This window comes from Oncorhynchus keta, chromosome 1 (genome assembly GCF_023373465.1).
Source record: "Oncorhynchus keta strain PuntledgeMale-10-30-2019 chromosome 1, Oket_V2, whole genome shotgun sequence".
In the NCBI taxonomy this organism is placed as follows: domain Eukaryota; kingdom Metazoa; phylum Chordata; class Actinopteri; order Salmoniformes; family Salmonidae; genus Oncorhynchus; species Oncorhynchus keta.
The window spans coordinates 10,746,788-10,818,644 of record NC_068421.1 but is presented as its reverse complement, the minus strand read 5'-3'; the positions used below and the strand labels follow the sequence as shown (position 1 = coordinate 10,818,644).

General features: G+C 44.1%; 4 protein-coding genes and 2 pseudogenes across 4 annotated transcripts in view; all 6 read right to left on the bottom strand.

The window, feature by feature from the left end:
* The window catches only part of LOC127916265 (extracellular calcium-sensing receptor-like), a 7,189-nt gene extending 5,919 nt beyond the window's left edge, over positions 1-1,270 (bottom strand). The window contains exons 1-2 of the mRNA XM_052497830.1: positions 956-1,270; positions 19-313 (exon numbers count right to left, since the gene is read on the bottom strand). Of these exons, the coding sequence (XP_052353790.1) occupies positions 19-313; positions 956-1,239 (579 nt within the window). The 5' untranslated portion in view covers positions 1,240-1,270. The remainder of the gene's footprint in view (positions 1-18; positions 314-955) is intronic.
* A 5,819-nt stretch (positions 1,271-7,089) lies between these two features.
* Positions 7,090-12,413, bottom strand: LOC127916025 (extracellular calcium-sensing receptor-like). The gene is made up of 7 exons (XM_052497212.1): positions 12,099-12,413; positions 11,141-11,435; positions 10,382-10,671; positions 9,841-10,136; positions 9,340-9,560; positions 8,673-9,018; positions 7,090-8,414 (listed from the first exon to the last, which is right to left on the bottom strand). The coding sequence occupies exons 1-7, from the start codon at positions 12,380-12,382 to the stop codon at positions 7,498-7,500; spliced, it is 2,649 nt and encodes an 882-aa protein (XP_052353172.1). The 5' UTR covers positions 12,383-12,413; the 3' UTR covers positions 7,090-7,497.
* An 11,532-nt stretch (positions 12,414-23,945) lies between these two features.
* Positions 23,946-29,348, bottom strand: LOC127916184 (extracellular calcium-sensing receptor-like). The gene is made up of 7 exons (XM_052497677.1): positions 29,034-29,348; positions 27,915-28,209; positions 27,156-27,445; positions 26,610-26,905; positions 26,227-26,447; positions 25,546-25,891; positions 23,946-25,270 (listed from the first exon to the last, which is right to left on the bottom strand). Exons 1-7 carry the CDS (start codon positions 29,315-29,317, stop codon positions 24,354-24,356), a joined length of 2,649 nt encoding a protein of 882 aa, XP_052353637.1. The 5' UTR covers positions 29,318-29,348; the 3' UTR covers positions 23,946-24,353.
* Positions 29,349-36,220: 6,872 nt separating this feature from the next.
* Positions 36,221-59,567, bottom strand: LOC118394410 (extracellular calcium-sensing receptor-like). Its single transcript, XM_052497256.1, has 6 exons — positions 59,274-59,567; positions 45,992-46,281; positions 45,444-45,739; positions 45,071-45,291; positions 38,008-38,353; positions 36,221-37,545 (listed from the first exon to the last, which is right to left on the bottom strand). Exons 1-6 carry the CDS (start codon positions 59,565-59,567, stop codon positions 36,629-36,631), a joined length of 2,364 nt encoding a protein of 787 aa, XP_052353216.1. The 3' UTR covers positions 36,221-36,628.
* LOC118388410 (extracellular calcium-sensing receptor-like) lies at positions 54,291-58,269 on the bottom strand (annotated as a pseudogene).
* A 200-nt stretch (positions 59,568-59,767) lies between the features above and the next one.
* LOC127910586 (extracellular calcium-sensing receptor-like) lies at positions 59,768-64,512 on the bottom strand (annotated as a pseudogene).
* Positions 64,513-71,857: the final 7,345 nt, after the last annotated feature.

Here is a 71,857-nt window from a genome sequence, read left to right as displayed (position 1 = left end):
CTTTCCACAGGAGTTTACCTGAGGAATGCCGAAAGGGCTGATGATGCGCAACATGCTGATGGTAGGCGAGGAGGCAGACTCGCCCACAATAGCTGTCACTGTAGCTGACCCCGAGCACTGTTCTCCGGTATCAAACATGGGGTCCAGGCCATTAGCCAGCTGGAAGGCCACTTTCACGGCCATGGGGACCGAGTTGCATGAGTCGTGCACTTGATAACCAAGTGTGACACCTGGTAGAAGGTCTGAACTGTTGTTTATCTCCTCAACTGCGAAGATCATGGCGCGCGAGAAGCGTAACTCACGGGAATCCATACTGTAAATAGATGATGGGTCAGTGAGCACCTCCTGATGAATGATGAACTAGACTATAGAATGTTTCCATGGCAAACAACCTAATATCTAGTATTATTTTCCATACCGTCTATATGCCTACACTTTTGTTGTCTGTAATTGAGGACATTGTAGTATAGCCTGCATTTGAAAATGTGACAGTAGTCTTTACCTACTCTCTCAGACACAAACACACTGATTATGGTCTTTAAACACACTGTTTATCTGTCATTAACACACTGTTTATCTGTCTTTATTAAACACACAGTATCTCTGTCTTTAAACACACTGTTTATCTGTATTTAAACACACTGTTTATCTGTCATTAACACACTGTTTATCTGTCTTTAAACACACTGTTTATCTGTCTTTAAACACACTGTTTACCGTACTTTAAACACACTGTTTACCGGACTTTAAACACACTGTTTATCGGACATTAAACACACTGTTAATCTGTCTTTAAACACACTGTTAATCTGTCTTTAAACACACTGTATCTCTGTCTTTAAACACACTGTATCTCTGTCTTTAAACACACTGTATCTCTGTTTTTAAAAGACAATGTATCTGTCTCCCCACACAGCCACAGTCACGTCCCCTGCTCCCTCTTGCGCTCACTGACCTCCCTGTGCACTGCAGGGGCTCAGGCAGGCTGGTGTAGCTGTGATCCACAGTGTGCATGTAGTAGTGCATGGAGAAAACACCCCCGATGACAAAGTCCCCGTCCTGGGAGAACGCCGGACGACGAGGGGTGCCTTGGAGCCTGCATCTTACAGACTCCAGCCCAGAGGCAGAGCTAGAGGCAGACGAGAGCAAGGCAAGCCCACCAGTCACCACAGCTAGATGTAGTAGAACCAGACTACCAGCCAGACTTGGATCCAGTGCAGGAGACGGAGAGAGCCTCATTCCCCTGATGTGTAGAAGGTATGGAGTAATACTGCGCCACACAGAACCACATAGGTCAGGATACCTCTCTTGTCTGGGTTAAATACCCATCGTACCTCTGTGGGGATTCCTTTGGGGGCCACACTGTGGGTATGGCCATGCCTAGGAGGGAGGGGCTAGAGGCTGCTCTGCTCACCTGCTTATTTCATCTATAGAGAGTGTATGCACCAGCATCAGAACTACATTGACTGTAATGGTTTAGATAGACATAAACATACATTAGACACACAATATCCATGAGCCTCTCTTATATTGTGAATTCTATGGTTTTACCTAGATTACTTGTAGTTTTTAATGTTGTTTCTCTGTACTTTTGTAATGGCTTGGTGCTGCCTATCTTTGCCAGGAAACTCTTGAAAAATATATTTTAAATCTCAATGAGCCCTTCCTGGTTAAATAAAGGTTAAATAAATAAAAAATAATATTTCCCCGACTGTCTAGTCCTCTTGGAACGCTGACTCTGCACAGTATTTCCTCAACTGTCTTCTTGGTATGCTGGCTCTTTACAGTTTTTCCTCTACAGTCTAGTTCGCTTGGCACGCTGGCTCTACACGGTATTTACCCAACAGTCTAGTTGTCACGCCCTGGTCGAAGTATTTTGTGTTTATCTTTATGTATTGGATCAGGCCAGGGTGTGGCATGGGGTTTTTGTATTGTGGTGTGTTTTGTCTTGGGGTTTTTGTGTGTATATATTGGGATTGTAGCTAGTGGGGTGATCTAGCAAAGTCTATGGCTGTCTGGAGTGGTTCTCGATCAGAGGCAGGTGTTTATCGTTGTCTCTGATTGGGAACCATATTTAGGCAGCCATATTCTTTGAGTTTGTGGTGGGTGATTGTCCTTAGTGTCTTTGTTCCTGTCGCTGTATTAGTTGAAAAGTATAGGCTGTTTCGGTTTTCGTTACGTTTATTTGTTTTGTAGTGTTTGTGTTATTTCGTGTTTACGTTTGTTTGATTAAACATGGATCGCAATCTACACGCTGCGTTTTGGTCCGACTCTCCTTCACCACACCTAGAAAACCATTACAGAATCACCCACCACAAACGGACCAAGCAGTGTGTCAACAGGCAGGAGCCACAGGAGAGGCAACAGAGGCAGCAGCAGCAGGAGCAGCAGCAGCAGGAGCAGCAGCAGCTGCAGTGGGAGAGGCTGCACCACCTGGAGAAATGGACATGGGAGGACGAACTGGACGGTAAAGGACCCTGGGCTCAGCCTGGAGAATATCGCCGCCCCAAGGAAGAACTGGAGGCGGCGAAAGCTGAGAGGCGCAGGTATGAGGAGGCAGCACGGCTACGCGGATGGAAGCCTTAGAGTCAGCCCCAAAAATGTATTGGGGGGAGGCTCACAGGGAGTATGGCTATGCCAGGTAGGAGACCTGCGCAACTCCCTGTGCTTACCCGGGGGCTAGAGAGACCGGGCAGGCACCGTGTTATGCTGTGGTGCGCACGGTGTCTCCAGTGCAGGTGCATAGCCCGGTGCGGTATATTCCAGCTCCGCGTATCGGCCGGGCTAGTTTGAGCGTCGAGCCAAATGCCATTAAGCCGGCCCTATGCATCTGGTCCCCGGTGCGTCTCCTTGGGCCGGCTTACATGGCACCAGCCTTGCGCTCGGTGTCTCCGGTTCGCCTGCATAGCCTAGTGCGGGCTATTCCACCTCGCCGCACTGGCAGGGCGACCGAGAGCATTCAACCAGGTAAGGTTGGACGGGCTCGGTGCTCAAGAGCTCCAGTGCGCCTGCACGGTCTGGTCTATCCAGTACCACCTCCACACCCCAGCCCTCCGGTAGCAGCTCTCCGCACCAGGCTTCCTGTGCGTGTCCTCGGTTCAGTACCACCAGTGCCAGCACCACGCATCAGGCCTACAGTGCGCCTCGCCTCTCCTGCGCTGTCGGAGTCTCCCGCCTCTCCAGCGCTGTCGGAGTCTCCCGCCTGTTCAGCACAGCCAGAGCTGTCAGTCTGCATGGAGCAGCCAGGGCTGCCAGTATACATGGAGCAGCCAGAGCTGTTAGTCTGCATGGAGCAGCCAGAGTTGTCAGTCTGCAAGGTACTGCCAGCCTGCATGGAGCAGCCAGAGCTGCCAGCCTGCATGGAGCAGTCAGAGCTGTCAGTCTGCATGGAGCAGTCAGAGCTGTCAGTCTGCATGAAGCAGCCAGAGCTGTCAGTCTGCAAGGAGCTGCCAGTCTGCAAGGAGCTGCCAGTCTGCAAGGAGCTGCCAGTCTGCAAGGCTCTGCCAGTCTGCAAGGAGCTGTCAGTCTGCAAGGAGCTGCCAGTCTGCACGGAGCTGCCAGAGCTGCTAGTCTGTAAGAAGCCGCCAGAGCTGTCGGCCTACATGGAGCAGCCAGAGCCGCCAGTCAGCGTGGAGCAGTCAGAGCCGCCAGTCAGCATGGAGCAGCCAGATCTTTCAATCTGCCAGGATCCGCCAGTCAGCCAGACTCTTCCAGGTCTGACAGTCAGCCAGACTCTTCCAGATCTGCCAGTCAACCAGACTCTTCCAGATCTGCCAGTCAACCAGACTCTTCCAGATCTGCCAGAACTGCCAGTCGGCCAGGATCTGCCAGTCGGCCAGGATCCGCCAGATCTGCCAGTCAGCCAGGATCTGCCAGTCAGCCAGGATCTGCTGAGACCACCAGCCAGCCAGGATCTGGTAGATCTATCTACCTGCCTGAGCTTCCTCTCACTCCCAAGCTTTCTCTCACTCCCGAGCTTCCCCTCAGTTCCGAGCTGCCTCAGTCCCGAGCTGTCCTTCAGTCCCGATCTGCTCCTCAGTCCAGTGGGGTTCTGGGTGAGGACTACTAGGCCATGGTCGGCGGCGAGGGTGGACTATCCAGGGACGCGAGTAGAGGGGACTAAGACATTGACTGAGTGGGGTCCACGTCCCGTGCCGGAGCCGCCACCATGGACAGACGCCCACCCGGACCCTCCCTATTGTTTTGAGGTGCGTTCGGGAGTCCGCACCTTAGGGGGGGGGTTCTGTCACGCCCTGGTCGAAGTATTTTGTGTTTATCTTTATGTATTGGGTCAGGCCAGGGTGTGGCATGGGGTTTTTCGTATTGTGGTGTGTTTTGTCTTGGGGTTTTTGTGTGTATATATTGGGATTGTAGCTAGTGGGGTGATCTAGCAAAGTCTATGGCTGTCTGGAGTGGTTCTCGATCAGAGGCAGGTGTTTATCGTTGTCTCTGATTGGGAACCATATTTAGGCAGCCATATTCTTTGAGTTTGTGGTGGGTGATTGTCCTTAGTGTCTTTGTTACTGTCACTGTATTAGTTGACAAGTATATGCTGTTTTGGTTTTCGTTACGTTTATTTGTTTTGTAGTGTTTGTGTTATTTCGTGTTTACGTTTGTTTGATTAAACATGGATCGCAATCTACACGCTGCGTTTTGGTCCGACTCTCCTTCACCACACCTAGAAAACCGTTACACTAGTCCTCTTTACATGCTGGCTCTACACAGTATTTACCCAACAGTCTAGTCCTCCAGGCACTTTGGCTCTTCACAGAATTTCTGCTAATGTCTAGTCCATTTGGCATTTGGCATATTTACCCAACAGTCTTGTCCTCTTGGCACGCTGGCTCTACCCAGTATTTACCCAACAGTCTAGTCCTCTTGGCACGCTGGCTCTTCAACGTACTTCCCCTACAGCCTGGTCCTCTTGGCTTGTTCCACACGTATATTTCCTCTACAGCCAAGTCCTCTTGGTATTCTGGTTCTACAGAGTATTTCCCCTACAGTCTAGTCTTCTTGGCACGCTGGCAGTACACAGAATTTTTTCTAAAGTCTAGTCCTCTTGGTACGCTTCGTCTCTTATTGTTCCCCTACAGTTGAGTCCTCTTGGCACGTTGCCTCACAGTTGAAGTCAGAAGTTTACATTCACCTGAGCCAAATCCAATTAAACTCAGTTTTTCAAAATTCCTGACTTTTAATCAAGTAAAAATTCCCTGTCTTAGGTCAGTAAGGATCACCCCTTTATTTTACGAATGTGAAAAGTCAAAATAATAGTAGAGAATTCATTATTTCAGCTTTTATTTCTTTCATCACATTCCCAGTGGGTCAGAAGTTTACATACACTCCATTAATACTTGGTAGCATTGTGTTTAAATTGTTTAACTTGGGTCAAACGTTTTGGGTAGCCTTCCACGAGCTTCCCACAATAAGTTAGGTGAATTTTGCCCCATTCCTCCTGACAGAGCTGGTGTAACTGAGTCAGGTTTGTCGGCCTCCTCGCTCGCACACGCTGTTTAAGTTCTGCCCACACATTTTCTGTAGGATTGAGGTTAGGGCTTTGTGATGGCCACTCCAATACCTTGACTTTGTTGTCCTTAAGCCAATTTAGCCACAGCTTTGGAAGTATGCTTGGTGTCACTATCCATTTGGAAAACCCATTTCCGACCAAGCTTTAACTTCCTGACTGATGTCTTGAGATGTTCTTCCTGAGTCTTCCCTATGAGTCATCCATACATCAATGGTCTTAAATCATTTATTTACTAACTAAGTAATTGACAGAAATGCATAATCAAAGAGTAGATTTTTACAAGGAAATGATAGTGAAGTTTCCCTAGTGGGATAAACCGGTATCGCGGCTTGGTGGACAAAAGGGAAGTGGGGGTCGACTGAGATAAGACACTACAAGTTGATAATTATAACAATTTAAATGCTAATCCTTTGCACATGAACGTCCACTCATTTGAGAATAATTGCAATCAATACATATATTTACGCTCAGTGTGTCGTCGGGTTCTCTGTTGAAAAGGTTGTTTCTGTTGGAGAGTTTGTCCGCCCTCTCTCTCTCTGTCGTGGTTAGAATGGATAGTTCAGAGTAACATTCAGCAATGTCATTACAGAATAGATGTTTCGGCGGTTTGTCGGCGGTTTGTCGTCGTCGCGTTCAATGATAGCGAATTCCTAGCTGCAGATTACCAATTATTATCAAAGATTTGTTCTTATTCTGTTGGTATCGATAGTCTAAGAGTTTAACCACGTGGTTCAAAGTAATCTACTCAAACCTTAACTCCCTCCCTGATGAGGTACAGGTTTACAACCTTAGCCCTCTCGTGGTTCTCGATGTAAGCTGATCAGAAGTGGGAAAACTCAGGTGGGGTTTTTATTCGGAACATAAAAAGGGGCAGTCCCATGATGCCAGCTCAATGTCTGCACTCATGGGCAGGCCTCTGATTTAGTTCAACTCCATAGGGGATTGGAGTTTCATTCATGAAACAGTCTAGAATCACATTACATCATTTCACCAATAGTTTTATCTTTACTCATTAATTTTATACAACAATTACATGTAAGACTCATAACTGAGACTCTTGTATAAACAGGGTTATGGTAAAGTGGCTGTATTGTCCCTCATGGGTTTCACAAAATTGTACTAAACGGACCAGTTCGTAGCTAATTACTTCACCGATCTTTTATACAATCTCCAGAATATGAATATCGTTCGGTTCTCCAGCTCTGTGCTCTCATACAGAGCTTTGTTCTCTGTATGAAACTCACTCTCTCTCTACACTGTCTGGCCATGAGGAAGAATCTCCTCCAGGAATTTACGACCTCTCTGACCACAGCAGCCTGGGTGTAGGAGAGAGAGATGGGGGGGTGCAGAATTAGGGGCATGGTGCTCGCTGAGTCCAAAGAGTTCACCGTCATGACACTATTTAAAGGCACAGTGAACTTAGTGTATGTACACTTCTCACACACTGGAAGTGTGAATTATATGTGAAATAATCTGTCTGTAAACAAATGTTGGAAAAATGATGCACAAAGTAGATGTCCTAGCAGACTTGCCAAAGCAATAATTTGTTAACAAGAAATCTGTGGTGTTGTTGAAAAACAAGTTTTAATGACTCCAACTTCCAATTTCAACTGTATATGAAAATGTGTATTATATTATTATAATACATAATATGATGAATTACAATAGCAATTGAATACATGCACTTCAAGGTTCTATCAATTCATATAGGAATACAGCTTTTCTCCAACAACATGGAAGTGGTTCCACTCTGTAGACTATTGCTAATCACATCATGTAGCAGGTCAAATCAGATTTTAACAATCCCTCATAACAGTGGAATATCTAATGTGAACCTGTGTAATGTTACTAGTTACAATTTTACCAATGATTATCTGCTAAATTGTTGTTCATCTCTGTCAGAGTAGTCCTACCTAACTGTATGATAAACCATATAACTGATTGTTACAATGTTTTTTAACCTCAATCATTTCTTAATAATGTATATCATTGGATGTCTTCTCCATAAGGTGTTTCTTGGTGTTCTTCTCCGGCCTGAACAGAATAATAAAGCATTTAGGAACAAATAATAGAAAGAACAACCCAAAGCTAGAGGTGATGATGGCAAAGATCTCCACAGCTACAGTCAACTTCCCAGGAGAGCTGACATAAGCTGGGATAAAGGTGATCCAGACTGCACAGAATATGAGCATGCTGAAGGTGATGAATTTGGCCTCATTGAAGTTATCAGGCAGCTTCCGAGCCAGAAAAGCCAGCACAAAGCACAAGAGAGACAGGAGTCCTATATAACCCAACACAGCCCAGAAACCAATAGCTGAACCCACATCACACTCTAGAATGATCTTTTCCTTGTAGGTAGTGAGGTTTTTAATGGGGAAGGGAGGGGACAGGACCAACCACAGAGTGCATATCAAAGCCTGGACAAACGTGAAGGACACTACAGTCAATCTCTGCTGTGGAGGACCAAACCATTTCATGACATTACTGCCTGGAAGTGTAGCCCTGAAGGCCATCAACACCACTATGGTTTTCCCCAGAACACAAGAGATGCAGAGAACGAAGGTGATCCCAAACGCTGTGTGACGCAGCATACAGGACCACTCAGAGGGCCGGCCAATGAAAGTAAGAGAACACAGGAAACACAGAGTCAAGGAGAAGAGCAGCAGGAAGCTCAGCTCAGAGTTGTTGGCCCTGACGATGGCCGACGTTCGGTGGTGGTAGAAGACAGTTGCCGTGGCGATTGCAAGACAAGCCCCGCACACAGAGCAGGCGGTCAGGATGATTCCGAGGACCTCGTGGAAGGACAGGAACTCAACAGGTTTAAGGATACAGAGGTCTCTCTCAGCGTTGGGCCAGTACTCCTCAGGACAGATCAGACAGTCTGAAGAATCTGACCAGGACAAAACAACAGATATCAAATGTTAATAATAATAGATTCAGGTTTTATTTATTTACAAATACATGTCCCACAATGCTGCACTTTTTCAGTTTACAATAAAGAATTTTGAATGAATGTGCTGCTTACATAAGATAATAAGAACAGGAACATGATTGACAGACACTACCTTTGTAGTGCTGGTAATATGAATAAACAAATACTTAGTAAACCGTGATAGAAATTACTACACAACTATTCCTATAGTCCTACCTGTGTTATTGCTGATCTCTCCCACTGCACACTGGATACAGTCATAACAGCATACAGGCTTTCCTTTCTGTACAGCCTTACGAGTGCCTGGGGGACAGCTCTCACTGCACACTGACACAGGTATTTGTGTACTGTTCTTTACCCAGGTGATTTCCCTGTCGATGTCAAGCCTCTTGTCAGGAGGCAGGGACGCATCATAGCGCCCCACTGTCACAAACTCCATCTTCCCACTCTTCCGTCTCTGCCAGTTGACCAGCTCATAGGTGGCCACTGGGTCCCCGTTGGCATCGAAAGACACCTGGTACCCGTTACGAGAGAAATTCAGCCTCCTCAATCTCTCCAGGACCTGGGGTTTGGAAGGGCAAGGGAGAGAGAGAGGGGATGAGAGAGAATGAGAGAGGTGAAGAGCGATGGAGATAAGGGAAGAGAGAGATGAGAGAAGGGATGAGAGATGGAGAGATAGATGGACAGAGGGGAAGAGAGAGATGAGAGATGGAGAAAGGGGAAGAAAGATGCAGAGAGAAACAGAAAATTCATTCAACAAATTTTTATCAGATGTGTTACGTCAGAATAAGTTGTAAAGTATAATGAGAACTCCTAGGCCTTCATATATGTAGTCTAAATGAACATATTTATCAGAAAATTAGACTATAGACTTGTCATTCACCTGTGTTGGCTTCACAGTAAGGTTTTTGTCACAGTAAACAGTGGAGTTTTCTCTCTCTTCACAAACAATGCTGTGGATGGCATGTGCTATGGCATAAACAGCTTTATACACCATGTTAGTGACACGCAGCTGGGATGTATCTGTGTAGGGGGTCTGTAGCTGCTGTATATCCTCACTGCCATCACACACCTTCTCTTCAACCCCAACACCTGTAGAGGTCCCTACAGATAGAGAGAGAGAGAGAGAGAGAGAGAGAGAGAGAGACAGACAGACAGACAGACAGACAGACAGACAGACAGACAGACAGACAGACAGACAGACAGACAGACAGACAGACAGACAGACAGACAGAGATACCAACAGACCAACAGACGGACGGACGGATGGATGGATTGATAGATAAATGATAGATAGATGATATATATATATATATATATATATATATATATATATATATATATATATATATATATATATATATATATATATATAGATAGATACCTATCCTCAGCCTACAGCCAAAGGATCCCTCCCAGAACTCAGTGAGCAGGGGAGAGTTGGACACCTTCTGTGGGGAGAGGTCCAGGAGGAAGTCCCTGAGGCCGGGGATGACAGAGCGTTGGATGCCAAATCCGATGGCCCCGGCACACAGGCCAAAAGTCAGCATATTTGGATCAGTGACCCAGGACTCACTCCCGATCCACTGGCGGGGTGGAGAGGGCAGGCGTTCCATCTCCCTCAGCAGGATTCTCATGTCCCAAGAGGATACAAATGCAACGACCACCCGGGCTGTGGAGCTGGGGAACATGATTATATCATATGCTTAATATGCTGTTCATGTTTGTCATTTATTGAAATGTCTCAGTGAAGTGAACATGAACATTAGTATTAAACAACACTTTTGACATGCATAAGATATGCAAATCATGTTGGTCTCACAGATCAGCTTTGGGTGTAGAGAGAAATTAGTAACAATATTATTTTTTATAAATATGGTCTTGCATTTGTATGAATGAAAAGTTCACCAGTAATCATGGATCACCTGCGGATCACGTCGGCCACCCGTTGCACTCTGCTGAGTGGGTTGGTAAGGGAGAAGGCTTTAGAATACTCCACACAGATTCCCTCCTCTTGTGCTGCCTGCAGGAAAGCAGCCATACCGTTATTACCGTAGTCAGAGTCGGAACGGACCGCCCCAATCCAGGTCCAGCCGAAGTGCCTGATGAGGTTTGCCAGAGCGGCAGCCTGGAACTGATCACTGGGGATGGTTCTGAAGAAGGTTGGATACTGTTTCTTATCACTCAGACAAGCACAGGTGGAAGAGTGGCTCACCTTGGTAAAAACAGACAGTCGAAAACATGAGAAAGAACATCATGTCGGCCTCACAACTCTAATGTATTGGCTACTTCCTGCTTTGTAAATTTTGCTGTGTAGTTTGATGTTAGGGAGACATTAATAATAATAAGCCAACTCATTGTTTTTCATTGGGTCAGAATGGTAAGGATACACAAAAATGTGACACCATTCCCTTGCCTCCCATAAAAACTGAGCCTATGAAATATAGTCCTCAGATCATGTTTTAATGCCTACAGAAGTTCTCCAGACTCATAGTCCTCAGTCTATGTTCAAATGCCTTTCTCCACATAATTTCACACAGAAATGTATATTCCTGAAAGAGAGTAGAATAGGGTTGAAATACGGTAATTTAAAAGTTGAACTCATTCCTGAAAGAGAGGAGAATAAACTCTTGGAATTCATTAAATTAAATTAAGCTGAATGATTTCTTTCCACAGGAGTTTACCTGAGGAATGCCGAAAGGGCTGATGATGCGCAACATGCTGATGGTAGGCGAGGAGGCAGACTCGCCCACAATAGCTGTCACTGTAGCTGACCCCGAGCACTGTTCTCCGGTATCAAACATGGGGTCCAGGCCATTAGCCAGCTGGAAGGCCACTTTCACGGCCATGGGGACCGAGTTGCATGAGTCGTGCACTTGATAACCAAGTGTGACACCTGGTAGAAGGTCTGAACTGTTGTTTATCTCCTCAACTGCGAAGATCATGGCGCGCGAGAAGCGTAACTCACGGGAATCCATACTGTAAATAGATGATGGGTCAGTGAGCACCTCCTGATGAATGATGAACTAGACTATAGAATGTTTCCATGGCAAACAACCTAATATCTAGTATTATTTTCCATACCGTCTATATGCCTACACTTTTGTTGTCTGTAATTGAGGACATTGTAGTATAGCCTGCATTTGAAAATGTGACAGTAGTCTTTACCTACTCTCTCAGACACAAACACACTGATTATGGTCTTTAAACACACTATTTATCTGTCTTTAAACACACTGTTTATCTGTCTTTAAACACACTGTTTATCTGTCATTAACACACTATTTATCTGTCATTAAACACACTGTTTATCTGTCTTTAAACACACTGTTTACCGGACTTTAAACACACTGTTTACCGGACTTTAAACACACTGTTTATCGGACATTAAACACACTGTTAATCTGTCTTTAAACACACTGTTTATCTGTCTTTAAACACACTGTTTACCAGACTTTAAAAACACTGTTTATCGGACATTAAACACACTGTTAATCTGTCTTTAAACACACTGTTTATCTGTCTTTATACACACTGTTTATCTGTCTTTAAACACACTGTATCTCTGTTTTTAAAAGACAATGTATCTGTCTCCCCACACAGCCACAGTCACGTCCCCTGCTCCCTCTTGCGCTCACTGACCTCCCTGTGCACTGCAGGGGCTCAGGCAGGCTGGTGTAGCTGTGATCCACAGTGTGCATGTAGTAGTGCATGGAGAAAACACCCCCGATGACAAAGTCCCCGTCCTGGGAGAACGCCGGACGACGAGGGGTGCCTTGGAGCCTGCATCTTACAGACTCCAGCCCAGAGGCAGAGCTAGAGGCAGACGAGAGCAAGGCAAGCCCACCAGTCACCACAGCTAGATGTAGTAGAACCAGACTACCAGCCAGACTTGGATCCAGAGCAGGAGACGGAGAGAGCCTCATTCCCCTGATGTGTAGAAGGTATGGAGTAATACTGCGCCACACAGAACCACATAGGTCAGGATACCTCTCTTGTCTGGGTTAAATACCCATCGTACCTCTGTGGGGATTCCTTTGGGGGCCACACTGTGGGTATGGCCATGCCTAGGAGGGAGGGGCTAGAGGCTGCTCTGCTCACCTGCTTATTTCATCTATAGAGAGTGTATGCACCAGCATCAGAACTACATTGACTGTAATGGTTTAGATAGACATAAACATACATTAGACACACAATATCCATGAGCCTCTCTTATATTGTGAATTCTATGGTTTTACCTAGATTACTTGTAGTTTTTCATGTTGTTTCTCTGTACTTTTGTAATGGCTTGGTGCTGCCTATCTTTGCCAGGAAACTCTTGAAAAATATATTTTAAATCTCAATGAGCCCTTCCTGGTTAAATAAAGGTTAAATAAATAAAAAATATTTCCCCGACTGTCTAGTCCTCTTGGAACGCTGGCTCTGCACAGTATTTCCTCAACTGTCTTCTTGGTATGCTGGCTCTTTACAGTTTTTCCTCTACAGTCTAGTTCGCTTGGCACGCTGGCTCTACACGGTATTTACCCAACAGTCTAGTTGTCACGCCCTGGTCGAAGTATTTTGTGTTTATCTTTATGTATTGGATCAGGCCAGGGTGTGGCATGGGGTTTTTGTATTGTGGTGTGTTTTGTCTTGGGGTTTTTGTGTGTATATATTGGGATTGTAGCTAGTGGGGTGATCTAGCAAAGTCTATGGCTGTCTGGAGTGGTTCTCGATCAGAGGCAGGTGTTTATCGTTGTCTCTGATTGGGAACCATATTTAGGCAGCCATATTCTTTGAGTTTGTGGTGGGTGATTGTCCTTAGTGTCTTTGTTCCTGTCGCTGTATTAGTTGAAAAGTATAGGCTGTTTCGGTTTTCGTTACGTTTATTTGTTTTGTAGTGTTTGTGTTATTTCGTGTTTACGTTTGTTTGATTAAACATGGATCGCAATCTACACGCTGCGTTTTGGTCCGACTCTCCTTCACCACACCTAGAAAACCATTACAGAATCACCCACCACAAACGGACCAAGCAGTGTGTCAACAGGCAGGAGCCACAGGAGAGGCAACAGAGGCAGCAGCAGCAGGAGCAGCAGCAGGAGCAGCAGCAGCTGCAGTGGGAGAGGCTGCACCACCTGGAGAAATGGACATGGGAGGACGAACTGGACGGTAAAGGACCCTGGGCTCAGCCTGGAGAATATCGCCGCCCCAAGGAAGAACTGGAGGCGGCGAAAGCTGAGATGCGCAGGTATGAGGAGGCAGCACGGCTACGCGGATGGAAGCCTTAGAGTCAGCCCCAAAAATGTATTGGGGGGAGGCTCACAGGGAGTATGGCTATGCCAGGTAGGAGACCTGCGCAAACTCCCTGTGCTTACCCGGGGGCTAGAGAGACCGGGCAGGCACCGTGTTATGCTGTGGTGCGCACGGTGTCTCCAGTGCAGGTGCATAGCCCGGTGCGGTATATTCCAGCTCCGCGTATCGGCCGGGCTAGTTTGAGCGTCGAGCCAAATGCCATTAAGCCGGCTCTATGCATCTGGTCCCCGGTGCGTCTCCTTGGGCCGGCTTACATGGCACCAGCCTTGCGCTCGGTGTCTCCGGTTCGCCTGCATAGCCTAGTGCGGGCTATTCCACCTCGCCGCACTGGCAGGGCGACCGAGAGCATTCAACCAGGTAAGGTTGGACGGGCTCGGTGCTCAAGAGCTCCAGTGCGCCTGCACGGTCTGGTCTATCCAGTACCACCTCCACACCCCAGCCCTCCGGTAGCAGCTCCCCGCACCAGGCTTCCTGTGCGTGTCCTCGGTTCAGTACCACCAGTGCCAGCACCACGCATCAGGCCTACAGTGCGCCTCGCCTCTCCTGCGCTGTCGGAGTCTCCCGCCTCTCCAGCGCTGTCGGAGTCTCCCGCCTGTTCAGCACAGCCAGAGCTGTCAGTCTGCATGGAGCAGCCAGAGCTGCCAGTATACATGGAGCAGCCAGAGCTGTTAGTCTGCATGGAGCAGCCAGAGTTGTCAGTCTGCAAGGTGCTGCCAGCCTGCATGGAGCAGCCAGAGCTGCCAGCCTGCATGGAGCAGTCAGAGCTGTCAGTCTGCATGGAGCAGTCAGAGCTGTCAGTCTGCATGGAGCAGCCAGAGCCACCAGTCAGCGTGGAGCAGTCAGAGCCGCCAGTCAGCATGGAGCAGCCAGATCTTTCAATCTGCCAGGATCCGCCAGTCAGCCAGACTCTTCCAGGTCTGACAGTCAGCCAGACTCTTCCAGATCTGCCAGTCAACCAGACTCTTCCAGATCTGCCAGTCAACCAGACTCTTCCAGATCTGCCAGAACTGCCAGTCGGCCAGGATCTGCCAGTCGGCCAGGATCTGCCAGTCAGCCAGGATCCGCCAGATCTGCCAGTCAGCCAGGATCTGCCAGTCAGCCAGGATCTGCTGAGACCACCAGCCAGCCAGGATCTGGTAGATCTATCTACCTGCCTGAGCTTCCTCTCACTCCCAAGCTTTCTCTCACTCCCGAGCTTCCCCTCAGTTCCGAGCTGCCTCAGTCCCGAGCTGTCCTTCAGTCCCGATCTGCTCCTCAGTCCAGTGGGGTTCTGGGTGAGGACTACTAGGCCATGGTCGGCGGCGAGGGTGGACTATCCAGGGACGCGAGTAGAGGGGACTAAGACATTGACTGAGTGGGGTCCACGTCCCGTGCCGGAGCCGCCACCATGGACAGACGCCCACCCGGACCCTCCCTATTGTTTTGAGGTGCGTTCGGGAGTCCGCACCTTAGGGGGGGTTCTGTCACGTGATTGTCCTTAGTGTCTTTGTTCCTGTCGCTGTATTAGTTGACAAGTATATGCTGTTTTGTTTTTCGTTACGTTTATTTGTTTTGTAGTGTTTGTGTTATTTCGTGTTTACGTTTGTTTGATTAAACATGGATCGCAATCTACACGCTGCGTTTTGGTCCGACTCTCCTTCACCACACCTAGAAAACCGTTACACTAGTCCTCTTTACACGCTGGCTCTACACAGTATTTACCCAACAGTCTAGTCCTCCAGGCACTTTGGCTCTTCACAGAATTTCTGCTAATGTCTAGTCCATTTGGCATTTTGCCTCAATTATATTTCCTCTACAGTGTAATCCTCGGCTCTACCCAGTATTTACCCAACAGTCTTGTCCTCTTGGCACGCTGGCTCTACCCAGTATTTACCCAACAGTCTAGTCCTCTTGGCACGCTGGCTCTTCAACGTACTTCCCCTACAGCCTGGTCCTCTTGGCTTGTTCCACACGTATATTTCCTCTACAGCCAAGTCCTCTTGGTATTCTGGTTCTACAGAGTATTTCCCCTACAGTCTAGTCTTCTTGGCACGCTGGCAGTACACAGAATTTTTTCTAAAGTCTAGTCCTCTTGGTACGCTTTGTCTCTTATTGTTCCCCTACAGTTGAGTCCTCTTGGCACGTTGCCTCACAGTTGAAGTCAGAAGTTTACATTCACCTGAGCCAAATCCAATTAAACTCAGTTTTTCAAAATTCCTGACTTTTAATCAAGTAAAAATTCCCTGTCTTAGGTCAGTAAGGATCACCCCTTTATTTTACGAATGTGAAAAGTCAAAATAATAGTAGAGAATTAATTATTTCAGCTTTTATTTCTTTCATCACATTCCCAGTGGGTCAGAAGTTTACATACACTCAATTAATACTTGGTAGCATTGTGTTTAAATTGTTTAACTTGGGTCAAACGTTTTGGGTAGCCTTCCACGAGCTTCCCACAATAAGTTAGGTGAATTTTGCCCCATTCCTCCTGACAGAGCTGGTGTAACTGAGTCAGGTTTGTCGGCCTCCTCGCTCGCACACGCTGTTTAAGTTCTGCCCACACATTTTCTGTAGGATTGAGGTTAGGGCTTTGTGATGGCCACTCCAATACCTTGACTTTGTTGTCCTTAAGCCAATTTAGCCACAGCTTTGGAAGTATGCTTGGTGTCACTATCCATTTGGAAAACCCATTTCCGACCAAGCTTTAACTTCCTGACTGATGTCTTGAGACGTTGCTTCAATATAGCTACATAATTCTCTTCTCATGATGCCATCTAAGAACGGTTCCGGGTTGGAGCGAGCGGTCGCATTCGCACTTCGCTCTGCAGGTTGTATAACTTTTTCATTACATTTCATTATAGTACAACGGTTGATTTGTCTAATCTTAGCAATTCTTCTTAGCTAGCTACATAGCCGTCCTTGTATCAGAGATAATTGCATAATTATCGTATTTCGTCGCCCTAACGTAGCCTTCACTGCTATTCGCCCAGCTAGCAACGCTAGCTAACGCACACAGATTAGCATCACTGTAGTGCTATTCACTCAACTGAACGACTTGATTAGTCTAGTGTTAGCTAGCTACATAGCTGTCTTTGTTTCCAAGATAATTGTGTAGTTTAGTGTGTGTAGCCTTGGAGTGATTATCTTAATTCACTGAGGTTCGCTAGCCAGCTATTTGTCGTCCTTAACGTAGGAGACTCTGCTAGCTAGCCAACAGCTAACTGCTAACAGCTAGCCAACGTCTACTGTTTTGAATTCAACAACCCGGTCAGGTAGTTTCACATTTTCATTTCATTACAGTACAACGGTTTGATTTGTTTGATCGTAGCTAGCTACATAGCCGTCTTTGTTTCAAAGATAATTGTGTAGTCTAGAGCGATTTCCTAGGTTAGCTAGCCAGCTATTGTCGTTCTTTTAACGCAACGTAACGTAAACAACACTGCTAGCTAGCCAGCTAGCCCCCGAATAGTAGCACTGTAGAAACTATTACACTCAACGGAACGACTTGATTAGTGTAGTGTCAACAACGCAGCTACTGCCAGCTAGCCTACTTTAGCAGTACTGTATCATTTTAATCATTTTAGTCAATAAGATTCTTGCCACGTAAGCTTAACTTTCTGAACATTCGAGACGTGTAGTCCACTTGTCATTCCAATCTCCTTGCATTAGCGTAGCCTTTTCTGTAGCCTGTCAACTATGTGTCTGTCTATCCCTGTTCTCTCCTCTCTGCACAGACCATACAAACGCTCCACACCGCGTGGCCGCGACCACCCTAATCTGGTGGTCCCAGCGCGTACGACCCACGTGGAGTTCCAGGTCTCCGGTAGCCTCTGGAACTGCCGATCTGCGGCCAACAAGGCAGAGTTCATCTCAGCCTATGCCTCCCTCCAGTCCCTTGACTTCTTGGCACTGACGGAAACATGGATCACCACAGATAACACTGCTACTCCTACTGCTCTCTCCTCGTCCGCCCACGTGTTCTCGCACACCCCGAGAGCTTCTGGTCAGCGGGGTGGTGGCACCGGGATCCTCATCTCTCCCAAGTGGTCTTTCTCTCTTTCTCCCCTTACCCATCTGTCTATCGCCTCCTTTGAATTCCATGCTGTCACAGTTACCAGCCCTTTCAAGCTTAACATCCTTATCATTTATCGCCCTCCAGGTTCCCTCGGAGAGTTCATCAATGAGCTTGATGCCTTGATAAGCTCCTTTCCTGAGGACGGCTCACCTCTCACAGTTCTGGGCGACTTTAACCTCCCCACGTCTACCTTTGACTCATTCCTCTCTGCCTCCTTCTTTCCACTCCTCTCCTCTTTTGACCTCACCCTCTCACCTTCCCCCCCTACTCACAAGGCAGGCAATACGCTTGACCTCATCTTTACTAGATGCTGTTCTTCCACTAACCTCACTGCAACTCCCCTCCAAGTCTCCGACCACTACTTGTATCCTTTTCCCTCTCGCTCTCATCCAACACTTCCCACACTGCCCCTACTCGGATGGTATCGCGCCGTCCCAACCTTCGCTCTCTCTCCCCCGCTACTCTCTCCTCTTCCATCCTATCATCTCTTCCCTCTGCTCAAACTTTCTCCAACCTATCTCCTGATTCTGCCTCCTCAACCCTCCTCTCCTCCCTTACTGCATCCTTTGACTCTCTATGTCCCCTATCCTCCAGGCCGGCTCGGTCCTCCCTCCCGCTCCGTGGCTCGACGACTCATTGCGAGCTCACAGAACAGGGCTCCGGGCAGCCGAGCGGAAATGGAGGAAAACTCGCCTCCCTGCGGACCTGGCATCCTTTCACTCCCTCCTCTCTACATTTTCCTCCTCTGTCTCTGCTGCTAAAGCCACTTTCTACCATTCTAAATTCCAAGCATCTGCCTCTAACCCTAGGAAGCTCTTTGCCACCTTCTCCTCCCTCCTGAATCCCCCCTCCTCCCTCTCTGCAGATGACTTCGTCAACCATTTTGAAAAGAAGGTCGACGACATCCGATCCTCGTTTGCTAAGTCAAACGACACCGCTGGTTCTGCTCACACTGCCCTACCCTATGCTCTGACCTCTTTCTCCCCTCTCTCTCCAGATGAAATCTCGCGTCTTGTGACGGCCGGCCGCCCAACAACCTGCCCGCTTGACCCTATCCCCTCCTCTCTTCTCCAGACCATTTCCGGAGACCTTCTCCCTTACCTCACCTCGCTCATCAACTCATCCCTGACCGCTGGCTACGTCCCTCCCGTCTTCAAGAGAGCGAGAGTTGCACCCTTCTGAAAAAACCTACACTCGATCCCTCCGATGTCAACAACTACAGACCAGTATCCCTTCTCTCTTTTCTCTCCAAAACTCTTGAGCGTGCCGTCCTTGGCCAGCTCTACCGCTATCTCTCTCAGAACGACCTTCTTGATCCAAATCAGTCAGGTTTCAAGACTAGTCATTCAACTGAGACTGCTCTTCTCTGTATCACGGAGGCGCTCCGCACTGCTAAAGCTAACTCTCTCTCCTCTGCTCTCATCCTTCTAGACCTATCGGCTGCCTTCGATACTGTGAACCATCAGATCCTCCTCTCCACCCTCTCCGAGTTGGGAATCTCCGGCGCGGCCCACGCTTGGATTGCGTCCTACCTGACAGGTCGCTCCTACCAGGTGGCGTGGCGAGAATCTGTCTCCTCACCACGCGCTCTCACCACTGGTGTCCCCCAGGGCTCTGTTCTAGGCCCTCTCTTATTCTCGCTATACACCAAGTCACTTGGCTCTGTCATAACCTCACATGGTCTCTCCTATCATTGCTATGCAGACGACACACAATTAATCTTCTCCTTTCCCCCTTCTGATGACCAGGTGGCGAATCGCATCTCTGCATGTCTGGCAGACATATCAGTGTGGATGACGGATCACCACCTCAAGCTGAACCTCAGCAAGACGGAGCTCCTCTTCCTCCCGGAGAAGGACTGCCCGTTCCATGATCTCGCCATCACGGTTGACAACTCCATTGTGTCCTCCTCCCAGAGCGCTAAGAACCTTGGCGTGATCCTGGACAACACCCTGACGTTCTCAACTAACATCAAGGCGGTGTCCCGTTCCTGTAGGTTCATGCTCTACAACATCCGCAGAGTACGACCCTGCCTCACACAGGAAGCGGCGCAGGTCCTAATCCAGGCACTTGTCATCTCCCGTCTTGATTACTGCAACTCGCTGTTGGCTGGGCTCCCTGCCTGTGCCATTAAACCCCTACAACTCATCCAGAACGCCGCAGCCCGTCTGGTGTTCAACCTTCCCAAGTTCTCTCACGTCACCCCGCTCCTCCGCTCTCTCCACTGGCTTCCAGTTGAAGCTCGCATCCGCTACAAGACCATGGTGCTTGCCTACGGAGCTGTGAGGGGAACGGCACCTCAGTACCTCCAGGCTCTGATCAGGCCCTACACCCAAACAAGGGCACTGCGTTCATCCACCTCTGGCCTGCTCGCCTCCCTACCACTGAGGAAGTACAGTTCCCGCTCAGCCCAGTCAAAACTGTTCGCTGCTCTGGCCCCCAATGGTGGAACAAACTCCCTCACGACGCCAGGACAGCGGAGTCAATCACCACCTTCCGGAGACACCTGAAACCCCACCTCTTCATGGAATACCTAGGATAGGGTAAGTAAGGGTAAGTAATCCTTCTCACCCCCCAAAAAAAAAAAAAAAAAAGATTTAGATGCAAGTGGCTGTTCCACTGGATGTCATAAGGTGTATGCACCAATTTGTAAGTCGCTCTGGATAAGAGCGTCTGCTAAATGACTTAAATGTAAATGTAAATCTATTTTGTGAAGTGCACCAGTCCCTCCTGCAGCAATGCAACCCCACAACATGATGCTGCCACCCCCGTGCTTCACGGATGGGATGGTGTTCTTCGGCTTGCAAGCCACGTCCTTTTCCGCATGTGCAGTTTTATGGCGGTCTTTCAGGTTATGTCGATATAGGACTTGTTTTACTGTGGATATAGATACTTTTGTCCCTGTTTCCTCCAGCATCTTCACAAGGACCTTTGCTGTTGTTCTGGGATTGATTTTCACTTTTCGCACCAAAGCACGCTAATCTCTATGAGACAGAAGGTGTCTTCTTCCTGAGCGGTATGACGCTTGCGCGGTCCCATGGTGTTTATACTTGCGTACTATTGTTTGTAAAGATGAACGTGGTACCTTTAGGAGTTTGGAAATTGCTCCCAAGGATGAACCAGACTTGTAGAGGTCTACACGTTTTTATCTGAAGGGCCAGTAGGAGGAACTCTTTCCTCTGGTCTAAAAAATATATAACCCACTGCCCTGTGTAGGGTGCCATTATTCAGATGGGACGTTAAAACCTCTTAGGCCGCCCCATCCCGCATGCGGGATCGTGACTACAGCCTCAAGCTCATTACCATAACGCAACATTAGCGATTTCTGAAAATTGCAAATGAAATGAAATAAATATGCCTGCCCTCAAGCTTATCCTTTTCTTAACAATCCTGTCGTCTCAGATTTTCAAAATATGCTTTAGAACCAGAGAAAATCAATAATTTGTGTAAGAGTGGCATTTAGCGTTAGCATTTAGCACGCAACATTCACAAAAACCAGCAAAGGGATCAAATAAAATAATTTACCTTTGAAGAACTTCAGATGTTTCAATGAGGAGACTCTCAGTTACATAGCAGATGTCCAGTTTTTCCTGAAAGATGCTTGTGTAGGACACAACGTTCCGTTTTGTTACTATGCATTTGGCTACCGAAACTAACCGAAAATTCAGTCACCTAAACGTCAAACTTTTTTCCGAATTAACTCCATAATATCGACTGAAACATGGAAAACGTTGTTTGAATCAATCCTCAAGGTGTTTTGTCATATATCTCTTCATTGAAATGCCTTCCTGGAAGCGTGCATTCTTCTCTGATTCGGATGGAAAAATACTGGTACCTGACTTTTGCGCACCAATTTCCACGCAGACACCGTGCGGGACACTTGGTAATTGTAGGCTCTTATGGTCAATCTTCCAATGATATGCCTACAAATACGTCACAATGCTGCAGACACCTGGGGGAAACGATAGGAAGTGTCCGTTCATTCCTGTCGCATTCACAGCCATATAAGGCGATCATGGAAAACGTGCCTCCAGAAATCCTGTTGATTTCCTGGTCACTCAAACATCTTGGTTTTGCCTGTAGATTTTGTTCTATGGCACTCACAGTGAAAATCTTTGCAGTTCTGGAAACGTCAGAGTGTCTTCTTTCCAAATATCTATCAATTCCAAGCATAGTCGAGCATCTTTTCATCTTTTCTATCAATTCCAAGCATAGTCGAGCATCTTTTCGTGACAAAATATTGCGCTTAAAACGGGCACGTCTTTGTATCCAAAAATGAAATACTGCCCCTATAGGACTAACAGGTTAAACGGGTGTCCTGACTTTCTGAGGTCATTAAAGATCCCATGGCACTTATCGTAAGAGTAGGGGTGTTAACCCCGGTGTCTTGGCCCTGGCTAAATTCCCAATCTGGCCCCCACACCATCACGGTCACCTAATAATCCCCAGTTTACAATTTTCTCATTCATCCCCCCTCCTCTCCACTGTAACTATTCCCCAGGTCGTTGCTGCAAATGAGAACGTGTTCTCAGTCAACTTACATGGTAAAATAACGGATAAATAAAATAAAACCTGAGGTGTTAACAATAATTAATGAATTATTCTTTACCTCACGTTCGTCTCATTCCAAACCTCGTAATATTAATTTTGTTGGATATCTGCACAAACCCAGTCTTCCCTATGAGTCATCCATTCATCAATGGTCTTAAATCATTTATTTACTAAGTAATTGACAGAAATGCATAATCAAAGAGTAGATTTTTACAAGGAAATGATAGTGAAGTTTCCCTAGTGGGATAAACCGGTATCGCGGCTTGGTGGACAAAAGGGAAGTGGGGGTCGACTGAGATAAGACACTACAAGTTGATAATTATAACAATTTAAATGCTAATCCTTTGCACATGAACGTCCACTCATTCGAGAATAATTGCAATCAATACATATATTTACGCTCAGTGTGTCGTCGGGTTCTCTGTTGAAAAGGTTGTTTCTGTTGGAGAGTTTGTCCGCCCTCTCTCTCTGTCGTGGTTAGAATGGATAGTTCAGAGTAACATTCAGCAATGTCATTACAGAATAGATGTTTTGGCGGTTTGTCGGCGGTTTGTCGTCGTCGCGTTCAATGATAGCGAATTCCTAGCTGCAGATTACCAATTATTATCAAAGATTTGTTCTTATTCTGTTGGTATCGATAGTCTAAGAGTTTAACCACGTGGTTCAAAGTAATCTACTCAAACCTTAACTCCCTCCCTGATGAGGTACAGGTTTACAACCTTAGCCCTCTCGTGGTTCTCGATGTAAGCTGATCAGAAGTAGGAAAACTCAGGTGGGGTTTTTATTCAGAACATAAAAAAGGGCAGTCCCATGATGCCAGCTCAATGTCTGCACTCATGGGCAGGCCTCTGATTTAGTTCAACTCCAAAGGGGATTGGAGTTTCATTCATGAAACAGTCTAGAATCACATTACATCATTTCACCAATAGTTTTATCTTTACTCATTAATTTTATACAACAATTACATGTAAGACTCAAGTGGCTGTTCCACTGGATGTCATAGGTGCATGCACCAATTTGTAAGTCGCTCTGGATAAGAGCGTCTGCCAAATGACTTAAATGTAAATGTAAATAACTGAGACTCTTGTATAAACAGGGTTATGGTAAAGTGGCTGTATTGTCTCTCATGGGTTTCACAAAATTGTACTAAACGGACCAGTTCGTAGCTAATTACTTCACCAATCTTTTATACAATCTCCAGAACATGAATATCGTTCGGTTCTCCAGCTCTGTGCTCTCATACAGAGCTTTGTTCTCTGTATGAAACTCACTCTCTCTCTACACTGTCTGGCCATGAGGAAGAATCTCCTCCAGGAATTTACGACCTCTCTGACCACAGCAGCCTGGGTGTAGGAGAGAGAGAGAGGGGGGGGGTGCAGAATTAGGGGCATGGTGCTCGCCGAGTCCAAAGAGTTCACCGTCATGACACTATTTAAAGGCACAGTGAACTTAGTGTATGTACACTTCTCACACACTGGAAGTGTGAATTATATGTGAAATAATCTGTCTGTAAACAAATGTTGGAAAAATGATGCACAAAGTAGATGTCCTAGCAGACTTGCCAAAGCAATAATTTGTTAACAAGAAATCTGTGGTGTTGTTGAAAAACAAGTTTTAATGACTCCAACTTCCAATTTCAACTGTATATGAAAATGTGTATTATATTATTATAATACATAATATGATGAATTACAATAGCAATTGAATACATGCACTTCAAGGTTCTATCAATTCATATAGGAATACAGCTTTTCTCCAACAACATGGAAGTGGTTCCACTCTGTAGACTACTGCTAATCACATCATGTAGCAGGTCTAATCAGATTTTAACAATCCCTCATAACAGTGGAATATCTAATGTGAACCTGTGTAATGTTACTAGTTACAATTTTACCAATGATTATCTGCTAAATTGTTGTTCATCTCTGTCAGAGTAGTTCTACCTAACTCTATGATAAACCATATAACTGATTGTTACAATCTTTTTTAACCTCAATAATTTCTTAATAACGTATATCATTGGATGTCTTCTCCATGAGGTGTTTCTTGGTGTTCTTCTCCGGCCTGAACAGAATAATAAAGCATTTAGGAACAAATAATAGAAAGAACAACCCAAAACTTGAGGTGATGATGGCAAAGATCTCCACAGCTACAGTCAACTTCCCTGGAGAGCTGACATAAGCTGGGATAAAGGTGATCCAGACTGCACAGAATATGAGCATGCTGAAGGTGATGAATTTGGCCTCATTGAAGTTATCAGGCAGCTTCCGAGCCAGAAAAGCCAGCACAAAGCACAAGAGAGACAGGAGTCCTATATAACCCAACACAGCCCAGAAACCAATAGCTGAACCAACATCACACTCTAGAATGATCTTTTCCTTGTAGGTAGTGAGGTTTTTAATGGGGAAGGGAGGGGACAGGACCAACCACAGAGTGCATATCATAGCCTGGACAAACGTGAAGGACACTACAGTCAATCTCTGCTGTGGAGGACCAAACCATTTCATGACATTACTGGCTGGAAGTGTAGACCTGAAGGCCATCAACACCACTATGGTTTTCCCCAGAACACAAGAGATGCAGAGGACGAAGGTGATCCCAAACGCTGTGTGACGCAGCATACAGGACCACTCAGAGGGCCGGCCAATGAAAGTAAGAGAACACAGAAAACACAGAGCCAAGGAGAAGAGCAGCAGGAAGCTCAGCTCAGAGTTGTTGGCCCTGACGATGGCCGACGTTCGGTGGTGGTAGAAGACAGTTGCCGTGGCGATTGCAAGACAAGCCCCGCCCACAGAGCAGGCGGTCAGGATGATTCCGAGGACCTCGTGGAAGGACAGGAACTCCACAGGTTTAAGGATACAGCGGTCTCTCTCAGCGTTGGGCCAGTACTCCTCGGGACAGATCAGACAGTCTGAAGAATCTGACCAGGACAAAACAACAGACAAAACAACAGACATCAAAGGTTAATAATAATAGATTCAGGTTTTATTTATTTACAAATACATGTCCCACAATGATGCACTTTGTCAGTTTACAATAAAGAATGTTGAATTAATGTGCAGCTTACATGAGATAATAAGAACAGGAAGATGATTGACAGATACTACCTTTGTAGTGCTGGTAATAGGAATAAACCACTACTTTACAGTGATAGAAATGAATACACATTTTTGCCAACTGTTCCTATAGTCCTACCTGTGTTATTACTGATCTCTCCCTCTGCACATTGGATACAGTCATAACAGCATACAGGCTTTCCTTTCTGTATAGCCTTACGAGTACCTGGGGGACAGCTCTCACTGCACACTGACACAGGTACTTGTGTACTGTTCTTTACCCAGGTGATTTCCCTGTCGATGTCAAGCCTCTGGTCAGGAGGCAGGGACGCATCATAGCGCCCCACTGTCACAAACTCCATCTTCCCACTCTTCCGTCTCTGCCAGTTGACCAGCTCATAGGTGGCCACTGGGTCCCCGTTGGCATCGAAAGACACCTGGTACCCGTTACGAGAGAAGTTCACCCTCCTCAATCTCTCCAGGACCTGGGGGTTGGAAGGGCAAGGGAGAGAGAGAGAGATGGGACGAGAGAGAATGAGAGAGAAGGAGAGAGGTGAAGAGCGATGGAGATAAGGGAAGAGAGAGATGAGAGAAGGGATGAGAGATGGATAGATAGATGGACAGAGGGGAAGAGAGAGATGAGAGATGGAGAAAGGGGTAGAAAGATGCAGAGAGAAAAGGAAAGTTCATTCAACTCGTTTTTATCATATGTGTTACGTCAGAATCAGTTGTAAAGTATAATGAGAACTCCTAGCCCTTCATACATGTTGTCTTTATAAACATATTTATCAGGAAATTAGACTATAGACTTTTCATTCACCTGTGTTGGCTTCACATTAATGTTTTGGTCACAGTTCACAGTGGAGTTTTCTCTCTCTTCACAAACGATGCTGTGGATGGCGTGTGCTATGGCATAAACAGCTTTATACACCATGTTAGTGACACGCAGCTGGGATGTATCTGTGTAGGGGGTCTGTAGCTGCTGCATATCCTCACTGCCATCACACACCTTCTCTTCAACCCCAACACCTGTAGAGGTCCCTACAGACAGACAGAGAGAGATACCAAGAAACCAACAGACCAATAGACAGACGGACGGACGGAGGGACGGACGGACGGACGGACGGACGGACGGACGGACGGACGGACGGACAGACAGACAGACAGACAGATAGATAGATAGAATGATAGATAGATAGATACCTATACCCAGCCTACAGCCAAAGGCTCCCTCCCAGAACTCAGTGAGCAGGGGAGAGTTGGACACCTTCTGTGGGGAGAGGTCCAGCAGGAAGTCCCTGAGGCCGGGGATGACAGAGCGTTGGATGCCAAATCCGATGGCCCCGGCACACAGGCCGAAACGAAGCATATCTGGATCAGTGACCCAGGACTCACTCCCGATCCACTGGCGGGGTGGAGAGGGCAGGCGTTCCATCTCCTCCAACAGGATTATCATGTCCCCAGAGGCTACGAATGCAAACACCACCTGGGCTGTGGAGCTGGGGAACATGATTATATCATATGCTTAATATGCGGATCATGTTCGTCATTCATTGGAATGTCTCAGTGAAGTGAACATGACCATTGGTATTCATCAACACTTTTGACATGCATAAGATACTGTTTGCAAATCATGCTGGTCTCACAGATCAGCGTTGGGAAAAGAGAGAAATTAAAAACAATAGTATTTTTTATAAATATGGTCTTGCTTTTGTGTGAATGAAAAGTTCACCAGTAATCATGGATCACCTGCGGATCACGTCAGCCACACGTTGCACTCTGCTGAGTGGGTTGGTAAGGGAGAAGGCTTCAGAATACTCCACACAGATACCCTCCTTTTGTGCTGCCTGAAGGAAAGCCGCCATCCCGTTATTACCGTAGTCAGAGTCGGAACGGACCGCCCCAATCCAGGTCCAGCCGAAGTGCCTGATGAGGTTTGCCAGAGCGGCAGCCTGGAACTGATCACTGGGGATGGTTCTGGAGAAGGTTGGATACTGTTTCTTATCACTCAGACAAGCACAGGTGGAATAGTGGCTCACCTAGTTAAAAACAGACAGTCGAAAACATGAGAAAGATCATCATGTCGGCCTCACAACTCTAATGTATTGGCTACTTTCTGCTTTTTTTATTTTGCTGTGTAGTTTGATGTTAGGGAGACATTAATAATAATAAGCCAACTCATTGTTTTTCATTGGGTCAGAATGGTAAGGATACACAAAAATGTGACACCATTCCCTTGCCTCCCATAAAAACTGAGCCTATGCAATATAGTCCTCAGATCATGTTTTAATGGCTAGAGAAGTTCTCCAGACTCATAGTCCTCAGTCTATGTTCAAGTGGTTTTCTCCACATAATTTCACACATAAATTTATATTCCTGAAAGAGAGTAGAATACGGTTGAAATACGGTAATTTAAAAGTTGAACTCATTCCTGAAAGAGAGGAGAATAAACTCTTGGAATTCATTAAATTAAATTAAGCTGAATGATTTCTTTCCACAGGAGTTTACCTGAGGAATGCCGAAAGGGCTGATGATGCGCAACATGCTGATGGTAGGCGTGGAGCCAGACTCGCCCACGATAGCTGTCACTGTAGCCGACCCTGAGCACTGTTCTCCGGTATCAAACATGGGGTCCAGGCCATTAGCCAGCTGGAAGGCCACTTTCACGGCCATGGGGACCGAGTTGCATGAGTCGTGCACTTGATAACCAAGTGTGACACCCGGTAGAAGGTCTGAACTGTTGTTTATCTCCTCAACTGCGAAGATCATGGCGCGCGAGAAGCGTAACTCACGGGAATCCATACTGTAAATAGATGATGGGTCAGTGAGCACCTCCTGATGAATGATGAACTAGACTATAGAATGTTTCCCTGGCAAACAACCTAATATCTAGTATTATTTTCCATACCGTCTATATGCCTACACTTTTGTTGTCTGTAATTGAGGACATTGTAGTATAGCCTGCATTTGAAAATGTGACAGTAGTCTTTACCTACTCTCTCAGACACAAACACACTGATTATGGTCTTTAAACACACTGTTTATCTGTCTTTAAACACACTGTTTATCTGTCTTTAAACACACTGTTTATCTGTCTTTAAACACACTGTTTATCTGTCTTTAAACACACTGTTTATCTGTCATTAACACACTATTTATCTGTCATTAAACACACTGTTTATCTGTCTTTAAACACACTGTTTACCGGACTTTAAACACACTGTTTACCGGACTTTAAACACACTGTTTATCGGACATTAAACACACTGTTAATCTGTCTTTAAACACACTGTTTATCTGTCTTTAAACACACTGTTTACCGGACTTTAAACACACTGTTTATCGGACATTAAACACACTGTTAATCTGTCTTTAAACACACTGTTTATCTGTCTTTAAACACACTGTTTATCTGTCTTTAAACACACTGTTTTTCTGTCTTTAAACGCACTGTATCTCTGTCTTTAAACACACTGTTTATCAGACTTTAAACACACTGTATCTCTGTCTTTAAACACACTGTATCTCTGTCTTTAAACACACTGTATCTCTGTTTTTAAAAGACAATGTATCTGTCTCCCCACACAGCCACAGTCACGTCCCCTGCTCCCTCTTGCGCTCACTGACCTCCCTGTGCACTTCAGGGGCTCAGGTAGGCTGGTGTAGCTGTGATCCACAGTGTGCATGTAGTAGTGCATGGAGAAAACACCCCCGATGACAAAGTCCCCATCCTGGGAGAACGCCGGACGACGAGGGGTGCCTTGGAGCCTGCATCTTACAGACTCCAGCCCAGAGGCAGAGCTAGAGGCAGACGAGAGCAAGGCAAGCCCACCAGTCACCACAGCTAGATGTAGTAGAACCAGACTACCAGCCAGACTTGGATCCAGTGCAGGAGACGGAGAGAGCCTCATTCCCCTGATGTGTAGAAGGTATGGAGTAATACTGCGCCACACAGAACCACATAGGTCAGGATACCTCTCTTGTCTGGGTTAAATACCCATCGTACCTCTGTGGGGATTCCTTTGGGGGCCACACTGTGGGTATGGCCATGCCTAGGAGGGAGGGGCTAGAGGCTGCTCTGCTCACCTGCTTATTTCATCTATAGAGAGTGTATGCACCAGCATCAGAACTACATTGACTGTAATGGTTTAGATAGACATAAACATACATTAGACACACAATATCCATGAGCCTCTCTTATATTGTGAATTCTATGGTTTTACCTAGATTACTTGTAGTTTTTCATGTTGTTTCTCTGTACTTTTGTAATGGCTTGGTGCTGCCTATCTTTGCCAGGAAACTCTTGAAAAATATATTTTAAATCTCAATGAGCCCTTCCTGGTTAAATAAAGGTTAAATAAATAAAAAATAATATTTCCCCGACTGTCTAGTCTTCTTGGTATGCTGGCTCTGCACAGTATTTCCTCAACAGTCTAGTTCGCTTGGCACGCTGGCTCTACACGGTATTTACCCAACAGTCTAGTTGTCACACCCTGGTCGAAGTATTTTGTGTTTATCTTTATGTATTGGATCAGGCCAGGGTGTGGCATGGGGTTTTTGTATTGTGGTGTGTTTTGTCTTGGGGTTTTTGTGTGTATATATTGGGATTGTAGCTAGTGGGGTGATCTAGCAAAGTCTATGGCTGTCTGGAGTGGTTCTCGATCAGAGGCAGGTGTTTATCGTTGTCTCTGATTGGGAACCATATTTAGGCAGCCATATTCTTTGAGTTTGTGGTGGGTGATTGTCCTTAGTGTCTTTGTTCCTGTCGCTGTATTAGTTGAAAAGTATAGGCTGTTTCGGTTTTCGTTACGTTTATTTGTTTTGTAGTGTTTGTGTTATTTCGTGTTTACGTTTGTTTGATTAAACATGGATCGCAATCTACACGCTGCGTTTTGGTCCGACTCTCCTTCACCACACCTAGAAAACCATTACAGAATCACCCACCACAAACGGACCAAGCAGTGTGTCAACAGGCAGCAGCTGCCGCAGCTGCAGTGGGAGAGGCTGCACCACCTGGAGAAATGGACATGGGAGGACGAACTGGACGGTAAAGGACCCTGGGCTCAGCCTGGAGAATATCGCCGCCCCAAGGAAGAACTGGAGGCGGCGAAAGCTGAGAGGCGCAGGTATGAGGAGGCAGCACGGCTACGCGGATGGAAGCCTTAGAGTCAGCCCCAAAAATGTATTGGGGGGAGGCTCACAGGGAGTATGGCTATGCCAGGTAGGAGACCTGCGCAAACTCCCTGTGCTTACCCGGGGGCTAGAGAGACCGGGCAGGCACCGTGTTATGCTGTGGTGCGCACGGTGTCTCCAGTGCAGGTGCATAGCCCGGTGCGGTATATTCCAGCTCCGCGTATCGGCCGCTAGTTTGAGCGTCGAGCCAAATGCCATTAAGCCGGCTCTATGCATCTGGTCCCGGTGCGTCTCCTTGGGCCGGCTTACATGGCACCAGCCTTGCGCTCGGTGTCTCCGGTTCGCCTGCATAGCCTAGTGCGGGCTATTCCACCTCGCCGCACTGGCAGGGCGACCGAGAGCATTCAACCAGGTAAGGTTGGACGGGCTCGGTGCTCAAGAGCTCCAGTGCGCCTGCACGGTCTGGTCTATCCAGTACCACCTCCACACCCCAGCCCTCCGGTAGCAGCTCCCCGCACCAGGCTTCCTGTGCGTGTCCTCGGTTCAGTACCACCAGTGCCAGCACCACGCATCAGGCCTACAGTGCGCCTCGCCTCTCCTGCGCTGTCGGAGTCTCCCGCCTCTCCAGCGCTGTCGGAGTCTCCCGCCTCTCCAGCGCTGTCGGAGTCTCCCGCCTGTTCAGCACAGCCAGAGCTGTCAGTCTGCATGGAGCAGCCAGAGCTGCCAGTATACATTTACATTTACATTTAAGTCATTTAGCAGACGCTCTTATCCAGAGCGACTTACAAATTGGTGCATACACCTTATGACATCCATTGGAACAGCCACTTGCATCTAAATCTTTTTTTTGGGGGGGGGGGATACATGGAGCAGCCAGAGCTGTTAGTCTGCATGGAGCAGCCAGAGTTGTAAGTCTGCAAGGTGCTGCCAGCCTGCATGGAGCAGCCAGAGCTGCCAGCCTGCATGGAGCAGTCAGAGCTGTCAGTCTGCATGGAGCAGTCAGAGCTGTCAGTCTGCATGAAGCAGCCAGAGCTGTCAGTCTGCAAGGAGCTTCCAGTCTGCAAGGAGCTGCCAGTCTGCAAGGAGCTGCCAGTCTGCAAGGCTCTGCCAGTCTGCAAGGAGCTGTCAGTCTGCAAGGAGCTGCCAGTCTGCACGGAGCTGCCAGAGCTGCTAGTCTGTAAGAAGCCGCCAGAGCTGTCAGCCTACATGGAGCAGCCAGAGCCGCCAGTCAGCGTGGAGCAGTCAGAGCCGCCAGTCAGCATGGAGCAGCCAGATCTTTCAATCTGCCAGGATCCGCCAGTCAGCCAGACTCTTCCAGGTCTGACAGTCAGCCAGACTCTTCCAGATCTGCCAGTCAACCAGACTCTTCCAGATCTGCCAGTCAACCAGACTCTTCCAGATCTGCCAGAACTGCCAGTCGGCCAGGATCTGCCAGTCGGCCAGGATCCGCCAGTCAGCCAGGATCCGCCAGATCTGCCAGTCAGCCAGGATCTGCCAGTCAGCCAGGATCTGCTGAGACCACCAGCCAGCCAGGATCTGGTAGATCTATCTACCTGCCTGAGCTTCCTCTCACTCCCAAGCTTTCTCTCACTCCCGAGCTTCCCCTCAGTTCCGAGCTGCCTCAGTCCCGAGCTGTCCTTCAGTCCCGATCTGCTCCTCAGTCCAGTGGGGTTCTGGGTGAGGACTACTAGGCCATGGTCGGCGGGGAGGGTGGACTATCCAGGGACGCGAGTAGAGGGGACTAAGACATTGACTGAGTGGGGTCCACGTCCCGTGCCGGAGCCGCCACCATGGACAGACGCCCACCCGGACCCTCCCTATTGTTTTGAGGTGCGTTCGGGAGTCCGCACCTTAGGGGGGGTTCTGTCACGCCCTGGTCGAAGTATTTTGTGTTTATCTTTACGTATTGGGTCAGGCCAGGGTGTGGCATGGGGTTTTTCGTATTGTGGTGTGTTTTGTCTTGGGGTTTTTGTGTATATATATTGGGATTGTAGCTAGTGGGGTGATCTAGCAAAGTCTATGGCTGTCTGGAGTGGTTCTCGATCAGAGGCAGGTGTTTATCGTTGTCTCTGATTGGGAATCATATTTAGGCAGCCATATTCTTTGAGTTTGTGGTGGGTGATTGTCCTTAGTGTCTTTGTTCCTGTCGCTGTATTAGTTGACAAGTATATGCTGTTTTGTTTTTCGTTACGTTTATTTGTTTTGTAGTGTTTGTGTTATTTCGTGTTTACGTTTGTTTGATTAAACATGGATCGCAATCTACACGCTGCGTTTTGGTCCGACTCTCCTTCACCACACCTAGAAAACCGTTACACTAGTCCTCTTTACACGCTGGCTCTACACAGTATTTACCCAACAGTCTAGTCCTCCAGGCACTTTGGCTCTTCACAGAATTTCTGCTAATGTCTAGTCCATTTGGCATTTTGCCTCAATTATATTTCCTCTACAGTGTAATCCTCGGCTCTACCCAGTATTTACCCAACAGTCTTGTCCTCTTGGCACGCTGGCTCTACCCAGTATTTACCCAACAGTCTAGTCCTCTTGGCACGCTGGCTCTTCAACGTACTTCCCCTACAGCCTGGTCCTCTTGGCTTGTTCCACACGTATATTTCCTCTACAGCCAAGTCCTCTTGGTATTCTGGTTCTACAGAGTATTTCCCCTACAGTCTAGTCTTCTTGGCACGCTGGCAGTACACAGAATTTTTTCTAAAGTCTAGTCCTCTTGGTACGCTTTGTCTCTTATTGTTCCCCTACAGTTGAGTCCTCTTGGCACGTTGCCTCACAGTTGAAGTCAGAAGTTTACATTCACCTGAGCCAAATCCAATTAAACTCAGTTTTTCAAAATTCCTGACTTTTAATCAAGTAAAAATTCCCTGTCTTAGGTCAGTAAGGATCACCCCTTTATTTTACGAATGTGAAAAGTCAAAATAATAGTAGAGAATTAATTATTTCAGCTTTTATTTCTTTCATCACATTCCCAGTGGGTCAGAAGTTTACATACACTCAATTAATACTTGGTAGCATTGTGTTTAAATTGTTTAACTTGGGTCAAACGTTTTGGGTAGCCTTCCACGAGCTTCCCACAATAAGTTAGGTGAATTTTGCCCCATTCCTCCTGACAGAGCTGGTGTAACTGAGTCAGGTTTGTCGGCCTCCTCGCTCGCACACGCTGTTTAAGTTCTGCCCACACATTTTCTGTAGGATTGAGGTTAGGGCTTTGTGATGGCCACTCCAATACCTTGACTTTGTTGTCCTTAAGCCAATTTAGCCACAGCTTTGGAAGTATGCTTGGTGTCACTATCCATTTGGAAAACCCATTTCCGACCAAGCTTTAACTTCCTGACTGATGTCTTGAGATGTTGCTTCAATATAGCTACATAATTCTCTTCTCATGATGCCATCTATTTTGTGAAGTGCACCAGTCCCTCCTGCAGCAATGCAACCCCACAACATGATGCTGCCACCCCCGTGCTTCACGGATGGGATGGTGTTCTTCGGCTTGCAAGCCACGTCCTTTTCCGCATGTGCAGTTTTATGGCGGTCTTTCAGGTTATGTCGATATAGGACTTGTTTTACTGTGGATATAGATACTTTTGTCCCTGTTTCCTCCAGCATCTTCACAAGGACCTTTGCTGTTGTTCTGGGATTGATTTTCACTTTTCGCACCAAAGCACGCTAATCTCCAGGAGACAGAAGGTGTCTTCTTCCTGAGCGGTATGACGCTTGCGCGGTCCCATGGTGTTTATACTTGCGTACTATTGTTTGTAAAGATGAACGTGGTACCTTTAGGAGTTTGGAAATTGCTCCCAAGGATGAACCAGACTTGTAGAGGTCTACACGTTTTTATCTGAAGGGCCAGTAGGAGGAACTCTTTCCTCTGGTCTAAAAAATATATAACCCACTGCCCTGTGTAGGGTGCCATTATTCAGATGGGACGTTAAACGGGTGTCCTGACTTTCTGAGGTCATTAAAGATCCCATGGCACTTATCGTAAGAGTAGGGGTGTTAACCCCGGTGTCTTGGCCCTGGCTAAATTCCCAATCTGGCCCCCACACCATCACGGTCACCTAATAATCCCCAGTTTACAATTTTCTCATTCATCCCCCCTCCTCTCCACTGTAACTATTCCCCAGGTCGTTGCTGCAAATGAGAACGTGTTCTCAGTCAACATACATGGTAAAATAACGGATAAATAAAATAAAACCTGAGGTGTTAACAATAATTAATGAATTATTCTTTACCTCACGTTCGTCTCATTCCAAACCTCGTAATATTAATTTTGTTGGATATCTGCACAAACCCAGTCTTCCCTATGAGTCATCCATACATCAATGGTCTTAAATCATTTATTTACTAAGTAATTGACAGAAATGCATAATCAAAGAGTAGATTTTTACAAGGAAATGATAGTGAAGTTTCCCTAGTGGGATAAACCGGTATCGCGGCTTGGTGGACAAAAGGGAAGTGGGGGTCGACTGAGATAAGACACTACAAGTTGATAATTATAACAATTTAAATGCTAATCCTTTGCACATGAACGTCCACTCATTTGAGAATAATTGCAATCAATACATATATTTACGCTCAGTGTGTCGTCGGGTTCTCTGTTGAAAAGGTTGTTTCTGTTGGAGAGTTTGTCCGCCCTCTCTCTCTCTGTCGTGGTTAGAATGGATAGTTCAGAGTAACATTCAGCAATGTCATTACAGAATAGATGTTTTGGCGGTTTGTCGGCGGTTTGTCGTCGTCGCGTTCAATGATAGCGAATTCCTAGCTGCAGATTACCAATTATTATCAAAGATTTGTTCTTATTCTGTTGGTATCGATAGTCTAAGAGTTTAACCACGTGGTTCAAAGTAATCTACTCAAACCTTAACTCCCTCCCTGATGAGGTACAGGTTTACAACCTTAGCCCTCTCGTGGTTCTCGATGTAAGCTGATCAGAAGTGGGAAAACTCAGGTGGGGTTTTTATTCGGAACATAAAAAGGGGCAGTCCCATGATGCCAGCTCAATGTCTGCACTCATGGGCAGGCCTCTGATTTAGTTCAACTCCATAGGGGATTGGAGTTTCATTCATGAAACAGTCTAGAATCACATTACATCATTTCACCAATAGTTTTATCTTTACTCATTAATTTTATACAACAATTACATGTAAGACTCATAACTGAGACTCTTGTATAAACAGGGTTATGGTAAAGTGGCTGTATTGTCCCTCATGGGTTTCACAAAATTGTACTAAACGGACCAGTTCGTAGCTAATTACTTCACCGATCTTTTATACAATCTCCAGAATATGAATATCGTTCGGTTCTCCAGCTCTGTGCTCTCATACAGAGCTTTGTTCTCTGTATGAAACTCACTCTCTCTCTACACTGTCTGGCCATGAGGAAGAATCTCCTCCAGGAATTTACGACCTCTCTGACCACAGCAGCCTGGGTGTAGGAGAAAGAGATGGGGGGTGCAGAATTAGGGGCATGGTGCTCGCTGAGTCCAAAGAGTTCACCGTCATGACACTATTTAAAGGCGCAGTGAACTTAGTGTATGTACACTTCTCACACACTGGAAGTGTGAATTATATGTGAAATAATCTGTCTGTAAACAAATGTTGGAGAAATGATGCACAAAGTAGATGTCCTAGCAGACTTGCCAAAGCAATAATTTGTTAACAAGAAATCTGTGGTGTTGTTGAAAAACAAGTTTTAATGACTCCAACTTCCAATTTCAACTGTATATGAAAATGTGTATTATATTATTATAATACATAATATGATGAATTACAATAGCAATTGAATACATGCACTTCAAGGTTCTATCAATTCATATAGGAATACAGCTTTTCTCCAACAACATGGAAGTGGTTCCACTCTGTAGACTACTGCTAATCACATCATGTAGCAGGTCAAATCAGATTTTAACAATCCCTCATAACAGTGGAATATCTAATGTGAACCTGTGTAATGTTACTAGTTACAATTTTACCAATGATTATCTGCTAAATTGTTGTTCATCTCTGTCAGAGTAGTTCTACCTAACTGTATGATAAACCATATAACTGATTGTTACAATGTTTTTTAACCTCAATCATTTCTTAATAATGTATATCATTGGATGTCTTCTCCATAAGGTGTTTCTTGGTGTTCTTCTCCGGCCTGAACAGAATAATAAAGCATTTAGGAACAAATAATAGAAAGAACAACCCAAAGCTAGAGGTGATGATGGCAAAGATCTCCACAGCTACAGTCAACTTCCCTGGAGAGCTGAAATAAGCTGGGATAAAGGTGATCCAGACTGCACAGAATATGAGCATGCTGAAGGTGATGAATTTGGCCTCATTGAAGTTATCAGGCAGCTTCCGAGCCAGAAACGCCAGCACAAAGCACAAGAGAGACAGGAGTCCTATATAACCCAACACAGCCCAGAAACCAATAGCTGAACCCACATCACACTCTAGAATTATCTTTTCCTTGTAGGTAGTGAGGTTTTTAATGGGGAAGGGAGGGGACAGGACCAACCACAGAGTGCATATCAAAGCCTGGACAAACGTGAAGGACACTACAGTCAATCTCTGCTGTGGAGGACCAAACCATTTCATGACATTACTGCCTGGAAGTGTAGCCCTGAAGGCCATCAACACCACTATTGTTTTCCCCAGAACACAAGAGATGCAGAGGACGAAGGTGATCCCAAACGCTGTGTGACGCAGCATACAGGACCACTCAGAGGGCCGGCCAATGAAAGTAAGAGAACACAGAAAACACAGAGCCAAGGAGAAGAGCAGCAGGAAGCTCAGCTCAGAGTTGTTGGCCCTGACGATGGCTGAAGTTCGGTGTCGGTAGAAGACGGTTGCCGTGGCGATGGCCAGACAAGCCCCGACCACAGAGCAGGCGGCCAGGATGATTCCGAGGACCTCGTGGAAGGACAGGAACTCAACAGGTTTAAGGACACAGCGGTCTCTCTCAGCGTTGGGCCAGTACTCCTCAGGACAGATGAGACAGTCTGAAGAATCTGACCAGGACACAACAACAGACATCAAATGTTAATAATAATAGATTCAGGTTTTATTTATTTACAAATACATGTACCACAATGCTGCACTTTTTTCAGTTTACAATAAAGAATGTTGAATTAATGTGCAGCTTACATGAGATTTTTTTAAATTTTTTTACATTTTTTATTTCACCTTAATTTAACCAGATAGGCAAGTTGAGAAAAAGTTCTCATTTACAACTGAGACCTGTCCTATATAAAGCAAAGCAGTTCGACACAGACAACAACACAGACTTACACATGGAGTAAAACAAACATACAGTCAATAATACAGTAGAAACAAGTCTATATAGATGATAAGAATAGGAACATGATTGACAGATACTACCTTTGTAGTGCTGGTAATAGGAATAAACCACTACTTAGTAAACCGTGATAGAAAATACTACACATTTTTGCCAACTGTTCCTATAGTCCTACCTGTGTTATTACTGATCTCTCCCTCTGCACATTGGATACAGTCATAACAGCATACAGGCTTTCCTTTCTGTACAGCCTTACGAGTGCCTGGGGGACAGCTCTCACTGCACACTGACACAGGTACTTGCGTACTGTTCTTTACCCAGGTGATTTCCCTCTCCATGTCAAACCTCTGGTCAGGAGGCAGGGACGCATCATAGCGCCCCACTGTCACAAACTCCATCTCCCCACTCTCCTGTATCTGCCAGTTGACCAGCTCATAGGTGGCCACTGGGTCCCCATTGGCATCGAAAGACACCTGGTACCCGTTACGAGAGAAGTTCACCCTCCTCAATCTCTCCAGGACCTGGCAAGAGAGGAGAGAGAGAGAGAGGTCAGGTTCAGATCAGCTCCTGCATTTTTCAGCATTTTCTTTAAAAAAAGATAGATTAAGAGTCAGATAAACTTAGATTTTTTGTCTGGAACACATACTGGATTTTACCCTCTACAACATAACCCCTACTTCAAATCAAAACTTAAAACCTACAACCTGATTTTGGACGGAATTACGGAATCACCTGGAAGGTTCACAACTTCCAAGGATTTTTACTCTATACAGCAAATTCTCTGGAAAACAACAGAAACCTGAAAACACCATCCAACCTGGAACTGAGTGAGTAATGCTTAGGCTGAACCTATATCTTATTTCCAAAAGCCAAGAAGAAAAATACACAACATTACTTTATAAGGACTGAATTCTAACATAATTCTGCCAAGCTTGATACAGCTTCAACTAGCACTGACGTGTCAAGTGAGAGGTGTCAAAGCCCATTAGCCCAACAATGGCAGGAGAGTCACACAGTCTACCCCAACCAAATGGAGAGGCCTTAGAAGCTCCCTCCCGCTGTTCAGAGGCAATTAAAATACAGTACCCTGTGCATGTAAAGAATGAGAAGTCAAAAAGATTACAAAATGAAGCTCCTTATGGAAAATCAAGAGACACTTTTTGCTGACTATTACAAAAATGGGAACATCAGCAACCTTATCTTCCACACAAACCATCCCCGGGCATGGCACAGTGCTATATTAGCACACTACCCCTCTGTTACGAGAGCGGGGATTACCGAGGGGTGGAAACTCAGAATACTTGATAACGAGGACTCTGAGTCATGTAATATAAATATCTATAAGTCCGGAACAGTGATCGTACAAAGTAACCACAAACAGCTTCAGCTGGACTTTCACCTAATCAAAGAATTAGCCCAACAGGAGAAGCTCTCCCTTGATAAAGATACCCCCACCCCGAGCGGGTCAAACCAGAGCTCTTCATTATGTAACACCACAGACGAGCAACCCCCAGCGGAGAGTCAACCTCCCAGCACGGACTACCACTCCCTCATTGAAATGAAGGACAAATTCACCCAGCTGGAGGTAAGACAGGTGGAGCTGGAACAGCAGGTGATTACACTTCAGTCAGCACAGACCCAGACAACAGTCCAGCACAACAACACCCCCTTAACCAGACCCGGAGAGCTGGAGGTGGACAGAGACATATCTGCACTCTGGACTGTGGTGAGACAACTTCAACAGGAGAAAGAGCAGAATCAGGAGAAGAACAGAGCATTAGAGGAGAGGATCGGACTGCTGGTGGAGGAGAGGTTGAGGGGGATGGAGGAGAGGGTGAGGGGGACGGAGGAGAGGTTGAGGGGGACGGAGGAGAGGTTGAGGGGGACGGCGTGTGACAGAGAACAACCCACTAGAGAGGTGGCCACCCCCACAGAGAAGCCAGCAGAACAGCCCACCCCAGCACCTGACAAAAGTTTCGACACCACAGCAGAACAGTCCACACCAGACCCTGACCATAGAGTCGACACCACAGCAGAACAGACAAATGAAGAACCACAAGCCCAGCGGCTCTCACCCCCTCCGAGCACCCCCCCTGTCAGCCACCCTGATAGCCCTTCTGACAACCCCCTCACACCCACTGAGGACAAACACAAGACACAGATTGTACTACTTATGGACTCAAATGGGAAATATATAGAAGAAAAAAACTTTTTCCCAAACATAGTGTGTCTAAACTCTGGTGTCCAAACACCCAGCGTGCCCTCGACCTTCTGTCTGAGGACCAACTAGGTTCACCCAGCCACATAATAATACACACAGGCACAAACGACCTGAGAGCACAGCAGGAAAGGGTGGCAACAGCACTGAAGGGAGTGATTGAAAAGGCTTCTTCTACTTTCCCCAACGCACAAGTGGTTATCTCCACCCTGCTACCACGAAAAGACTTCCACCCTGCCACAATACAGCGGGTAAACGCAAGTATTTCCCGTGACTGTGCCTCAAAACCAAATGTTTTCCTGGCCCACCACTCCACCCTGGACTTGAACAGCCTCTATGACCAGGTCCACCTCTACAAGGCAGCAGTGCCCACCTTTGCCAGGACCCTAAAGGACATCGCTCTCAAACGTATCCCCAACACTTCACACAGGAGCAACAGATCAATAGACTCTCCACCCAGACCAGCGAGACACCCTCCCAGACCTGCAGGACCCCCCCCTGGACCTACACATAGAGGACCCACGCCAAGAGGAATTACATCCAGACCACAGTACACCCAGACACATCCACACCCCCACCCCAACCAATCAACACCCCCCCACGTCAACCATGCCCACACCCCATTTAGGCCCCCTCAGATCAGACCTATGCCACTCCTGCCCACCCCATGCACCCCACCCCCGCAAAGAGGGCCTCAACATGGAAGCCACACATACGCCCAGGTAGTGAGCGGGCAAACAGTCCCAACCCCCACTCTCACACTCGCCCAAGCCAATAGCATGTACCAGATGCTCAGCAGGCTCTGCTCACACTTACTGGCCTGAGGCCAAACCACACGACCAACAACATTGGACATTCTATGGAACAAAAGCCTTCACTATATCATCCTGGAATATCCAAGGCCTGAGGTCATCTGCCTTTGGCCTAAAGAGCAGAAACCCGGACTTCACCAAAGAAATCGGTAACACAGACATTGTCATCCTGCAAGAAACCTGGTATAGAGGAGACGGACCCACTGGTTGCCCTCTAGGTTACAGAGAGCTGGTAGTCCCATCCACCAAACTACCAGGTGTGAAACAGGGAAGGGACTCAGGGGGTATGCTAATTTGGTATAGAGCAGACCTAACTCACTCCATTAAATTAATCAAAACAGGAACATTCTACATTTGGCTAGAAATTCAAAAGGAAATTATCCTAACAGAGAAAAATGTCCTCCTGTGTGCTACCTATATCCCCCCACTAGAATCCCCATATTTTAATGAAGACAGCTTCTCCATCCTGGAGGGCGAAATCAATCATTTCCAGGCCCAGGGACATGTACTCGTCTGTGGCGACCTCAATGCCAGAACCGGACAAGAACCTGACACCCTCAGCACACAACGGGGACAAACATCTGCCTGGAGGTGACAGCATTCCCTCCCACATATGCCCCCCCTAGGCACAACTATGACAACATAACCAACAAAAACGGGTCACAACTCCTGCAGCTCTGTCGCACGCTGGGTATGTACATAGTCAACGGTAGGCTTCGAGGGGACTCCTATGGTAGATACACCTATAGCTCATCTCTTGGCAGTAGTACTGTAGACTACTTTATCACTGACCTCAACCCAGAATCTCTCAGAGCGTTCACAGTCAGTCCACTAACACCCCTATCAGACCACAGCAAAATCACAGTCTACTTAAACAGAGCAATACTCAACCACGAGGCATCAAAGCCAAAGGAACTGAGTAACATTAAGAAATGCTATAGGTGGAAGGAATGCAGTTTGGAAACCTACCAAAAAACAATTAGGCAACAACAAATTCAATCCCTTTTAGACAATTTCCTGGGTAAAACGTTCCACTGTAATAGTGAAGGTGTAAACTTGGCAGTAGAAAATCTTAACAGTATATTTGACCTCTCAGCTTCCCTATCAAATCTAAAAATCTCAAATAGAAAACCGAAGAAAATTAACAATAATGACAAATGGTTTGATGAGGAATGCAAAAATCTAAGAAAGAAATTGAGAAACCTGTCCAACCAAAAACATAGAGACCCGGAAAACCTGAGTCTACGCCTTCACTATGGTGAATCACTAAAACAATACAGAAACACACTACGGAAAAAGAAGGAACAGCATGTCAGAAATCAGCTCAATGCAATTGAAGAATCCATAGACTCTAACCACTTCTGGGAAAACTGGAAAACACTAAACAAACAACAACACGAAGAATTATCTATCCAAAATGGAGATGTCTGGGTAAACCACTTCTCCAATCTTTTTGGTTCTATAACAAAGAACAAAGAGCAAAAACATATACATGATCAACTACAGATCTTAGAATCAACTATTAAAGACTACCAGAACCCACTGGATTCTCCAATTACATTGAATGAGTTACAGGACAAAATAAAAACCCTCCAACCCAAAAAGGCCTGTGGTGTCGATGGTATCCTCAATGAAATGATCAAATATACAGACAACAAATTCCAACTGGCTATACTAAAACTCTTTAACATCATACTTAGCTCTGGCATCTTCCCCAATATTTGGAACCAAGGACTGATCACCCCAATCCACAAAAGTGGAGACAAATTTGACCCCAATAACTACCGTGGAATATGTGTCAACAGTAACCTTGGGAAAATCCTCTGCATTATTATTAACAGCAGACTCGTACATTTCCTCAATGAAAACAATGTACTGAGCAAATGTCAAATTGGCTTTTTACCAAATTACCGTACAACAGACCATGTATTCACCCTGCACACCTTAATTGACAACCAAACAAACCAAAACAAAGGCAAAGTCTTCTCATGCTTTGTTGATTTCAAAAAAGCCTTCGACTCAATTTGGCATGAGGGTCTGCTATACAAACTGATGGAAAGTGGTGTTGGGGGTAAAACATATGACATTATAAAATCCATGTACACAAACAACAAGTGTGCGGTTAAAATTGGCAAAAACACACACATTTCTTCACACAGGGTCGTGGGGTTAGACAGGGATGCAGCTTAAGCCCCACCCTCTTCAACATATATATCAACGAACTGGCGCGGGCACTAGAAAAGTCTGCAGCACCCGGCCTCCCCTGCTAGAATCCGAAGTCAAATGTCTGCTGTTTGCTGATGATCTGGTGCTTCTGTCACCAACCAAGGAGGGCCTACAGCAGCACCTAGATCTTATGCACAGATTCTGTCAGACCTGGGCCCTGACAGTAAATCTCAGTAAGACAAAAATAATGGTGTTCCAAAAAAGGTCGAGTCACCAGGACCACAAATACAAATTCCATCTCGACACTGTTGCCCTAGAGCACACAAAAACTATACATACCTTGGCCTAAACATCAGCGCCACAGGTAACTTCCACAAAGGTGTGAACGATCTGAGAGACAAGGCAAGAAGGGCATTCTATGCCATCAAAAGAAACATAAATTTCAACATACCAATTAGGATTTGGCTAAAAATACTTGAATCAGTCATAGAGCCCATTGCCCTTTATGGTTGTGAGGTCTGGGGTCCGCTCACCAACCAAGACTTCACAAAATGGGACAAACACCAAATTGAGACTCTGCACGCAGAATTCTGCAAAAATATCCTCCGTGTACAACGTAAAACACCAAATAATGCATGCAGAGCAGAATTAGGCCGATACCCACTAATTATCAAAATCCAGAAAAGAGCCATTAAATTCTACAACCACCTAAAAGGAAGCGATTCACAAACCTTCCATAACAAAGCCATCACAAACAGAGAGATGAACCTGGAGAAGAGTCCCCTAAGCAAACTGGTCCTGGGGCTCTGTTCACAAACACAAACACACCCTACAGAGCCCCAGGACAACAGCACAATTAGACCCAACCAAATCATGAGAAAACAAAAAGATAATTACTTAACACATTGGAAAGAATTAACAAAAAAACAGAGCAAACTAGAATGCTATTTGGCCCTACACAGAGAGTACACAGTGGCAGAATACCTGACCACTGTGACTGACCCAAAATTAAGGAAAGCTTTGACTATGTACAGACTCAGTGAGCATAGCCTTGCTATTGAGAAAGGCCGCCGTAGGCAGACATGGCTCTCAAGAGAAGACAGGCTATGTGCTCACTGCCCACAAAATGAGGTGGAAACTGAGCTGCACTTCCTAACCTCCTGCCCAATGTATGACCATATTAGAGAGACATATTTCCCCAGATCACACAGATCCACAAAGAATTCGAAAACATATCCAATTTTGAAAAACTCCCATACCTACTGGGTGAAATTCCACAGTGTGCCATCACAGCAGCAAGATTTGTGACCTGTTGCCACGAGAAAAGGGCAACCAGTGAAGAACAAACACCATTGTAAATACAACCCATATTTATGCTTATTTATTTTATCTTGTGTCCTTTAATTATTTGTACATTGTGTATATGTATGTATATATATGTATGTATGTATGTATATATATATATATATATATATATATGTATGTATGTATATATATATATATATGTATATATATATATATATATATATAATATGACATTTGTAATGTCTTTACTGTTTTGAAACTGTTGTATGTGTAATGTTTACTGTTAATTTTAGTTGTTTTTCACTTTATATATTCACTTTGTATGTTGTCTACCTCACTTGCTTTGGCAATGTTAACACATGTTTCCCATGCCAATAAAGCCCTTGAATTGAATTGAATTGAATTGAGAGAGGGGATGAGAGAGAATGAGAAAGGTGAAAAGAGATGGAGATAAGGGAAGAGATAGATGAGTGAGTGGAAGAGAGATGGAGAGATAGATGGACAGAGGAGAAGAGAGAGATGAGAGAATGGATGAGAGATGGACAGAGGGGAAGAGAGAGATGAGAAATGGAGAGAAGGAAAGAGAGAGGGAGAGAGAAACAGAACACTAATTCACCTCCAATTTATCAGATGTGCTACTTCAGAAGAAGTTGTAAAGTATAATGAGAACTTCTAGTCCTTCATACATGTAGTTGAAATAAACCTATATATCAGGACATTATACTCTTGTCATTCACCTGTGTTGGCTTCACATTAAGGTTTTTGTCACATTTCATAGTGGAGTTTTCTCTCTCTTCACAAACGATGCTGTGGATGGCGTGTGCTATGGCATAAACAGCTTTATACACCATGTTAGTGACACGCAGCTGGGATGTATCTGTGTAGGGGGCCTGTAGCTGCTGTATATCCTCACTGCCATCACACACCTTCTCTTTAACCCCAACACCTGTAGAGGTCCCTACAGACAGACAGACAGACAGACAGACAGACAGACAGACAGACAGACAGACAGACAGACAGACAGACAGACAGACAGACAGACAGACAGACAGACGTAAATAGATCAATGGACAGAAAGATGGATGGATGGATGGATAGATAGATAGATACCTGTCCTCAGCCTACAGCCAAAGGCTCCCTCCCAGAACTCAGTGAGCAGGGGAGAGTTGGACACCTTCTGTGGGGAGAGGTCCAGGAGGAAGTCCCTGAGGCCGGGAATGACAGAGCGTTGGATGCCAAATCCGATGGCCCCGGCAAACAGGCTGAAGCGCAGCATATCTGGATCAGTGACCCAGGTCTCACTCCCGATCCACTGGCGGGGTGGAGAGGGCAGGCGTTCCATCTCCTCCAGCAGGATCCTCATGTCCCCAGAAGATACGAATGCAACCACCACCCGGGCTGTGGAGCTGGGGAACATGATTATATCATATGCTTAATATGCTGGTCATGTTTGTCATTTACTGGAATGTCTCAGTGACGTGAACATGAACATTAGTATTAATCAACACTTTTGACATGCATAAGATACTGTATGCAAATCATGTTGGTCTCACAGATCAGCATTGGGAAAAGAGAGAAATTAATAACAATAGTATTTTTTTTATAAATATGGTCGTGCATTTGTTTGAATGAAAAGTTCACCAGTAATCCCGGATCACCTGCGGATCACGTCGGCCACCCGTTGCACTCTGCTGAGTGGGTTGGTACGGGAGAAGGCTTCAGAATACTCCACACAGATTCCCTCCTCTTGTGCTGCCTGCAGGAAAGCAGCCATCCCGTTATTACCGTAGTCAGAGTCGGAACGGACCGCCCCAATCCAGGTCCAGCCGAAGTGCCTGATGAGGTGGGCCAGAGCGGCAGCCTGGAACTGATCACTGGGGATGGTTCTGAAGAAGGTTGGATACTGTTTCTTATCACTCAGACAAGCACAGGTGGAAAAGTGGCTCACCTAGTTAAAAACAGACAGTCGAAAACATGAGAAAGAACATCATGTCGGCCTCACAACTCTAATGTATTGGCAACTTTCTGTTTTTTTATTTAGCTATTTTTAATGATGTTAGGGAGACATTAATAATAATAAGCCAACTCATTGTTTTTTATTGGGCCAGAATGAAAAAGGTACACAAAACTGTGACACTAATCCCTGGTCTCCCATAACAACCTAGCCTATGAAAGATAGTCCTCAGATCATTTTAAAAATCCTATAGAAGTTCTCCAGACTCATAGCCCTCAGTCTATTTTCAAATTCCTTTGTCCACATCATTTCACACAGAAATTTATATTCCTGAAAGAGAGGATAATACATGTGGAATACAAATAATTAAAAGTAGAACTCATTCCTGAAAGAGAGGAGAATATACATTAGGAATACAGTAAATTAAAAGAAGCTGAATGATTTCTTTCCACTGGAGTTTACCTGAGGAATGCCGAAAGGGCCGATAATGCGCAACATGCTGATGGTTGGCGTGGAGGCAGACTCGCCAACGATAGCTGTCACGGTAGCCGACCCCGAGCACTGTTCTCCGGTATCAAACATGGGATCCAGGCCGTTAGCCAGCTGGACGGCCACTTTCACGGCCATAGGAACCGAGGAGCAGGAGTCGTATACTTGATAACCAAGTGTGACACCCGGTAGAAGGTCTGAACTGTTGTTTATCTCCTCAACTGCGAAGATCATGGCGCGCGAGAAGCGCAACTCACGGGAATCCATTCTGTAAATAGAAGATGGGTCAGTGAGCATCTCCTGACAAATCATAATCTAGCCTATAGAATGTTTCCATGACAAACAGCCTAATATCTAGTATTATTTTCCACACCGTCTATATGACTACACTTTTGTTGTCTGTAATTGAGGACATTGTAATATAGCCTGCATTTGAAAATGTGATCCTTTGTAACAGTAGTCTTTACCTACTCTCTGAGACACAAACACACATTTTATCTGTGTTTCAACACACTTTTAATATGCCTTTAAATGCTGTTTATCTGTCTTTAAAACACTGTTTATCTGTTTTTAAAACACTGTTTCTCTGTCATTAACACACTATTTATCTGTCTTTAAACATGTTGTTTATCTTTCTTCACACTGTTCCTCTGTATTTAAAACACAATTAATTTGTCTACCCACACAGCCACAGTCCTGTCCCCTGTTCCCTCTTGCGCTCACTGACCTCCCTGTGCACTGCAGGGGCTCAGGCAGGCTGGTGTAGCTGTGATCCAAAGTGTTCAAATAGTAATGAATGGAGAAAACACCCCCGATGACAAAGTCCCCGTCCTGGGAGAACGCCGGAGGACGAGGGGTGCCTTGGAGCCTGCATCTGACAGACTCCAGCCCAGAGGCAGAGCTTGAGGCAGACACGAGCAAAGCAAGCCCACCAGTCACCACAGCTAGATGTAGTAGAACCAGACTACCAGCAAGACTTGGATCCAGAGCAGGAGCCGGAGAGAGCCTCATTCCCCTGATGTGTAGAGGGTATGGAGTAATGCAACGCCTCACAGAACCACATAGGTCAGGATACCTCTCTTCTCTGGGTTAAATACCCACTGTACCTCTGTGGGGATTCCTCTGGGGGCCACACTGTAGGTAATGCCATGCCAAGAAGGGAGGGGCTAGAGGCTGCTCTGCCCACCCAGTGAGCAGGAGATTTTCCTGCTTCTTTCAGCTATAGAGAGTGTATGCGCCAGTTTCAGAACTACCTTGACTGTAATGGTTTAGATAGACATAAACATACATTAGACACACAATAACCATGAGCCTCTCTGTTTTTCAAAATTCCTGACTTTTAATCCAAAAATCCCCTGTTTTATGTCAGTTTAGATCACCACTTTATTTTAAGAATGTGAAAAGCTTTTATTTCTTTCATCACATTCCCAGTGGGTCAGAAGTTTACAAACACTCAATTAATATTTGGTATCATTGCCTTTAAATTGTTTATCTTGGGTTAAACGTTGTGGCTAGCCTTCCACAAGCTTCCCACAATAAGTTGGGTGAATTTGGGCCCATTCCTCCTGACAGAGCTGGTGTAACTGAATCAGGTTAGTAGGCCTCCTCGCTCATACACACTTTTTCAGTTTTACCCACAAATGTTCTTTTGCATTGAAGTCCGGGCTATGTGATGGCCAATCCAATACCTTGACTTTGTTGTCCTTAGGCCATTTTTGCCACAACTTTGGAATTATGCTTGGTGGGGTCACTGTTCATTTGGAAGACCCATATTCGACCAAGCTTTAACTTCCTTACTGATGTTTTGAGATGTTGCTTCAATATATCCACATAATTTTTCATCTTCGAGATGCCATCTATTTTGTGAAGTGCACTAGTCCCTCCTGCAGTAAAGCAACCTAACAACATGATGCTGCCACCCCGTGCATCACGGATGGGATGGTGTTCTTCAGCTTGCAAGGCTCCAACTTTTTCCTCCAAACATAACAACGGTCACGATCTTTGTCCCCATGTGCAGTTGCAAACCGTTGTCTGGCTTTTTATGGCGTTTTGGAGCAGTGGCGTCTTCCTTGCGAGCGGCCTTTCAGGTTATGTCGATGAAGGACCATTTTACTGTGGATATAGATACTTTCAAACCAGTTTCCTTCAACATCTTCACAAGGTCCTTTGCTGTTGTTCTGGGATTGATTTGCACTTTTTGCACTAAAGTAAGTTAATCTCTAGGACACAGAATGCATCTTCCTCATGAGCGGTATGATGCCTGTGTGGTACCATGTTGTTTATACTTGCGTACTATTGTTTGTTCAGATGAACGTGGTACCTTCAGGCGTTTGGAAATTGCTCCCAAGGATGAACCAGACTTGTGGAGGTCTACAATTCATATTATGTCTTGGCTGATTTCATTTGATTTTAAGCAAGGAGGCACTGAGTCTGAAGGTAGGTCTTGAAATACATCGACAGGTACACCTCCAATTGACTCAAACGAAGTCAAATAGCCCATCAGAAGCTTCTAAATGCATTTCATCATTTTTGGAATTTTCCATGCTGTTTAAAGGCACAGTCAACTTTGTGTATCTAAACTTCTCACCCACTGGAAGTGTGAAACAATGAATTATATGTGAAATAATCTGTCTGTAAACAATTGTTGGAAATATGACTTGTGTCATGCACAAAGTAGAAGTCCTAACAGACTTGCCAAAACTATTATTTGTTAAGAATTTATGGAGTTGTTTAACTTCTTGGATATAGGGGGCACCCTTTTAATTTATGGATAAAAAAACGTTCCCGTTTTAACAACACTGTCATCTCAGATTTTCAAAATATGCTTTTCAACCATAGCTACACAAGCATTTGTGTAAGAGTATTGATACCTAGCATAGCATTAAGTCTAGCATTCAGCAGGCAACATTTTCACAAAAAACAAGAAAAGCATTCAAATAAAATCATTTACCTTTGAAGAACTTCGGATGTTTTCAATGAAGAGACTCTCAGTTAGATAGCAAATGTTCAGTTTTTCCAAAAATATTATTTGTGTAGGAGAAATCGTTCCGTTTTGTTCATCACGTTTGGCTAAAAAAACAGAAAATGCAGTCTCTACAACGCCAAACTTTTTACCAAATTAACTCCTCAATATCGACAGAAACATGGCAAACGTTGTTTAGAATCAATCCTCAAGGTGTTTTTCACATATCTATTCGATGATAAATCATTCGTGGCAGCTGTGTTTCTCCTCGAAGCAAACGAAAAATACACGCAGCTGGAGATTACGCAAAAATTTAGACGGAGGACACCAAGCGAGCACCTGGTAAATGTAATCTCTTATGGTCAATCTTCCAATGATATGCCTTCAAATACGTCACAATGCTGCAGACACCTTGGGGAAACGACAGAAAGTGTAAGCTCATTCCTGGCGCATTCACAGCCATATAAGGAAACATTGGAACACAGCGCCTTCAAAATCTGGGGCATTTCCTGTTTGAAATTTCATCTTGGTTTCGCCTGTAGCATCAGTTCTGTGGCACTCACAGATAATATCTTTGCAGTTTTGGAAACGTCAGAGTGTTTTCTTTCCAAAGCTGTCAATTATATGCATAGTCGAGCATCTTTTCGTGACAAAATATCTTGTTTAAAACGGGAACGTTTTTTTATCCCAAAATTAAAAGAGCGCCCCCTATATCGAAGAAGTTAAGTGTTCCCTTTAATTTTTTGAGCAGTGTAGTTATTTGTATGTAGTTATAGGTCATTTGAGCAGTGTAGTTATTTGTATATAGTTATAGGTCATTTCACCAATTCGACCACTTGGGTACATTTGGGCAACTTGTGTGGGACACCTGGGTGACTTCATGATACATGTCATGTAGCTCACCCATTCTGAAGTTATCAGTCTGAAACTTTGCACACCTACAGTTGCCCTCTTGTGTTATTCATCAAAATGACCTCCAGCATCCTATCTGACTGTGTGGCTATTCTAGTACATGTGAAAGATGATTCTACAACAATAAAAAACAAAAAACGTATGCTCTTTCTTTCTCTTTTCTTCCATCAGATCTACTGTGTTATATTCTCCTACATTCAATTAACATTTCCACAAACCTCAGAATGTTTCCATTCAACTGATACCAAGAATATGCATATCCTTGCCTCTGGGGCTGGGCTAGAGGCAGTTAGATGAGGGTATGTCTTCAGGCGGAAATTGAGAACAAGGGACGCATCCTTTAGAGGTTAACCTGTAGTGACACCCCATCCCGTGAACGGGACCGTTGTCATCATCTGACACTAATTAGCATAACGCAACGGACATAAATCTTCCTAGAAAATCTTCCTATTCATGAAAATCACAAGTGAAATATATTGGAACACAGTTTAGCCTTTTGTTTATCACCCTGTCATCTCAGATTTTCAAAATATGCTTTACAGCCAACGCTAGACAAGCATTTGAGTAAGGGTAGCCTTTTGGTTAGAGCATTGGACTAGTAACCGGAAGGTTGCAAGTTCAAACCCCCGAGCTGACAAGGTACAAATCTGTCGTTCTGCCCCTGAACAGGCAGTTAACCCACTGTTCCTAGGCTGTCATTGAAAATAAGACTTTGTTCTTAACTGACTTGCCTGGTTAAATAAAGGTAAAATAAAAAATATATATAAAAAAAATAGCCTAGCATAGCATTATGCCTTGCTAGCAGCCGGCAACCTTCTCACAGAAATCAGAAAAGCAATCAAATTAAATCGTTTACCTTTGATCAACTTCGGATGTTTTCACTCATGAGACTCCCAGGTAGACAGCCAAAGTTCATTTCTTCCCAAAATATTATTTTTGCAGGCGAAATAGCTCCGTTTGTTCTTCACTTTTGGCTGAGAAATCGCCGGGAAATTGCGGTCACCACAACGCCGAAAAATACTCCAAATTAGCTCCATAATATCGACAGAAACATGGCAAATGTTGTTTAGAATCCATCCTCAATGTGTTTTTCTAATATCTATTCAATAATATATCCGTCGGGACAATTCATTTTTCAGTAGGACCGATTGGAATAATGGCTACCTCTGTATTTTACGCGATAATCTCTCTCGGAGCCACCATGTGAGCACTTACGCAATGTGGCCGCCGACGGCTATTCTTCAACAGAAATGCGTAAAACTACGTCACAATGCTGTATACATCTTGGGGAATACGTAGAAAGCATAAGCTCGTTGATGGTACATTCACAGCTGAATAGGGAGCAATTGGACCGCAGCGCTTTCAAAACCTGGGGCACTTCCGGATTGGATTTTTCTCAGGCTTTCGCCTGCAACATCAGTTCTGTTATACTCACAGACAATATCTTTACAGTTTTGGAAACATTAGAGTGTTTGCTATCCAAAGCTGTCAATTATATGCATATTCTAGCATCTTTTCCTGACAAAATATCCCGTTTAAAACGGGAACTTATTTTTTTTCAAAAATGAAAATACTGCCCCCTAACACCAAGAGGTTTTAAGGGATGGGTAGCGTCAAGAAGTTAAGGAAGTGATTGAGGTGGAAACTGATCATGGGTATTCCAACCTATGGTCGGAATGGATTCAGTATACAGCCTGATCAGTAGCGAAAGAAGAATGTTATGCCTGCGCCACAGCAAAACCTCAGTTGACAACCATCCCCTTTCCACTTGATGGAATTGATTCACCCAGGGGAATGGCCTGTATGGTAAACTTGTTCATGAAGGCAGGGAAGCCAGGCAATGACAGTTGCATTGATCTGCATTATCTGTATCCGCATGTGCCCATTACATCCAGACTTCCCCCTTTCACAGTTACAGGAGGAAATTATTATTGTATGGCTCGATACACAACACACGGATGGGACGTATGGGAAGTAAGAACATGCAATAGGACAGAGAAGGTAACAACTGACAAGACAATGAGGGACCTGACTGGGGGGTTGAGTTCCGAGGACTTTAGTAAGATAAAAAAGCCTAGAGCGGATGTCTGGTGGTTACGGAGCTGTGAGGGGAACGGCACCTCAGTACCTCCAGGCTCTGATCAGGCCCTACACCCAAACAAGGGCACTGCGTTCATCCACCTCTGGCCTGCTCGCCTCCCTACCACTGAGGAAGTACAGTTCCCGCTCAGCCCAGTCAAAACTGTTCGCTGCTCTGGCCCCCCAATGGTGGAACAAACTCCCTCACGACGCCAGGACAGCGGAGTCAATCACCACCTTCCGGAGACACCTGAAACCCCACCTCTTTAAGGAATACCTAGGATAGGATAAGTAATCCTTCTCACCCCCCCCACCCCTAAAAGATTTAGATGCACTATTGTAAAGTGGCTGTTCCACTGGATGTCATAAGGTGAATGCACCAATTTGTAAGTCGCTCTGGATAAGAGCGTCTGCTAAATGACTTAAATGTAAATGTAATGTGGAGGTATGAAGCTGTGGCCTAACCTGCCTACAATTTGGACTGGTATTTGTGCACTAGTGCAGTTAGGTATGCCCTTCACCCTTATCCAACACACATACCTAGTGCCAGGTAGAAGAGAAAGAAGGAGTGCTCCGTCAGGGTCCTTTGACAATATAGTTTACATCAATAGCATTGGGGTTCCAAGGAGGGTGCCTGATGAGTTCAAAGCTAGGAATAAGATATGGCCTGGATTGGAATCAAGCATCTTCTGGTAGTTAACTCTCAATAAAAATGTAGATTGGATCAATTATATCTACTATAACCAACAGTGTTTCATCAACTATACTAGAGAAGTGAAAAAAAGGTGAGCAGAACATACAGCTGCAATTAGTTTGGTGATATGGCAGAATAGAATAGCATTGGATATGTTACTGGCTGAAAAGGGTTGGGTGTGTGTGATATTCAGATCAGAATGTTGTCCTTTCATATCCAATAACACAGCCCCAGACGGATCAGTGACCAAGGCCCTGGATGGTTTAACCACATTAGCTCACGAATTAGCAGAGAACTCTGGGGTGGATAGTTCTATACAAATTGGTTTGATAGTATGTTTGGGAAATGGTAAAAATGTCATCATCACGGTGTTGTGGGCAACTTTCACCTGTATGAGTGTGTTGGTCCATTGTGGATGTTGTTTGGTCCCGTGAATGAGAGGTGAGAGGAGCCCAGGAGATGGCTCCGTTTCTTATAACTACGAGGAGCCAATGTTGGACTATTTTCAATGTTTACACAGTTTTTTGGGAAATTGGAAATATTGAAAATTGTTGGAAATATGACTTGTGTCATGCACAAAGCAGATGTCCTAATAGACTTGCCAAAACTATTATTTGTTAACAAGAAATGTGTGGAGTTGTTGAAAAACGAGTTGTAATGACTCCAACCTAATTGTATGAAAAACTCTGACTTCAACTGTGTATAAAAATGTGTATCATATTATTATAATACATAATATGATGCATTACAATATCAATTGAACACATGCACTTCAATGTTGTCTCAATTCATGGAAGTGATTCCACTCTGTAGGCTACTGCTAATCACATCATTTAGCTGGTCAAATTAGATTTTTAAATATATATATATTTTTTATAACTTTATTTCAACAAGGAACACAGCCTGAGACCAAGGTCTCTGTTACAGCTGGGCCCTGGCATACATGTTTACACATACAGTTTATGTACAATGATTAAAACACTAAACAAGACAAACAAAACTATCACAGATAACACAATAAACATACAGAAACAGATTTAATTTACACATAGGTTATTCTACTAACAGCACAAGAACTTGCATTTCCCGAAACAGTTACAAGCAATTAAAAAAAAATGCTCCAATAAATATTTAAAATGATCAAGGGGGACAAGAGTCTCTAGTTTAAGTTTAGTCTGCAGGCTATTCCATAGGCAAGGAGAGTATTAGGAAAAGGCAGCCATACCCAACTCTGTGGAAATCACATGGGCCTCAAGTGTAATCCATGCTTGAGCCTGGTTTTAGGATATATAATTATAATATTGATGAGTAATGATAAATTAGAAGGTAGCTTTTTCAGAAGTGCTTTATAGACAAACACGAGAGTGTGTTCTCGTCTCACAGACAGCAAAGTTCAACCCACAATTTGATATAAAAGTGAGTTCTGTAGCTAGCACCCGTAATAAACCTAAGTGCGAAATGATAAGTAGCACCCAGCTATTTAAGTGTTGATGCCATAGAATGCATGTAAATAATATCCCCATAATCTTTAACAGACATAAAAGTAGCTTGCATCATTTGTCTTCTATTTGTAGAGGACAAGCATGTCCTGTTTTTATAGAGGAAGCCTAGCTTGATTTTAGACGTTTACAAAGTTGGTCAATATGCATTTTAATAGAAAGTTCATCATTCAACCATATCCCTAAGTATTTATATGCAGAGACCTGATTAATTCGAGAACCATCCAAGCTCGTAAGTGCAAGTTTATTTTCAACCAACTTTTTGAACCTATTAAAATCATAAAATTTGTTTTCTTTGCATTTAAAACAAATTTCAGCTGTATAAAATACAGTGATAATGCTTGGTCAGCCGTTGAAGAGTAGATTGCAGTGTCATCAGCATTTAAATGAATTTGACACTTTCTTATCTCATCACCGATGTTGTTTATGTAGAGAGTGAACATTAATGGACCAAGAATGGAACCTTGTGGGACCCCTTTAACCAACTCCAATGGCTCTGACTGGATGCCGTCGACTCTAACAGCCTGACTTCTATCCTTTAGAAAGTCAAGAAACCAACGACAGGCATCCAATCCCAGTGTTAATGACAACAGCTTCCTCAAAATAATCGCATGGTCGACAGTGTCAAAAGCTTTAGAGAAATCAATGAACAAGGCGGCACAGCACTGTCTATAATCTAGGGCATTAGTAATATCATTTTAACACTCTAGATTTGAACAATCTCTCATAACATTGGTATATCTAGAGTGAACCTGTGTCATGTAACTAGTTACAATGTTAGCAATGATTAGCTGCTAAATTGTTGGTCATCTCTGTCAAAGTAGTCCTACCTAACTATATGATAAACCATATAACTGATCGTTACAATGTTTGTTCCCCTCTATCATTTCTTAATAACGTTTATCATTGGATGTCTTCTCCATGAGGTGTTTCTTGGTGTTCTTCTCCGGCCTGAACAGAATAATAAAGCATTTAGGAACAAATAATAGAAAGAACAACCCAAAGCTAGAGGTGATGATGGCAAAGATCTCCACAGCTACAGTGAACTTCCCAGGAGAGCTGAAATAAGCTGGGATAAAGGTGATCCAGACTGCACAGAATATGAGCATGCTGAAGGTGATGAATTTGGCCTCATTGAAGTTATCAGGCAGCTTCCGAGCCAGATACGCCAGCACAAAGCACAAGAGAGACAGGAGTCCTATATAGCCCAACACAGCCCAGAATCCAATAGCTGAACCCACATCACACTCTAGAATGATCTTTTCCTTGTAGGTAGTGAGGTTTTTAATGGGGAAGGGAGGGGACAGGACCAACCACAGAGTGCATATCATAGCCTGGACAAACGTGAAGGACACTACTGTCAATCTCTGCTGTGGAGGACCAAACCATTTCATGACATTACTGGCTGGAAGTGTAGCCCTGAAGGCCATCAACACCACTATGGTTTTCCCCAGAACACAAGAGATGCAGAGGACGAAGGTGATCCCAAACGCTGTGTGACGCAGCATACAGGACCATTCAGAGGGCCGGCCAATGAAAGTAAGAGAACACAGAAAACACAGAGCCAAGGAGAAGAGCAGCAGGAAGCTCAGTTCAGAGTTGTTGGCCCTGACAATGGCCGAAGTTCGGTGGCGGTAGAAGACAGTTGCCGTGGCGATGGCCAGACAAACCCCGCCCACAGAGCAGGCGGTCAGGATGATTCCGAGGACCTCGTGGAAGGACAGGAACTCAACAGGTTTAAGGATACAGCGGTCTCTCTCAGCGTTGGGCCAGTACTCCTCAGGACAGATCAGACAGTCTGAAGAATCTGACCAGGACAAAACAACAGACATCAAATGTTAAAAATAATAGATTTAGCTTTTATATTTTTACAAATACATGTCCCACAACACTGCACTTTGTCAGTTTACAATAAAGAATGTTTAATTAATGTGGTGCTTACATGAGATAATAAGAAAAGGAACATGATTGACAGACACTACCTTTGTAGTGCTGGTAATATTAATAAACCACTATTCCTATCGTCCTACCTGTGTTATTACTGATCTCTCCCTCTGCACATTGGATACAGTCATAACAGCATACAGGCTTTCCTTTCTGTACAGCCTTACGAGTGCCTGGGGGACATCTCTCACTGCACACTGACACAGGTACTTGCGTACTGTTCTTTACCCAGGTGATTTCCCTCTCCATGTCAAGCCTCTGGTCAGGAGGCAGGGATGCATCATAGCGCCCCACTGTAACAAACTCCATCTTCCCACTCTCCCGTATCTGCCAGTTGACCAGCTCATAGGTGGCCACTGGGTCCCCGTTGGCATCGAAAGACACCTGGTATCCGTTACGAGAGAAGTTCACACTCCTCAATCTCTCCAGGACCTCGGGGTTGGAAGTGCAAGGGAGAGAGTGAGAGGGGACAAGAGAGAAGGAGAGAGGTGTAGAGAGATGGAGATAAGGGAAGAGAGAGGTTAGTGAGGGGATGAGAGAAGGAGAGATAGATGGAGAGAGGGGAATAGAGAGATGAGAGATGGAGAAAGAAGAAGATGGAAAGAGGGAAATGGAGAGAAGAAAGATGCAGAGACGGAGAGAGAAACAGAACATTAATTCAACTCGTTTTTATCAGATGTGTTCCTTCAGAAGAAGTTGTAAAGTATAATGAGAACTCCTAGGCCTTCATACATATACTATAAACAAACATATTCTCCAGGAAATTAGACTATAGACTTGTCATTCACCTGTGTTGGCTTCACATTAAGGTTTTTGTCACAGTTCACAGTGGAGTTTTCTCTCTCTTCACAAACGATGCTGTGGATGACGTGCGCTATGGCATAAACAGCTTTATACACCATGTTAGTGACACGCAGCTGGGATGTATCTGTGTAGGGGGCCTGTAGCTGTTGTATATCCTCACTGCCATCACACACCTTCTCTTCAACCCCAACACCTGTTGATGAGGTCCCTACAGACAGACAGACCGATAGACAGACAGACATGTAAATAAAATGTTCGATAGACAGATTGGATGGATGGATGGATGGGTGGGTGGATGGATAGATAGATACCTATCCTCAGCCTGCAGCCAAATGCTCCCTCCCAGAACTCAGTGAGCAGGGGAGAGTTGGACACCTTCTGTGGGGAGAGGTCCAGGAGGAAGTCCCTGAGGCCGGGGATGACAGAGCGTTGGATGCCAAATCCGATGGCCCCGGCACACAGTCCGAAGCGCAACATATCTGGATCAGTGACCCAGGACTCACTCCCGATCCACTGGCGGGGTGGAGAGGGCAGGCGTTCCATCTCCCTCAGCAGGATCCTCATGTCCCCAGAGGCTACGAATGCAACCACCACCTGGGCTGTGGAGCTGGGGAACATGATTATATCATATGCTTAATATGCTGGTCATGTTTGTCATTCATTGGAATTAATCAACACTTTTGACATGCTTAAGACATGCAAATCATGTTGGTCTCACAGATCAGCTTTGGGAGAAGAGAGAAGTTAATAACAATAGAATTTTATACACATATGTTCTTGCATTTGTGTGAATGAAAAGTTCACCGGTGATCATGGATCACCTGCGGATTACTTCGGCCACCCGTTGCACTCTGCTGGGTGGGTTGGTACGGTAGAAGGCTTCAGAATACTCCACACAGATTCCTTCCTCTTGTGCTGCCTGTAGGAAAGCCGCCATCCCGTTATTACCGTAGTCAGAGTCGGAACGGACCGCCCCAATCCAGGTCCAGCCGAAGTGCCTGATGAGGTTTGCCAGAGCGGCAGCCTGGAACTGATCACTGGGGATGGTTCTGAAGAAGGTTGGATACTGTTTCTTATCACTCAGACACGCACAGGTGGAAGAGTGACTCACCTTGGTAAAAACAGACAGTTGAAAACATGAGAAAGAACATCATGTCGGCCTCACAACTCTTTTGTATTGGCTACTTCCTGCTATTTTATTTTGCTGTGTAGTTTGATGTTAGGGAGACATTAATAATAATAAGCCAACTAATTTTTTTTCATTGGGCCAGAATGAAAACGGATACACGAAAGTGTGACACCAATCCCTGGTCTCCTTTAACAACCTAACCTATGAAATATAGTTCTCAGATCATGTTTAAAATCCTACAGAAGTTCGCCACACTCAAAGTTCTCACTCTATGGTCAACTGCCTATAGATGTTCTCCAGACTCATTGTCCTCAGTCTATGTTCAAATGCCTTTCTCCACATAACTTCTCATAGAAGTGTATATATATATGCAGTGAATTAAAAGATGAACTCATTCCTGAAAGAGAGGAGGTCATACACTAGAAATACAGTAAATTAAAAGAAGCTGAATGATTTATTTTCACAAGAGTTTACCTGAGGAATGCCGAAAGGGCCGGTGATGCGCAACATGCTGATGGTTGGCGTGGAGCCAGACTCGCCCACGATAGCTGTCACCGTAGCCGACCCCGAGCACTGTTCTCCGGTATCAAACATGGGATCCAGGCTGTTAGCCAGTTGGAAGGCCACTTTCACGGCCATAGGAACCGAGGCGCAGGAGTCGTGCACTTGATAACCAAGGGTGACACCCGGTAGCAGGTGTGAACTGTTGTTTATCTCCTCAACTGCGAAGACCATGGTACGCGAGAAGCGTAACTCACGGGAATCCATTCTGTAAATAGAAGATGGGTCAGTGAGCACCTCCTGACGAATCACAAACTAGCCTTTAGAATGTTACCATGACAAACAGCCTAATATCTAGTATTATTTTCCACACCTTCTGTATGCCTACACTTTTGTTGTCTGTAATTGAGGACATTGTAATATAGCCTGCAATTGAAAATGTCATCTTTTGTAACAGTAGTCTTTACCTACTCTCTGAGACACAAACACACTTTTTATCTGTCTTTAAACACACTTTTAATCTGTCTTTAAAACACTGTTTACCTGTCTTTAAAGCACTGTTTATCTGTCTTTAAAACACTGTTTATCTGTTTTTATAACACTGTTTCTCTGTCATTAACACACTATTTATCTGTCTTTAAACATGTTGTTTATCTTTCTTCACACTGTTCCTCTGTATTTAAAACACAATTCATTTGTCTACCCACACAGCCACAGTATGTCCCCTGTTCCCTCTTGCGCTCACTGACCTCCCTGTGCACTGCAGAGGCTCAGGCAGGCTGGTGTAGCTGTGATCCACAGTGTGCATATAGTAATGGATGGAGAAAACACCCCCGATGACAAAGTCCCCGTCCTGGGAGAACGCCGGAGGACGAGGGGTGCCTTGGAGCCTGCATCTGACAGACTCCAGCCCAGAGGCAGAGACAGAGGCAGACGAGAGCAAGGCAAGCCCACCAGCCACCACAGCTAGATGTAGTATAACCAGACTATCAGCCAGACTTGGATCCAGAGCAGGAGCCGGAGAGAGCCTCATTCCCCTGATGTGTAGAAGGTATGGAGTAATAAGGCGCCACACAGACCCATATATGTCAGGATACCTCTCTTCTCTGGGTTAAATACCCACCGTACCTCTGTGGGGATTCCTCTGGGGGCCACACTGTGGGTATGGCCATGCCAAGGAGGGAGGGGTTAGAAGCTGCTCTGCTCACTCAGTCAGGTCCTGCTTCTTTCAACTATAGAGAGTGTACGCACCAGTATCAGAACTACGTTGACTGTAATGGTTTAGATAGCCATAAACATACATTAGATACACAATATCCATGAGCCTCTCTTATATTTCCCTTAGTATCTAGACTTCTTGGTATGCTGGCTCTCTTATATTTCCCCTACAGGTGAGTCATATTGGCACGTTGCCTCACTTACAGTTGAAGTCGGAGGTTTACATTCACCTTAGCCAAATACATTTAAACTCAGTTGTTTCAAAATTCCTGACAATTAATCCAAGTAAAAATTTGCTTTTAGGTCAGTAAATTTTAGGTCAGTAAGGCTCACCACTTTATTTTACGAATGTGAAAAGTCAGAATAATAGTAGAGAAAATTCATTATTTCAGCTTTAATATCTATCATCACAATCTGAGTGGATCAGAACTTTACTTACACTCTATTTGTATTTGGTAGCATTGCCTTTAAATTGTTTAACTTGGGTCAAATGTTTTGGGTAGCCTTCCACAAGCTTCCCACAATAAGTTGGGTGAATTTTGGCCCATTCCTCCTGACAGAGCTGGTGTAACTGAATCAGGTTTGTATGTCTTCTTTCTCCCACACGCTTTTTAAGTTCTGCCCACAAATTATCTATAGGATTGAGGTCAGGGCTTTGTGATGGCCACTCCAATTCCTCTTAGTCAGGTTTGTCGGCCTACTTGCACGTACATGCTTTTCAGTTCTGCCCTCAAATGTTCTATTGCATTGAGTTCAGGGCTTTGTGAAGGCCACTCCAATATCTTGACTTGTCCTTACGCCATTTTCATACAACTGGGGCGGCAGGGTAGCCTAGTGGTTAGAGCGTTGGACTAGTAATTGGAAGGTTACAAGTTCAAATCCCCGGGCTGACAAGGTACAAATATGTTGTTCTGCCCCTGAACAGGCAGTTAACCCACTGTTCCTAGGCTGTCATTGAAAATAAGAATTTGTTCTTAACTGACTTGCCTAGTTAAATAAAGGTAAAATAATAATAAGTATGCTTGGAGTCATAGTCCATTTGGAAGACCCACTTGCAACCAAGCTTTAACTTCCTGACTGATGTCTTGAGATGTTGCTTCAATATATCCACATATTTTTCTCTCCTCATGATGCCATCTATTTTGTGAAGTGCACCAGCCCCTCCTGCAGCGAAAAAGCGTGGCTGTTCCACTGGATGTCATAAGGTGAATGCACCAATTTGTAAGTCGCTCTGGATAAGAGCGTCTGCTAAATGACTTAACTGTAAATGTAATACTGCCACCAACGTGCTTCACGTTTGGGATGGTGTTCTTCGATTTGCAAGCCTCCCTCTTTTTCCTCCAAACATAACAATGGTTTCGTTCTATGTCCCAATGTGCAGTTGCAAACCGTAGTCTGGCATTGTTATGGCGGTTTTGGAGCAGTGGCTTCTTCCTTGCTGAGCTACCATTCAGGTTATGCCGATATAGGACTCGTTTTAGTGTGGATATAGATACTTTCGTACCTGTTTCCTCCAGCATCTTCACAAGGTCCTTTGCTGTTGTTCTGGGATTGATTTGCACTTTTCGCACCAAAGCACGTTAATCTCTAGGAGAACGAAGCGTCTTCTTCCCGAGCGGTATGACGCCTGCGTGGTCCCATGGTGTTTATGCTGTGTATTATTGTTTATACAGATGAACGTGGTTCCTTCAGGCATTTGGCTTTTGCTCCCAAGGATGAACAAGACTGTGGAGGTCTACAATAATTTTTCTGAGGTCTCGTCTGATTTCATTTGATTTTACCATGATGTCACGCAAAGAGTCACTGAGTTTGAAGCTAGGCCTTGAAATACATCCACAAGTACACCTCCAATTGACTTCAATGATCTCAATCAGCCTATCAGAAGCTTCTAAAGCCATGACATATTTTTCTTGAATTTTCCAAGCTATTTAAAGGCACAGTCAACTTGGTGTATGTAAACTTCTCACCTACTGGAAGTGTGAAACAGTGAATTATAAGTGAAACAACTGTAGACAATTGTTGGATAAATGTCTTGTGTCATAAACAAAGTAGATGTCCTAACAGACTTGCCAAAACTATAATTTGTTCACAAGAAATGTGTGGATTGTTGAAAAACTAGTTGGAATGACTCCAACCTAAGTGTATGTAAACTTCTGACTTCAACTGTGTATAAAAATGTGTATCATATTATTATAATACATAATATGATGAATTACAATATCAATTGAACACATGCACTTCAATGTTATATCAATTCAAATAGGGTAAAGCTTTTCTCCAACAACATGGAAGTGGTTCCACTCTGTAGGCTACTGCTAATCACATCATTTAGCAGGTCAAATGAGATTTTAACAATTTGAACAATCTAACTTACCATTGAAATATGGTATGTGAGATTGTAGGTAGTGAGATTTTCAACTTCTTATGGCTGCAGGGGCAGTATTGAGTAGCTTGGATGAAAGGTGCCCAGTGGTGCCCAGATTAAATGGCCTGCATAGAGTGCATATCAAAGCCTGGACAAACGTGAATCTCAAAAGTCAATCTCTGCTGTGGAGGGCTAAACCATTTAATGGCATTACTGCCGGCAAGCATAGCCCTGAAGGCCATCAACACCACTATTGTTTTCCCCAGAACACAAAAGATGCAGAGGACGAAGGTCATCATGAACATTGTGTGACACAGCATACAGGACCATTCAGAGGGCCGGCCAATGAAAGTAAGAGAACACAGAAAACACAGTCAAGGAAATGAGAAGCAGGAAGCTCAGCCGGAGTTGTTGTCCCTGACGATGGCCGAAGTTCGATGATGGTAGAAAGTGGTTGCCATGGCGAACGCCAGAAAAGCCCCGCCCACAGAGCAGGCGGTCAGGATGATTCCAAGGACCTCATGGAAGGACAGGAACTCAACAGGTTTAAGGATACAGCGGTCTCTCTCAGCATTGGGCCAGTACTCCTCAGGACAGATCAGACAGTCTGAAGAATCTGACCAGGACAAAACAACAGACAACAAATGTTAATAATAATAGATTCAGGTTTAATTTATTTGCAAATTCATGTCCCACAATGATGCACTTTGTCAGTTTACAATAAAGAATGTTGAATTAATTTGCAGTTTACATGAGATAATAAGAATAGGAACATGATTGACAATATGTTCCTGGTAATATGAATAAACCACTACTTAGTAAACCGGGATAGAAATTACTACACATTTTTGCCAACTGTTCCTATAGTCCTACCTGATTTACTATTGATCTCTCCCTCTGCACATTGGATAGTCATAAGAGCATACAGGCTTTCCTCTCTGTACAGCCTTACGAGTGCCTGGGGGACAGCTCTCACTGCACACTGGCAAAGGTACTTGTGTACTGGTCTTTACCCAGGTGATTTCCCTCTCCATGTCAAACCTCTGGTCAGGAGGTAGGGACGCATCATAGCGCCCCACTGTCACAAACTCCATATTCCCACTCTCCCGTATCTGCCAGTTGACCAGCTCATAGGTGGCCACTGGGTCCCCGTTGGCATCGAAAGACACCTGGTACCCGTTACGAGAGAAGTTCACCCTCCTCAATCTCTCCAGGACCTGGTGTTTGGAAAGTCAAGGGAGAGAGAGGGGACGGGAGAGCTGGAGAGGTGGGAAGAGAGATGGTCAGAAGGGAAGAGAGATATGGATTGAGGGAGAGAGAGAGAGAGACAGAACATTAATTCACGTCATATATTTTTCAGATACGTTACTTCAGAACAAGTTGTAAAGTATAATGAGAACTCTTAGGCCTTCATACACGTAGTCTAAATAAACATATTTATCAGGACATTATACTATCATCTTGTTATTCACCTGTGTTGGCTTCACATTGAGGTTTCTCATGGAGGTTATTGTCACAGTTCATAGTGAAGTTTTCTCTTTCTTCACAAACTATGCTGTGGATGGCGTGTGCTGTGGAATAAACAGCTTTGTACACCATGTTAGTGACACACAGCTGGGATGTTGTTACAGGAATTTAGTTATTCCAATATGTTTTCATTAATTGAATTCCCTTAATCTATTTTATGAGAATTTGTAAGATTCTTGTTTGCATAAAATAGACGGAAACCAGTCTTTTCAATAATAGGTAACAGAATTTATTCTCGGAGCGCGCTGCCATGTTATCACGAGCAACAGTTTATATACATTAACATTACGTCATTTCATTGCTTCTAAAATGAATCCCCTCCTCCCAACCGAGAATCAAGTGAGTTCAAAAGTTAATTCCAGCTCACTAACACACTCACAGGTCACATAACCTAACTGAATTAACTTCAGACCTCTCGCCATTATCAATCACCATTTAGCTGACAGTTCTAATTAACAGAAAACCTAGGAATGCACTCACTGCCTTATCTAAAACACCCCAGAGCTCAGTTTCGTCGGTTCAACCATAGGTTAACTACCTTTTCTGCTTACTTAATCCACAAACCATTCCTTTCTTCCTAGTTGGAATGGTGTTCATTAACTTTAATTACTCCTTGTCCGTGTCACACAATCCCTTCTTATGAACTCATATTGTTCATTAGATATAATATAACAGAGTATAAATTTACTTAGTTACAGTTTCATTTAAAATAAGACTATTGTTCAGTCATTATATCATAATTTTCCTAACAATCCACCCTAAAAATGACTTTACAATTCATACCATCATTAAACACTACAGGGAAATATCAATGATATACTAGAATAAGACAAACCAATATGTACACACAATCAACTTCAATGACTTCTAACCTACATCAGAATCTTAACTCTACTTATCAGGATTTTCCGTCACAATCTTCATGAAAAAACTGTCTATACATTGAAACATTGGCACCCCCCGTGGAACCCCAATGTTGTCAATATAAACTCTATCATCAAAAGACCCAGACGGAGTACTTGGTTTCTCCCGTTTAGCCATGGTGTTGAATGAGTGTGAAAGGCATTCCCAAATGTACTAGTGCACATACCCCTGTCCAATTAGCCGGTAATACTCGGCCATAACGTCATTCCCCCACACAACCACCACCAGATGTGAGCCCTGGGCCTCCTTATCTTACTGAAATCCCCAGATCTCAACCAGCCTGCCAAATCACTCATTTGTCGCATCAGAAGTAACATTATCTGTCCTATTGCAGGTACTGATTTCCCCCACATATTTCCTAGAAGTACTATACTGAATCAAACAGTAAACAGTCTCCCCTTGCCTCTGTGAAAGGAGGAAGCTTAGATTTCAGAGGAACGTGGATATAAATAGTGCAAATCCATACAACTGTTATTATCTGTCTTTCCTGCTTCCATGAATAGCTTTACCATATAGGCCATTCCCTTAGGTGAATTAATTCAATTTAATGGAAAAGGGATGGTTGTCAACTGAGGTTTGCTGTGGCAGAAACATAGCATTCTTCTTTAGCTATTGATCTGGCCTTATATTGAATCCACTCTAACCAGAGACTTAGAATCCCCATTACCAGTTTAACTGCACTAGGTTATCCACTGACACCCTTACTTTCACTACACTCCATCTTCTTCCATACTGGGTATGTAGATTTATGTAGCCCTCTCACATGATGTGAGCTATAACCTGTTTCCATGAACTACACAGGGACTTGCATAGATGTCTTCCATAATAGCTGCTCTTAGTCCTAAACTGCCAAGGAGTCAGAGACCCCATTTGGTCTACATAGAACTCCACTGAGACATCCTTCCCAATTCCACTCTCACTTCCTGTTTATCCAGATCAAGTGATCTCTTATGCTTGGTTAATACTAAATCCTCATTGTATAACTATGTCAATATTACCCTCTGGCTTTCTCGGTGTTCATTGTGTATCAGGAATAAGGCTCCCACAACGAGACAGCTCAGAATGGACAGCCCACCCATAAAGCCCCACCCTCTTCCAGAGAACACATCATCAGCAAGAGCCAGACACACTTTCACTTCTATGAACAAAAACAGGGATGGAATGACGGCAAAGGAAATCTTCATTCGAGAGATGGCCCCCAGAATTCTGTTAATTCCAGTTCTCCTCTCGAACACTGTTTATTGTTTGACAGTGTGAATGTGTCTTACCCTCCCACCGTGTGATATGAATCCGGGTAGCTCTTTCAGCTAGCTGTCACCAGGAGTCCTTGGTATGGTCCCCCCAACAAGCCTGGGGACTGGATTGAGTGACTTCACCTGTAGTTCACCTGTAATGCATAACATCCTGGACATACAGGCTTGGTTAACAAACAGTTTCTCATATGTTTGATCTGATTATATCTTTAAATTCTATGCCTATTTGTTAGCTAATTTTTTTATTTTTTATTATTAGTTTATTATCCAATAGGCCACTAACTTACCCACCCCCCTTTTGATACCTGGCTCTGCCCAGGTAACAATCTTATATACCCTACATAATGATTTAGGTAGGATTAGTAAATTATCCTTATTTTCTGACATTATCATGTATGTCCAATTCTCCCTTGGGCATCCATTCATATCAATCCTGTACCAATTCTCTGTCAAGTGTCTTATCTACTTTAACAAGTATCTGTGCTACTTATATATGTTCTTAAATATATATATTTACTGATTTAAACAGTAATTCCTTTCTCTCCTATCTCTCAAAATGCCACTAAGCGTCTTACTGTTTGACTATCTAAAATCATTGATTTTAGAAAAAACATGTCTATAAGTGGCCATCTCTAAAGTCCTTCCATTTCCTTAATCAATCTATCTTAATCCTTACAATAATCCTAAATCATCACATATGTCCTATATTCCTGTTAAATTTAATACTATTTCAAAAACCTCCTAATAGTTCAACAGAGCCAAAACAAATGCTAACCATATCAAAATCATTCCTACACTTACAAGCTCTTTCCTTCTGGGATCCTTATTATTCTATCTGACAATAACATTAATTTAATATATGTTGCATAGTGTGGAATACCGTATCTATGGTAATTTATCTCCTCTATTTATTCTCAATGATAAATATAATTATTTTCTGTTGTAATATCAAATCCATAATAGCCCATTCAAAAACGTCACAGCTAATATTGTAAAACAGAATACTGAAACACTTTCTTCAGTGATTCAAACAATAATTCTAAACCTCTAACTAAAACTCCATTATAATTAATTTACCTTAAAATTAGTAACCCAACTGACCACAAATTCATTATACAAATGGCTCTCCCCCGGGGCTGATCAGATCCCAAAAGATAGCCATGATAAGGTCAATAGGTCATACCACCCTTTTATAGTCATGTTCCATGCTACATTAGACATATTAAAGAACCATTTATCCTTAAAATAAAAAAAATTCACTTGTGTAATTAAAACGCATAAAATAAAAACTCATAAAGTTCCATATGTGAGCGTGCCTCTTTAAAATACCTTTGCACTAAAACAAATAGTCCTAACAAATGTTTTATGTGTATATATTTGCAAACCTTAAATGATAATCAAAACTTCCAGGCCTTTTTCAATTTAGTCGTTTATGGCCGCTATCTCACCCACTCTGCCTAACTAGCATTCACTATGCTACTTCGATTCAGAAACTCAAAAGTGAACTATAAACTAAACCTAATGATAATTCCCCTTTGACTCAAATCATTAATCATAAATTTTAAACAACGTCTATGTATATGTTTACTTAAATGAACATGCTACCCTTAGATACAATTAACCTGATAACATTATTATCCAATGTATTACTTTTTCCCTCCGCAAATGTTGTACATTTCTCAGTGTAAGAAATCCGTAATTTAATCCCAGATATTTAATAAAAATGCAATCGCATTCTCCCATGGCTCCTTCAATTTACATATTTCAGATAACTTCCATCCGTCCTGGAATAAGGAATCCTACTTAAACACACCAGAATACAATGTTTAACTAAGTTAAATCAAACCCTAAAATTGACCATAACCAGTAACCAAATAAACAAACCACTTTTATCAGCAAAAAAACATACTATACAAAAACTCACTACTATAATGCTTCAGATGACAAAATTACTCAGAGACTCACGTTTACATCTCAATAAAATAAATCATTATCTGCTTGTTCCCCAAGAAAAAAAAACTTGCCCCTGTTACAGATGGCTACGTATCAGGGGAAAAGCTCAAATAATCAAATTCAACCTAGCTAATTTCCCGAAACATATGCAATTATGTTTTTCTATAGAGGTTGCTTTTCAACATTTAATACCCTAACTTTGTTCCACATAATGGAAACAGTGCTCAAATTCACTGGTGTTACATAAACAATCAAACCAGGAATCAAAAACCATCAGAATCCATTATCACAATGTTTTACGATTCAGACATCCAGTCACCCTTTCTCATAGCCTAATACAGTCCAAATAAACAACACAAATCTATGATGCCCACCTAGCGAATCAGCTGCTAGTTTTTAGCATCTTTCCTGACTATCCTGACGACTCACAAACTACTTTTAAAAATGCATTTGGAAATTTTTATCAACTGAAATGTGACTCAAAACAATAATGCTCTGTTACCCCCAGTCACAACATAATTTCCGTGGCGACAAAAGTGCCTTGCGAGTGATGCCATCAACAAGCGCTCAACCTCGACCCAATCCGTAACGACTTTCAATGAATTGTAAATAATTGTTGGTTGTCTGCAGCAACAGTAGTACGTACGGGTTCGATAAACCAACCCCATTTTATCACATCTGTTCAAATCTTGAATTATAATTTACAACACCAACCAATCTCTAAATTCGCTAATTTTATAAAAATATTTTGATGGGCATAAATCGTAATTGTTTCTTCGTTATTATTTAGAATTCATTTTGATTTAAGTGACTGTCTCGTCTTTGACTTAGCATTTTATTCTATTCCCAATACGTTATTCACTTGTCTAATTAAAACTCCTAATCATCCATATGTGAGTGTACCCCTTTAAGATATCTTGTCTCTGGGAACAGGGAAATCCCCTTCACCCAAACTTTTATTACAACAACGAAACCTAATAATTATGATAATCCCTTCACATCATTCATTTTAAATCCCTCGATGTTTCATGTAACTCATTCAGTCTATCTTCAAATTGTCGTCCCAAAATATTTTATACACTGCCATACACTCAAACCACTGTGAGAAACGTGCACTGTCCCTTTCAGATAAGACATTTACTTGTTCCCCGTAATGAAAACAGATAGTGTTTTTAGAATGTGTTAACTTCTTGTTCGAATTCACTGGCGTTACCTAACCAAAAATCAATACTCGGGAAAACAATCACAACTTTTTACGATTAAACTATTCTTACCTATTTTATAGTCCAAAGTGTTGCACTGTATAGCCCAATTGAATGCCTAACAATTCCGTTGCTAGCTGTAGCATCTTTTCAGTCTATCCTTACGATATTTAGCTCCTTTAAAAAAAAAAAAAATGTATTTGGAACTTTTAGGCACTTTTTGAAAAGTAACTCTAAGCTATAATGCACGCATTTTCCCTCTAAATGCCACAACCCATTTTCTCTGTCATAATTTGAGGAACGATGTTGTTCAACGTAAGACGACACCGCAAATCAGCCTTCCTCTGTAAAATATATATTCCCTATTCAGATTGAGTTCTTCTTTAAATTCTATCAACAAAGTAAAACCAACCAAACTTCTTAACTTTCTATACCCTAACATTTAAACATCCCATGTTCTGTGCTAAATTTATCGTATGTCAGTCGATTCATAAAAAGCTATAACATCTTGATAGCATGAAATTGTATCGTATCTCTCCGTTATTCCCTACATTTAACTTTAGGTGACTTTCTCTTCTATGATAGATTTATTTAAATTTAAAATTTATCTCAATACATTATTCCAGCAGATCATTTTGGGCAAAATAACGTATTACATCAAAATTGTCTCGCCATTATTTTTAATGACTTATTTTTTCAATTCAATCTAAAACCACATATTAAACATTCAGTTCATATCTTATACAAACACTAGCGACCATATTTTTTTCAGGAAAAACGTACAAATAGATGAATTACAATCTAATATAAATGTTAGTTAACCACCTCAGCTGGGAACCAAACCCTGGACTGCAGTTTGTAAGACTGCTACATCACCACTATACCACCAACACTATGCAACTGACTGAGATTCTCCGCAAATAGAGCCATTTTACAGTTGCCTGTATTTGTAACTCCGGCATCTGGACAACAGAAAATAGCCCTAATTTAACGGCCCAAAGTTTTCCCTCAGTTAGGATTCTCATTCTCTCTTTTTTTTTAACCCGATTGTCGCCTCTGATCTTCCCCTCAGTTAAATTACAATATTGGTGGTGACGTTTGCAGGGAGTGTTACACTCCCGGGCGAAATGTCCACTTTCGTTACAATTAAAACGTTTTATATTTTTCTTTTGGCTCACCTTATCCACTTTTCTCGACTTTATTCCCTTTTCTAACTCTATTATATTATTATTATCCCTCGGCTTCAGCAGGATTCACATATATGGGTGGTAATTTCGCAGGTAGCTCCTGCAGCCGTATTCTCACAACCACTATTTCATCGACTGGATTACCTCTGTATTCTTGGTATAATCGAGAAGGATATAGTTTGTTACCCTCACCTCCACTCAATTGGTTACCTTTTTCATCTGCGGGAGCGGACTCTTTTTAGATTTACTACTATCTGCGCCCCCCACTCTCTTTTTTGCTTCTGAAAGCCAAACTCCGGCTGTGTACAACCCCTGTTTATTCTGCTTTTTCACATTTTTTCCACATTCCTTATGTATCTGTTTTATAAGTGATTCCAGCTTTTCTACATTTAGACGGCCATCAAAATCATATTTCTTTCTCCATCTTAGATCGAAATCAATGTTTCTCTTGTCTTTTGTCTTTCTGTTCCATATAACGCTCATCTCCCGTTAGTTCCGGCACGTCCTTTGAGGAATTTCCACCCATACTTAATCCTTACCGTTACTAGTAGCTATGGTATTTAATCACTTATCTATGCCTTTCTATATTTAATTTGACCTTGTATGTGTATTTCTATGAATCTGCTATTTACCGTTAGTTACTTTAGTTGCTTTTCTGTCTGACTATGTGTGTGTCTCTTTAATGATAATCAATATGTATTTCTCCTTCCTGGAAACCTCATCTATAGATGACTTTTGATCGGACATTACATACCTTAAGGGAAGATTTCAGCAGTTGCTGTATGGTTAGTGACTTCTGGTCCTGCACTCTTGCGCATCAAAACGTCAAAATTACATATTATATGTCGACTAAACTGGTCAAACTATGTGCAGAATCGAGCTTTATGATGTTTTTAACATGTAAAACAATGATCAGCGTGAACAGACA

Excerpts from the sequence above, each read along its gene's own strand:
- LOC127916025 (XM_052497212.1), bottom strand. The coding sequence starts at position 12,382 with ATGAGGCTCTCTCCGTCTCCTGCTCTGGATCCAAGTCTGGCTGGTAGT. Across the intron at positions 9,561-9,840 it reads TGGCTGTAGGCTGAGGATAG|GGACCTCTACAGGTGTTGGG; the intron begins GTATCTATCTAT and ends CTCTATCTGTAG. Across the intron at positions 9,019-9,339 it reads TTACTGTGAAGCCAACACAG|GTCCTGGAGAGATTGAGGAG; the intron begins GTGAATGACAAG and ends TCCAAACCCCAG.
- LOC127916184 (XM_052497677.1), bottom strand. The coding sequence starts at position 29,317 with ATGAGGCTCTCTCCGTCTCCTGCACTGGATCCAAGTCTGGCTGGTAGT. Across the intron at positions 27,446-27,914 it reads GCCCTTTCGGCATTCCTCAG|GTGAGCCACTATTCCACCTG; the intron begins GTAAACTCCTGT and ends GTTTTTAACTAG. Across the intron at positions 25,271-25,545 it reads AGAGATCAGTAATAACACAG|ATTCTTCAGACTGTCTGATC; the intron begins GTAGGACTATAG and ends TGTCCTGGTCAG.
- LOC118394410 (XM_052497256.1), bottom strand. The coding sequence starts at position 59,567 with ATGGATTCCCGTGAGTTACGCTTCTCGCGTACCATGGTCTTCGCAGTT. Across the intron at positions 46,282-59,273 it reads GCCCTTTCGGCATTCCTCAG|GTGAGCCACTTTTCCACCTG; the intron begins GTAAACTCTTGT and ends GTTTTTAACTAG. Across the intron at positions 45,740-45,991 it reads GTGGCCGACGTGATCCGCAG|CTCCACAGCCCGGGTGGTGG; the intron begins GTGATCCGGGAT and ends CATGTTCCCCAG.